Source organism: Pongo pygmaeus, chromosome 19 (genome assembly GCF_028885625.2).
Source record: "Pongo pygmaeus isolate AG05252 chromosome 19, NHGRI_mPonPyg2-v2.0_pri, whole genome shotgun sequence".
Lineage (NCBI taxonomy): Eukaryota > Metazoa > Chordata > Mammalia > Primates > Hominidae > Pongo > Pongo pygmaeus.
Genome location: NC_072392.2, coordinates 26450737 through 26522825, shown reverse-complemented (window position 1 = coordinate 26522825; position 72089 = coordinate 26450737). Strand labels below are relative to the sequence as shown.

The following is a 72089-nucleotide window of genomic DNA, read 5'->3' as shown; positions in this document are numbered from 1 at the left end:
AGCAAATGTTTTTATTTTGAGTTATTTATAGTTTAGAAAAATTGGGTGAAGTGTGTTTTTGTGAGCAAATTTATTTTTCTCTAGTTTATCCATAATTTGAAAGCTGTGAGTATTCTGATTAGGTGACAATATAGTTATTTGCTTAAGTACATCTTTTATTGTAAAATGAAACAAATGGAGACACTGGTTATTTTACCCAGGCTTTGACTAGAATAACTTAATTTTAGGTAAATTCCAACAAACCCAACTTAAGAGAAGCCTATATGACCAATTAATTGTTTCTGCACTTTAAGTGAATACTTAGGCTGTACTAGTCCCTTCTCACACTGCTATAAAGATATTACTTGAGACTGGGTAATTTATAAACAAAAGAGGTTTAACTGACAGTTCTGCATAGCCGGGGAGGCCTCAGAAAACTTACAGTTACGATAGAAAGGAAAGTAGGCACCTTCTTCACAAGGTGGCAGGAGAGACTGTGTGTGTGTGTGTAAAGGATAAAATGTCAAACACTTATACAATCATCAGATTTCATAACTCACTATCATGAAAACAGCATGGGTGAAACAACTCCAATGATACATTCACCTCCCACCAGGAGGGATGACAATTTGAAATGAGATTTGGGTCAGGACACAGAGTCAAGCCATATCACAAGCCAACCATAATAAGCCTAAAACTTATTTTTCACACAAATTGTTCTCACTATGACTTCTCTTTAATAAAAAAGCAGAGCTAGAGAGAGACAGAGAGATTGTTTTAAGGGAAAAGGGTAATGCTTGTTACTAAATGTTAGCTCTGGCTTTTATTTTATGGAGTACAAATTGAATCATAAAATTTTTATATTTTATTTTATTTTCCTTTAAGTTCCAGGATACATGTGCAGAATGTGCAGGTTTGTTAAGTAGGTATACACGTGCCATGGTGGTTTGCTATACCTATTGACCCATCCTTTAAGTTCTATTCCCTCACCCCTCACCCCCCAACAGGCCCTAGTGTGTGCTTTTCTGCTCCCTGTGTCCATGTGTTCTCATTGTTCAACTCCCACTTATGAGTGAGAACATGTGGTGTTTGGTTTTCTGTTCCTGTTTTAGTTTGCTAAGGATGATGGCTTCCAGCTTCATCCATGTCCCTGGCAAAGGGCATGATCTCATTCCTTTTATGGCTGCATAGTATTCCATGATGTATATGTACTACATTTTGTTTATCCAGTCTATCATTGATGGGCATTTGGACTAGTTCCATGACTTTGCTATTGTAAATAGTGCTGCCATAAACATATGTGTACATGTATCTTTATAGTAGAATAATTTATATTATTTTGGGTATATATGCAGTAATGGGATTGCTGGGTCAAATGGTATTTCTGGTTTTAGATCCTTGAGGAATCATCATACTGTCTTCCACAATGGTTGAACTAATTTACATGCCCACCAACAGTGTAAAAGCATTCCTATTTCTCCACAGCCTGGTCAGCTTCTACTGTTTCTTGATTTTTTAATAATCGCCATCCTGACTGGCGTGAGATGATATCTCATTGTAGTTTTGATTTGCATTTCTCAAATAATCAGTGATGTTGAGCTTTTTTTATATGTTTGTTGGCCATGTAAATATCTTCTTTGGAGAAGTGTCTCTTCATGTTCTTTGCCCATTTTTTGATTGGGTTGTTTGTTTTTTTCTTGTGAATTTGTTCAATTTCCTTGTAAATTCTGGATATTAGACCTTTGTCAGATGGGTAGATTGCAAAATTTTTTTCCCATTCTGTTGTTTGCCTGTTCACTCTGATGATAGTTTCTTTTGCTGTGCAGAAGCTCTTTAGTTTACTTAGATCTCATTTGTCAATCTTGGCTTCTGTTGCAGTTGCTTTTGGCATTTTTGTCATGAAGTCTTTGCTCATGCCTATGTCCTGAATGGTATTGCCTAGGTTTTCTTCTAGGGTTTTTATGGTTTGGGGCTTGACATTTAAGTCTTATGTTTAAGGTTTAAAGTCTTAAGTTTAAGGTTTAAGGAAGGGTTCCAGTTTCAATCTTCTGCATATGGCTAGTGAATTTTCCCAGCACTATTTATTGAATAGGAGATTCTTTCTTCATTGCTTCTTTTTGTCAGGTTTGTTGAAGATCATATGCATGTAGATGTGTCGTGTTATTGCTGAGGTCTCTGTTCTGTTTAATTAGTCTATATGTCTGTTTTGGTACCAGTACCATGCTGTGTTGGTTAGTGTAGCCTTGTAGTATAGTTTGAAGTAGTGTGATGCCTCCAACTTTGTTCTTTTTGCTATTCCAAACAATTGAAAAGGAGTGACTTCCCCCTAACTCATTTTATGAAGCCAGCATCATCCTGACACCAAAATCAGGAAGACACACACACACACACACACACACACACACACACACACTTCAGGCCAATATCCCTGATGAACATTGATGCACAAATCCTCAATTAAATACTAGCAAACCAAATTCAGCAGCACATCAAAACACTTATCCACCACAATCAAGTCAGCTTCATCCCTGGGATGCAAGACTGTTTCACCATGCACAAATAAATAAACATAATCCATCAACATAAACAGAACCAAAGACAAAAACCACATGATTATCTCAATAGGTGCAGAAAAGGCCTTTGATAAAATTCAACACCACTTCATGTTAAAAACTCTCAATAAACTAGGTATTGATGGAACATATCTCAAAATAATAAAAGCTATTTATGACAACCCTACAGCCAATATCACAGTCAATGGGCAAAAGCTGGAAGCATTGCCTTTGAAAACTGGTACAAGACAAGGAAGCCCTCTCTCACCACTTCTATTCAACATAGTATAGGAAGTTCTGGCAAGGGCAATCAGGCAAGAGGAAGAAATAAAGGGTATTCATATAGGAAGAGAGGAAGTCAAGTTGCCTCTGATTGCAGATGATATGCTGTTATATTTAGAAAACTCCATAATCTCAGCCCCAAAACCCCTTAAACTGATAAGCAACTTCAGCAAAGTCTCATGATATAAAATCAATGTCCAAAAATCACAAGCATTCCTTTACACCAACAATAGACAAGCAGAGAAACAAATCATGAATGAACTCCCATTCACAATTGCTAAAAAAATGAATAAAATACCTAGAAATACAGCTGACAAGGGATGTGAAAGACCTCTTCAAGGAGAACTACAAACCACTGCTCAAGGAAATAAGAGGACATAAACAAATGGAAAAACATTCCATCCCCATGGATAGGAAAAATCAATACTATAAAAATGGCCATATTGCCCAAAGTAACTTATAGATTCAATGCTATTCCCATCAAACTACCACTGACATTCTTCACAGAATTAGAAAAATCTACTTTAGATTTCATACAGAACCAAAGAAGACCCCGTATAGCCAAGATGATCCTGAGAATCCTGAAAGTTTTCATAGTTATAATAATCTTCTAATGAGTACAAGATTATCATTTTTCTTCATATTTTCAGTTGGTGACCTAATGAAATAGGGTATTTTTTCTCTTTTGACACACAAGTACTCTTCTGATGGTCAAAATATTAATGTTATTTATCTCTCCTTGTTTCACTGCAAAGGAAACCAGCTTCATGGCATTCTGAAGATTAGAGATGCAAATCTCCATTATTTGGCATCCCACTGGACCTGATCTGTTTTTCATTGCAAATGTCCTACTGCTAAGACTATGCAAGGACCCTCCCTCTAGGCCCAGAGACTGTTGCAGAAGATATGGGTGCATGAGATTGTAAGGGCTGGTTTTGAGGGATACAGTTAGCTCAGACACTCCAAATCAAGGAGGGTACATAGGTGCCTAAACAGCTTGTAAAACAAAGAACTTTGCTTTCTCAGCTATTATGTGGCACCTTTTTATCCACCCCAACCATGAAAAATGTCCTGCTTCCTGAAATTAAAAGAATTATTAAGAGGATAAAGATACCTCATGACCAAGCCTCCTGGGCATAATACTCCCAGTTATAAGTTTTGCAGATATAGATATTTAGATATATAAAATTATTTTTTAGAAAAATGTATATGTTTTGTATAGTTAATCACCATAAGTCTGTAATTAAAACCAAGATTATAGTAGTTCAACGCATAGAAGTGAAAGAAAAGTCAATTTTTGTAAACTCGACATTGGCTTTTTGTTTTTGGCTCTTTACTTTAAATAAATCTTTTAAGGGGTAATGAATGCCTGCCCGAGTCCATTCCTATCTTTCCTAGAACACTTACTTGTCTATAAGTATTTTGACTTCAAGTCCCTCCACCATAGGGAGTCTCACTGAAGGACAGGATGGACAAAGGGCAGGCAGATATGCCACCCAAGCAGTGCTGGGAGAAAAAAATTAATAGCCATTGATGCTGACGCTGGCAAATATTGGCCATAAAGGGAAGAATGTAAACCAAAAATAAAATTCTAAGCCCTTCAACCATCTGAATGTACCCCTCCTCTCGGCCATGGGGATTCCAGAGTGAAACTGAAAATCTTGTTCAGGCCATGATGGAAGAGAGCATTGGACATGCATCATTATATTTCTCCAGCATTAACATCAACACAGACCTTAAGACATCAACATCAGACCTAAGAGTCTGATCAGAAATATTTAACATCTATTTTCTCTGAAGCGTGCTACCTGGAGGCTTTATCTGCCTGATAATATCTACGTTTCTCCAACCGCTTATCTTAACCCAGACATTCCTTTCTACTGATAATAACTCTTTCAACCAATTGCCAATCAGAAAATTTTAAAATCTGCCTATAACCTGGAAGTCCCCACTTCAAGATGTCTTGCCCTTCCAGACTGAAACAATATATACCTTACATGTATTGACTGATGTCTCATGTCTCCCTAAAATGTGTAAAACTAGGCTGTGCCGTGACCATCTTGTGCACATGTTTTCAGGGTGTCCTGAGGGCTGTGTCATGGCCCATTGGTCACTTATATTTGGCTCAGAATAAATCTCTTCAAATATTTTAGAGTTTCACTCTTTTTGTTGACCAGTCACTCCCTAGTAAATTTAGGAGCGGGGATCTGACAGCAACAATTTCATGCTCAGAAACAGCATTCTCTCATCCAGTGTCCCCAGGCTCTGCAGAACCCAGGGTCCTGGTATCCATAACCCAAGGAAATGGGAAGGAGTCACGGAGCTCTTGGGCTTTCTCATTCTCTGAAAATGGGCAATTGATAACTAGCCTTGATTTTGTTTAGAAGTATAAATAAATGTCACATTTCTAAGCAAAATCAAGTCTAGTTTCAAACGTGTGAAAGGAAAATAGAAACTTGGGATCCCAATTCACTCTGCCAGAAGGAGAAAGTTAAGCTGAAAGCTGAGTCATGCAAGAAGCTGACTTTCCTTTTGCTCCTAAGCACACAGCTCCAGATAGAAGGTTAAATATCCCCACAGGTAGGTGCTCTGTCCTCATCTTACCTTATGTGAAGTGCTGATTTACTGAGCATAAGATGAATACAAAATTGACTATTCCCCTGCCTTATCCTTTTCTTTTGCAATGTGTGGATTCAGTAATGTGACCATAACTTTCCTCTTTCCCCTCCAGTACACTCTTCCCCTTTAAACGTTGAAGCCTCAGCATCATCTTTGGAGAAAGGCACAGACCACAGATTGTTTCTATGATTCTGTGTTTTTTCCTTCCAACTTGTCCTTAATCTTGGCAAAATAAACTTCTAAATTGATTGAGACCTGTCTCAGATACTTACTTGTTTATGAATATTAGAAGCAGTTTGTGTTCTCATCGTGTATGTTATTACAGCTATCCCTTGTTATCCAACCTTTTACTATCAAGCTCAATAATTGAATAAAATCAGATAACTTTTTAGGTGAGTCCCTTTCTATATAAATTCTTGCTATTCATACTGGAGCTACATTCATTTGGATAGTGCTTTCCCTCCTGAGACAAGCTTGGTGCTTGACTCTCCCTATCCAAATCAGAAGCCAAATAGACTTGGAAGGTTCAGGCAGTCAGTGTACACAGAACATGCACCGAACTTTTTGTTTAGCCATCGCTAGTTATCTCTAGTAGGTGTAATAATGAGAAATGTTTACTTTTCAAATACATTGCTGTAGTGTTTTAATTTTTACAAGCATGTTTACATAACTAATTTTTATAAAATACACCTGCTGCTGGATACCTCTTGTCTCTATCTTGATAACCATCACCCAGATTTGCAAAGGAGGCCTTGCTCAAATATTTGGAAACTAATGCCCTCAGAGAGATGTCCACCAGCCTTGTTCCTCTCATTCCTATTTAAAGATTGTGATGTCATTGGATCTTTCCCTAGGGTGGCCCCTGGTTTGCCAGGCTGGACACTCCTGTGTTGGAGATGCATCGACTCATGTACTGCATAAATGTTTTAGATTTTACCGTGAAGCAAACAATTCACTCCTCAGACCCTCATTCACCCAAGTCCACATCTGGACTTGAGGTTTGGCTTCTCTAGTCCTAACTGGGACTTGTCTGACCCTGACAGGAGATAACTTCAGTAGGGACTTTGCCTAATAGCAAGCATGCACACTTCAACTTGGCTTACCCTGAAGGTAACATTTACTCATTATAATGGTAAAAAAAAAAAAAAAAAAACATGCCCCTGGGTGGAGATTTCAGTCATTACTAAGACGTGTGATATATGTACTAGCATGTATCACCATAGAGCATGTGCACCCAGGAGACCACCCAAAACATGTTTGCTAGTAATACCCCTTCCCAACCCCTTTCATGAATAATCATATAAGACTCTCATAAGGGAGCTTCCCCAGTGCCGATCTACGCTGTCTCTTTTTCCAAGCAGCCCACTCTGACTTGGCTTTTAGAGTGTACTCTCTCTTTAAATAAACTCTGCAGCTGCTTCACTGTCACTGCTCACTTCTTGGCTGAATTCTTTCCTCCAAGAAGACAAGAACTGAAGACCCCACACCTCCCGGTAACATTACCAACTCTTTCTCCTTTTTCTCTGGAGCTGGTGCTCAGATGGTGAGAGCCGTGTGCTAATGGTCCCAGGGTGGGAGCCCATTTGCCCCTGTCTGGTCCTCAGCAATGTCCTTGGTCAGCTGCCTGGCAACAGCTGTCGATTACCAGAGGGAACAAGTGATCAGCACCAGAGTCGATCACTTCACAGAGGAGCTGAGTGGACGGGGTCAGCTCAGGCCTCCCAGACCAGGGCGGGAATGTCCCGTGATGGCAGGTCAGTGTCTTAGCTACCTTGGAGGCACCTCTTCATAGACTGCAGGGATCATTTAGGTAAAAATATAGCCTGCTGATTTTTACACCTTGCTGAAAATCTTTGCTAATAGCAATCTGTTAGCTGTGACAATTACCATTGTTTTTTATTTTTCATTTTGTTCCTTATTACTGAAGATATTCTATGGAGCTTTAAAGCCTCCTGCAGTAAGAAACTAGTAAAGAAACATACCGTTTGCAGGAAGGAAAATTACCCACAATTCTTGTTCTCTAAGGTGCACGGTTACCATTCCAACAGCCATTCTCAGCAATGAACTGAGGACCCTCAGATGTTTTTCATTCCCTTAGTACTTTAATCCTCTCCTCCACTCTCAATTGCCACTTTTCCCATGAATGGGGGAAGAGGGGTTGGGAGGGACATCTCTTGTCTTGGGCCCACAGATTTTGAAGTTCAAGTCGGAAGCTCCAGTGATTGCCTGGGTGTAGTAGTCAGGGGCAAGACAGATGTGTGGTTGGTAGTCTTTCCTTCTCTGTACATCTGGCAGCCTCTCTCCTCAAGCTGGGGCTTCATGGAGTCCCAGAACTTTGAACCTGAAGTAGTGTCAGCAGCCATGTTGCAGCTGGAGTCAGGCCAAATGTTGGTCTCACTCCCTCGTGACTGGGACGCTTGGAAGAGCCAAATGGGCAGGCTTGGAGAGCGTGTACTTTTGAAACTCAAGTGTATCTTAAACCATTTCATTGCAACTACGTGTGTGTCTGTGTGCGTGTGTGTGTGTGTATGTGTCAGGCGGATGCATAACAGCCTCACTAAGGGGTGACTGACATATAATAGAAGGACTTGTGCACCCATGAAACCATCACCATTATCAAGACAGCGAGCATGTCCATCCCCCATAGGTTTTCTTGTGCTCCTTTGTGATCCCTTCCTCCTGCCTCTCCTGCCATGCTCCACCCAAAGCAACCACTGATCTGCTTTCTGTCACAATATATAGATCAGCAAACTACTTATAATACCAGTTCTAACCTCATCAGGCAAATACTTTCTTTTTGTAAGTTGGGCTTTTCATTGTGTGTTCAACATTCTTGATTCAGAAAGAGTAAGAGAGAAAGGCTGGTGTGGGCCCCTCCTGGGAGGCATGGCCCTATCCACAGCTCCAGTGTGGCTCACATGCCCTGGAGCCCCTGCCCACAGGACAGCCCTGACTGCTCATCCACAAGCTTTGTGGTATCCTTTACCATTCCTGGGCAGGCTCTGTACAGTGCAGAACTTTCTCCCAGTCCTTGCACCAAAATAACAAGTGTCGGAGATAGTACATTTGGAGCCAGTGGCTGTGCCCTCACCTCTAGATGCCTGTAATACTGAGCTGCTAAGCAAGAGGTCCCTCCCTTCTTGCCCTTTTCTTGGGGCCTCATCCCTTGTGCTGTGCTCTTCCTCACACAGGATCTATCTTCTGATTGCTCCTCTCCACCTCCTGCAGTCCCTGGACCCCCATGGCAATACAAACAGACTCTTCTATATCTTCTGTCCATTGCAGGACCACAGCTCTGACCTGGCTCTCCTCTGTTTTCCAAGCCCTGCACCTGTGGAGTTGGGAATTAGCACCCACCTGACCCCATTGTGGCATCAGGCCCACCCTCCCCAATGCAGGAAGAGTTCCAGATGTTGGGGAGCTATGGCATTATCCTGCACACATATCATGTCCTGGCCTGGGAAAGTGATGATGATGATATTTTTCCACAAAATAGACAATAACATCATGAAAGTGCCTAGTTCATTTTCTAGCATAAAATATGTATCAAAGCAGTGGGGTTTAGTAGGCATATGTAGATTTTAAAAGCTCCTCAGAAGGCAGGGAATGATTTCTTCAATAGAAAAAAAAACTACCCCAAAAGGAGAAGATCAATACATTGGATGATAGTAAAATTAAGAATCCCTCAAAAAATTCAATAAGAGAGTGAAAAGATCAGTCACAAATGGGAAATATATTTGTCACAATATGACAGGCAAAGGACTCATGTCCAGAGTGCATGAAGAATTTCTACAAATAAAATAAAGAATCCAACAGAAAAACGAACAAGAGAAAGGAATAGGAACTTCATTTTTTAAAAAAAGAAAAGAAAAAGGAAGTAAGGAAAGACAAATGAACATCCAAATGGCCAGAAAGCATATAAAAATGCCCAACCTCATAAACCATCAGACAAATGTGATCCACAATGAGAAGCCAATACACACCGACCAGCATGGCTAAAATTAAGAAGACCAAGTGTTGGTGAAAATGTGAAGTAACTGAAACATTTATACACTGCTGGTGGAAATGTGAAATAGCACAACTACTTTGGAAAATTATTTGGGAATACTGCTAAAGGTGAGCACCCCTATGATCCTGAAATCCCACTCCAATGTGAAAACCCAAAAGAAATGCATCCTGATAGAGGCACTCTTCATAGTAGCCCAGTGTTAATCATGGAATAATGGACAAATATATATTATATCATGGAATTTTTATGGTAATGAAAATAGATTAATAACTGCCATGCACAGTTGGTGAATCTCACCAACATAATCTTGAGTGAAAGAAACCTGATACAAATGAACGTGTGCTACACTATTTCATTTCTGTGAAGCTCCAAAACCAGCAAAACGAACCTATACTGTTATAAGTCAGCATAGTGATTATCTTAGTGTTTGCATGGGAGCTCTGGTAATGTTTTATTTCTTGATCTAAGGGCTGGTGTCCCAGATGTGTTCACTTTGTGATAATTCATCAATCTGTTTTCTTGGGATTTGTGGTTTATCTGTACAGATATACTTCAGTTAAAAAAATAATTCAACTCAATGACAACAACAAAAAAAACTCGATTTTTTAACATTTTGTGGAGTGTTTATTATGATCCAGTCAGCATACTAAATACACTATTTTATTTGATCCTTAAAATAACTTAAACAACTTGATTTAAATATGGGCAAAGGACTTGAGAAGACATTTCTCCAAAGAAGATATACAAAAAGCACATGGAAAGACCCTTGACATCATTAGTCATCATCGGGGAATGCAAATGTAAACCACGGTGGGATACTACCTCACACATGTTAGAATGACTATTATCCAAAAATAAAACAAACATAAAATAACAAGCATTGGCAAGGATGTGGAGAAATTGAAACCCCCATGCATTGTTGGTGGGAATGTAAAATGGTGCAGCTGCTGTGGAAAACAGTTTCATGGCTCCTCAGAAAACCATACACAGAATTAACATATGATCCAGCATTGCCACTTTCAGGTATATATCCAAAACAATAGCATGAAGCACATTAAGAGACATGTTCATAGCAGTATTATTCAGAATAACTAAAAGGTGGAAGCCATGTTAAGTGTTCATTGACAGATGAATGGGTAAGCAAAATGTGGTATATCCATACAATGAAATATTATTCATCTTTTAAAAGGAAGGAAATTTGATACATGCAACAACATGGATGAATCTTCAGGACATTGCCTTCAGTGAAATAAACCAGTCACAAAAAGACAAATACTACAAGATTGCAATTACATGAATACCTAGAACAGTCAAATTCATACAGACAGAAAGTAGAATGGTGGTTGCCAGGTCCCAAAGCCAACATAAAGCAGCAGTTGCGGACAGCTTCAGTTTCAGCTGAACTTGACTGTACGTTATGCTGAAACCAGTGTAATCTGATGTCCAACACTCAGATCCAGTTAAGACTTCTGTTTCTGGTGACCTGGGGAGCTGATGGTGCTTTTCGGGCACACCAGGGATGACTCTTATTTCCCAAATTGGTTGGCAGATTGTTGTGGGTGCCAGGTCTTTGATGGAATGGCTCTAGACACAAATAAATAGCCTGCTGGGATTTTGATTGGGATTGTAGTCAATCTATATTGAATCTGTCTTTTAAGAGTATAACCTCTTAACAATATTGAGTCTTCTCACTCATGAACAACATATATCTCCCCATTTATTTATGGCTTCTTTAATTTATCATAGCAATGTTTTACAGTTTTCTGTGTACAGGCCTTTTACATTTTTTGTCAGATTTGTTCCTAAGTACTTTACATTTCTCATGCTATTGTAAATGTTGTTAATTTTTTATTTTAATTTCTTTAATTTTTTACTTGACAAATACAAATTTTATCTATTCATAGTATACAATATGATATTTTGCAATATGTGTACATTTTGGGATGGTTAATCCAACCAATAATATATGCATTACATTTTAATTTTGAATTAAGTTACAAAGCTCTCATTAAACAATTTTTGTACAGTAATTTGTCCTGAAACCTTGATAAACACACTTATTAACCTCTTGTACATTCCACTGAATTTTCTACACAGACAATCATGTCGTCTGTGAATAACGACCATTATGTCTTTCTTTCCAAACTGAACGTCCTTTATTTCTGTTTCTTGGCTGATTGCACAGTCTCCAATACAGCGCTGGATAGAGGTGGTGAGGGCAGGCATCCCTAGTGTGTTCCTGATGTGAAGGGGAAAGTATTCAGTCTTCCACAATCAAGTGTGATGCTAGCTGAAGGACTTTTGGAATTGCCCTTTATCAGCTTGAGGAAGTTCCCTCTGCTCCTAATTTGCCTCAGTTTTTATCAATAATGGATGTTGGATTTTGCCAAATGTTTTTTCTGTATTGGTTACGGTGATCATATAATTTTTTAGTTTGTTTATGTGGTAAATTACATTGATTTATTTTTTATTCTTAAATCAACCTTGCATTTCTAGGATAAATACCACTTAATTATGATGTATTACCTTTCTATTATATTTAGGATTTCATTTGCTAAACTTTTGCATAGAATTCTTGCCCTATGTTCATGAAGAATATTGGTCTGTAGTTTTGTTTTCTTCTAATATCCTTTTCTGGCCAGGGTACAAGGATAATTTTGGTATCAGGGTAATGCTGACTTCATAGATTGAGTTGGGAAGTATTTCCTCCTCTTCAGTTTTTTGGAAGAGTTTGTGAAGTATTGTTATTACTTCTCCCTTAAATGTTTGGTGAAATTCACTACTATCACCATCTGGGCCTGAATTTCTTTATAGGGAGGTTTTTATGTTATTCTTTTTTTTTTTTTTTTGAGACAGAGTCTCCCTCTGTCACCCAGGCTGGAGTGCAGTCATGCGATCTCGGCTCACTGCAGCCTCCACCTCCTGGGTTCAAGCAATTCTCTTGCCTCAGCCTCCCAAGTAGCTGGTATTACAGGCTCACACTATCACGCCTGGCTAATTTTTTGTATTTTTGGTCAACAAGGGGTTTCACTGTGTTAGCCAGGATGGTCTCCATCTCCTGACCTCATCCTGGCCTCATGGTCTGCCCACCTCAGCCTCCCAAATTGCTGGGATTACAAAGGTGAGCCACGGAGCCAGGCCTTTTTTTTTTTTTTTTTTTTTGAGGGAGAGTCGCGCTCTGTCGCCCAGGCTGGAGTGCAGAGGTGTGACCTCAGCTCACTGCAACCTCGGGGGAACCCACCCCCAATAATTCAGTATGGGTCCTTTTCTATTTTCCATAAGTGTCAGCCAGTCTGAGAAATAAAGGGAAAGAGTACAAAAGAGAGAAATTTTAAAGCTGGGTGTCCAGGGGAGACATCGCATGTTGGCAGGTTCCAGGATGCCCCCCAAGCTGCAAAAACAGCAAGTTTTTATTAGTGATTTTCAAAAGCAGAGGGAGTGTATGAACAGGGTATGGGTCACAGAGATCACATGCTTCACAAGGTAATAAAATATCACAAGGCAAATGGAGGCAGGGTTAGATCACAGGACTGGGGCAAAATTAAAATTGTTAATGAAGTTTCGGGCACGCATTGTCATTGATAACATCTTATCAGGAGACAGGGTTTGAGAGCAGACAACCAGTCTGACCAAAATTTATTAGGCCGGAATTTCATCATCCTAATAAGCCTGGGAGTGCTATGGGAGACCGGAGCTTATTTCATCCCTTATCTGCAACCATAAAAGGCAGACGTTTGCAGAGCGGCCATTTCAGAGACCTCTGCCTAGGAACGCATTCTCTTTCTCAGGGCTGTCCCTTGCTGAGAAAAAGAATTCAGTGATATTTCTCCTATTCACTTTTGAAAGAAGAGAAATATGGCTCTGTTCCACCTGGTTCTCAGGCAGCCAGACCTAATGGATATCTCCCTTGTTCCCTGAACATCGCTGTTATCCTGTTCTTTTTTCAAGGTGCCCAGATTTCACATTGTTTAAACAATTTGCTCAGTTAACGCAATCATCACAGGGTCCTGAGGCAACATACATCCTCAGCTTATGAAGATGACAGGATTAAGAGATTAAAGTAAAGACTGACATAGGAAATCACAAGAGTATTGATTGGGGAAGTGATAAATGTCCATGAAATCTTCACAATTTATGTTCAGAGATTGCGGTAAAGACAGACGTAAGAAATTATAAAAGTACTAATTTGGGGAACTAATAAATGTCCATGAAATCTTCACAATTTATGTTCTTCTGCCATGGCTTCAGCCAGTCCCTCCATTCCGGGTCCCTGACTTCCCGCAACACCCCCATCCCAGGTTCAAGCAATTTTCCTGCCTCAGCCTCCCAAGTATCTGGGGTTACAGGTGCCTGCCACCATACCCAGCTAATTTTTGTATTTTTAGTAGAGATGATGTTTCACCATGTTGGCCAAGCTGGTCTCGAACTCCTGACCTCAGGTGATCTGCCTGCATCAACCTCCCAAGGTGTTGGCGCTGGGACTAAAGGCATAAGCCACTGTGCCTAGCCTATAGGGAGGTCTTAAAAGAACACTTTTCATCATTTCTAGGCCTTTTACCTAAGATCAAGTGTAAAAAACGAATTTGAGTTTCTTTAATAGATACAGGGCTATTCAGGTTATCTATTTCTTCTTGGGTGAACTTTGGAAATTTGTCTTTGAAGGAATTTATCAATTTTATCCATGGTGTTGAATTTAATTGAGATAAAAGTATTCCTAATGTTATTTTACTATCCCTTTATATCTGTAGAATCTTTAGTGATGTCACCTCTCTTATACCTTCTACTGGTAATTCTCTCTCTTTTCCCTGATCAATCTGGCTGAAAATGTATCGATGTTATTGATTTTCCCAAAGAACAAGCTTTGGGATTCACTGATTTTCCTCTAACCTATTTTCTTTCACTGATTCCCACTTTGATCTTTATTATTCCTTTTTTCTGCTTACTTTGGATTTAATTTGCTTTTTTTTCCATCTTTAAGTGAAAACTGAAGTCACTGATTTGAGACCTCTCTTCTTTTCTAATATAATATTTAATGACATAAATTTTCCTCTAGGTACTGTTTTAGTGACAGCGCATATATTCTATGTTGTTTTCTATTTTCATTCACTTTGAATTGCTTTTTAATTTCCCTTTAGATTTCTCCTTTGACCTATGATTTCTTTAGAAGTGTATTAGATGTCAGATATTTGGGGATTTTCAAGGATCTTTCTGTCACTGATTTCTAATTTAATTCTAATTCATCATATGCAGTATGTTTCACAGAGAACACACTGTGTATGATGAATACTTTTCAATTTATTGAGACTTAAAAATGGGCCACAGTGTGGTATAGATTCATAAATGTTCCATGTGCACTTGGGAAAAATCTGTATTCTGCTATTGTAGAGCAAAGTGTTCTGCAAATATCAATCAAGTCAATTAGCTGATAGTGTTGTTCAAATCTACTATATTCTTTTTTGTTTGTTTGTTTGTTTTTGAGATGGAGTCTCATTCTGTAGCCCAGTTTAGAGTGCAGCGGCACAATCTAGGCTCACTGCAACCTCTGCCTGCTGGGTTCAAGTAATTCTCCCTGCCTCAGCCTCCCAAGTAGCTGGGATTACAAGCGCTTGCCACATGCCCAGCTAATTTTTGTATTTTTAGTAGAGACAGGGTTTTGCCATGTTGGCCAGGCTGGTCTCAAACTCCTGACCTCAGGTAATCTGCCCACCTCGGCCTCCCAAAGTGCTGGGATTACAGGCATGAGCCACTGCACCCAGCCAAATCTACTGCATTCTTACTGATTTTCTGCCCACTTGTTGTATTAATTATTGAGAGAAGGTTATTAAAATATCTGATAGTTATGCATTTTTCTATTTCTCTTTGATGTTTTATTAGTTTTTCTTTTATTCATTTTGAAGCCTTATTAGGTACAAAAACATTTAGGATTGTTATATCTTCTTCACTGACCACATTGTCAGTATGAAATAACCTTTAATTCCTAGAAATAATTCTTTGCTCTGAAATCTATTTAATATAGCCACTCTAAATTTCCTTTGACTAGTTTTAGCATGGTATATCTTTTTCCATCTTTATACTTTTAACCTATTTGTGTCTTTATATTTATAGTGCCTTTCTTAAAGGCAGAATATAGTTGGGTCTTAGTTTTTCAATGTAATCTGACACTCTCTGCCTTTTAGTTGGGGTATTTAGACTATTTACATTTAATGTGATTACTGATATGTTTAGGTTGAGCCACTCACCTTGCATATGTTCTCTATTCATCTCATCTGTTTTTTAATTCCTTTTTCCATTTTCCTTTGAATTAATCAAGTATTTTTATCATACCATTTTATCTCATTTTATCTCTCTTGTTAAACGGCCACAATTTTTTTTTTTTTTTTTTTTGAGACAGAGTCTTGCTCTGTCACCCAGGCCAGAGTGCAGTGGCAGGATCTCGGCTCACTGCAAGCTCCGCCTCCTGGATTCATGCCATTCTCCTGCCTCAGCCTCCCAAGTAGCTGAGACTACAGGTACCCACCACCACACCTGGCTAATTTTTTGTATTTTTAGTAGAGACAGGATTTCACGGTATTAGCCAGGATGGTCTCGATCTCCTGACCTCATGATCCACCTGCCTCAGCCTCCCAAAGTGCTGGGATTACAGGCATGAGCCACTGCGCCCAGCCTACAATTCTTTTTTTTAATTGTAAACCTTAAGATAATACATTTTATTTGAAGAAAGGTGCTGAAGAGGTGTTATTTGTGTAGGGTGTTAAAATAATGGTAAGCCATGAGAAGGGAAAAAGGGCATTGAGGCTAAGGAGTTAGTATGAAAAAAAAAAAAAACAGACCAGTACACATGGGAATGTTGGTGTAGTTTTGTACTGGGGTGGTTAGATTTGCAGTCGCTGAAGCTAAGTATGTAGGCAAAGACTGAATGAGAGATGAATCTGGAATGGCAAGTTCAAATTAGTCACTAGAAGACCTCAAACCATCCCCCCTACAACCCCAGTTCTGTAGATATTGAAAGAATGGTGGACCCAGGGCCTGCTCTCTCTGAACTTAACTCCTCACTTCCCTATGAAAGCTGGCTTTGCTATGTGCCCTGTGATATATATCTGTCCCCACTTTACAAAAATATGAACCTTGTCTCTGGTTTACCTCCAATGCCTAGAAAAATATGTGGCAGAATGCATGCTTCAGTAAATAATCTTTTAATCACTGAATATTTCAAGAATTTCACAGAATTCTATATGACATTATTAACTATTGTAAATTTTTAAGTGGAGAAAAAGTACCATGTTGCCTTTATTTCATGAAAGCAACCTTAAGAGTTGGCAGGAACACATCTATCCATCCACTTGTATTTGTGCTCATATACTCATATCCCACTTACTATGGATGAATCAAATGATCTATCATCTAAAGTCAATATTTCTTTTTCTTAACTTCCAATCCAAGGACATTATTCCAGAAATACTTCCTTGTATTTCCTACATTATCAATTTTGCCCTCTCTGTGGATGATTTCCATTGGCATGCAAACATGATACTATTTTTTCTCATCTCATAGAACATTAAACACTGTGATCTTGACTCTACTTCCTCTATAACTACTTACCTTTTCTCCATTCCTTTTTTGAGTGAACCTTCTTGAAATTGTTGACTGTGCTTACCGCATTCAACCCCTCTACTTTGTTCTCTCAGAAATCCCTTTCAGTCAAGCTTTCTCCTTATCACTTCACCCAAAGGACTCTTGTGAGTTCATCAGGGATAGCCACTTTACTAAATCCAATGGCTGATTATCAGGTCTCATTTTATGTCAACTTTCAGCAGCATTTGATAAAGTTGGCCACCATTTTCTTGAAATAATGTTTTCCTTTGGCTTTGTGAACATCATACTCTACTTTACTGGTTGCTTTTCAATTTCTTTTTCTGGTTCCTCTTTACCCTTCTTTATTTTTATTTCAATAGGTTTTCGCGGGGAACAGGTGGTGTTTTGTACATGAATAAGTTTTTTAGTGGCAATATCTGAGATTTTTGTGCATCCATCACCACAGCAGTGTACACTGTACCCAATGTGTAGTCTTTTATCCCTCGACCCCCTCCCACCCTTTCCCCCAAGTCCCCAAAGTCCATTGTATCATTCTTATGCCTTTGCATCCTCATGGCTTAGCTCCCACTTATGAGTAATGACATACAATGTTTGGTTTTCCATTTCTGAGTTACTTCACTTGGAATAATGGTCTCCAGTTCCAACCAGGTTGCTTCAAATGCCATTATTTCATTCCTTTTTATGGCTAGGTAGTATTCCTAGCCACACACACACATATATATATACACATACATACATATACACATATATACCACATTTTCTTTATTCACTCGTTGATCAATGAGCATTTGGGCTGGTTCCTTATTTTTGCAATTGTGAATGGTGCTGCTATAAACATGCATGTGCAAGCATCTTTTTCATGTAATGATTTCTTCTCCTCTGGGTACATAGCCAGAAGTGGGATTGATGGATCAAATGGTAGATCTACTTTTAGTTCTTTAAGGAATCTCCACACTGTTTTCCATAGTGGTTTTATTAGTTTACATTCCCATCTAACAGTGTAAAAGTGTTCCCTTTTCACCATATCCACACCAACATCTATTTTAATTTTTTGATTTTTTTATTATGGTCATTCTTGCAGGATTAAGATGGTATCGTGTTGTGGTTTTGATTTGCATTTCCCTGATAATTAGTGAGGTGGAGTATTTTTTCATATGTTTGTTGGCCATTAGTATATCTTCTTTTGAGAATTGTCTATTCATGTCCTTAGCCCACTTTATGATGAGATTGTTTTTTCCTGAACAGCTACAATTCTTTGGCTAGTTATTTTAGTGGTTGCTTTAGTGTTTATAGAGCATGTCTTCAACTGATCACAGTCTACCTTCAAATGATAATATGTCATTTTAGTATAAGAAACTTACATCAGTATACTTCTTCCCTCCTAGTCTTTAAACTATGACTGTCATCCATTTTATTTTACATGTTGTAAATTCCATAGTACTTTATTATTTTTGTTTAAACAATTATATTTTAAAGAGGCTTAAGTAATAATAACAAATCATATATTTGTCCATGTTGTTACTATTTCCAGTGCTCTTCATTCCTTTGTGCAGATCTAGATTTCAATATGGTATCCTTCTTACTGCCTAAAAGACATTCTTTAATTTTTCTTGTAGTGCAGGTCTCCAGGTAAGAAAGTCTTAAGTCTTTACAAGTCTAAAAATGTATTTATTTCTTCACATCCATTATTCTCTTTTTGGTAGTATCTAGTTGGCTGTGACACTAATCCATTAAACTTTCCATTTCAATTATGGTATTTTTCAAATCTAGATTTCCATTTGGTAATTCTTCCCAATATACTTGATTATTTTCATACTCATGCTCTTTAATCCCCTGGTTTCTTTTCGTGTAAGACACACTTCATGTGATGTTTGGTGACTCTAATATCTTCAGTCTCTGTAGGTTGTTTCCTCTGTACATTGTTTCTGCTGGCTCTTGCCCATTATACATGTTTGTGATTTTTGATTAAAAACTTATATTCCTTGAAGCTGTCTTCCATTTTGCTTTTGCCAGGCACCTGGAAGGCATTAAAAACCTGATATCACTTTAAATTTGCAGCTTGAGACTTTTTAGATTATACAGCTTGCGTGTGAAGCCACCAGTGGAAGGGCTGCCCATGGTTATATATTAATGTATCCTCACTCTCAGGAGAGATGATTTCCCTCAGGATGGACAATCTTGTCTGCTGCTCCAGGGGCTGCAGGGATTGAGGGGTCAGGAGACAGGGGAGGCAGACAGGTTGATTCATAGCTCCCTCCTACACTAAACCTATCTTTTTGGTGTCCTACTTTTTTTTTTTTTTTTTTTTTTTTTTTTTTTTTGAGACGGAGTCTTGCTCTTTCGCCCAGGCTGGAGTGCAGTGGCGCAATCTCGGCTCAATGCAAGCTCCGCCTCCCGGGTTCACGCCATTCTCCTGCCTCAGCCTCCCGAGTAGCTGGGACTATAGGCCCCCGCCACTACGCCCGGCTAATTTTTGTATTTTTAGTAGAGATGGGGTTTCACTGTGTTAGCCAGGATGGTCTCGATCTCCTGAACTCGTGATCTGTCCGCCTCGGCCTCCCAAAGTGCTGCGATTACAGGTTTGAGCCACCGCGCCCGGCCGGTGTCCTACTTTTGATGTCTTCTCCTAACCCTCCTACCTTGGACAGGATCTAAACTTTGTCTGCTATTCTGCTGCCCCATCCTCTTCCCAGACTATGAAAAGAGAGTTTCAGTATGACACTTGGCAACTATCTTAAGGGTGAAAAATGGCATCTAATTACTTCTTTGGGTTTCTACTTTCACTTTTTAATTTTAATTTTTTTGCCTTTGCGAACTCTTAATTATTTTGCAGCTCATTGATACATTTTTTAAAATGGTTCTTGATATGTATTCCAGAAGTTTTTGTTGTTTTCTGGTTCTTGTCAGCCCATGTTGCCGGAAATAAAATTCTTTCAACTTGTTCTTTAACAGTTTACAGTATCCATATATTCCTTCCTGCTTCAGAGGCAATAGGGTGAGAACACACACTTAGGAGCCAAGCTGGCCTGAGATTAAGATACACCAGCAATGTGACCCCAGTAGCCTATTTACATTCTGAGCCTCAGCTTCTCATATGGTTGGTGTGATAATTAAATGAGGTAATATATGAATAACACTTAAAACAGAGACTGACACTGGTAAGGATGGACTTTCTTGTTATTACTATCTGAAAAAGTTGAAAAATTATGAGCCTGAGTAACAGTTATACATCTTACCCAATGGTTGACTAACCTCTGGTCCCTGGCTACCCCGGCCCCCTCTACCATGCAGTCACCCACACCCATGCTTATACTGATGGAGAGGAGTCAACTATGAGCTATTCACTGGATGACAGGCCCAGCTACTGTCACAGATGCGCCCCAAGTCCAGGACCGAATGTTAGCAGATAGCTGCTGGTCTGAGAAATGACATCATCACATAAGCCTGAGTGAAAGCACAGCCCCTTTACTACTAAGAAATCTGAAAACAAACAAACATAAACAAACATAATTTTAAATTTTGTATTTTTTATGATGTCATTTGTCCCAACAGCCATCTGACATCAATAGCCCTGATTACTAAAGGTCTCAACGTTATAGAAATGTTCTCCTCCTTTTTGAAAACCATGTTTATTTTTTCCCCACAATACAGCGCTATCTGCAAAGCCTTGAACTGATAACATAGCTCAGGGGCTAACTCTGTCTTAGCAGAGTAGCAGCTGAAAAAAGAAGATAATTCTTAACAAACAGGGAGATCAGGAATGCTCACTTCTAAAAACATTATTTATTCAGGGCAAGTGGTATTTCTGACGTGCGAATGAAGCTTAAACTTCAGCTTTAATTTATAAGAATTAGGAAATGCAGATTAAATCTCTGATGCCATATTGTGAATTCAGTAAAGGTTAACTAATCTACCACGCAAAGACAAACGTTAGCTATCCTACGCTTATTATTCTGGAAATTTAATAAAAATTAAACAAGAAGGCTCACAGAGTATAAGAATTGTCCCCCCACCTTAACAGTGTTGTTTTCAGCCTCTGTTGCCTGAAACATTCCAGAATAATTCAGATTTTTTTAACCCTGCCTTTTTATTGAGTAAAACCAAAGTACTAAACTAATAAATATGAAAAAGGATGTTGGGTTTAAAAAGAAAAAGCCTCAAGACATCGAGCCTGTTAGATATTTTAAAAGTGAAGACTGAGAAGGAACGCACTGTTGCTAAACAGAATCATAGGATTATGGTCAATTTATAGTCTTTTCAATATGGGATTTGAATGTTCTGATATTAGATACGATGTACATACTTTATTTATATAGTACCTCCCGAGAAGAAAAAAAACCAATATTGGTTTATACAGTATTTGGCATGCTATGCACGTACGCAGTGATGTATACGATGTCAGAGCTAGAAAATAGCTTAGATACGACTTGGATTCAGCGCTGGGCGGGTCCGCCCCCGCCAAGCCCCGCCCCGTCCCCTCCCCCCGCCTCGCCTCATCCCGCCCACTCCGCCCCGCCTACTCTGCCCCCCGCCCCCTGCCCCCTGCCTCTCCGCCCCCGCCCCGTCCCCTCAACCCCGCCCGGCTCCGCCTCCTCCCCTCCGCCCCGCCCCGTCCCCTCCGCCCCGCCCCGTCCCCTCCGCCCCGCCCCGTCCCCTCCGCCCCGCCCCGTCCCCTCCGCCCCGCCCCGCCACCGAGACATGCGCTGTGCGCCTGGCCGGCGGGGCTGGCTGTTTGAGGACTGCGCGTGGAGCTCCGTGGCCGGTGTCTGAAGTCGTCAGTTTACTGCTTGTAACGAACATAGCGATCACTGGGAACCTGGAAGTAGAGACTCCTTTCTGCCGTCCCTCCGTCCCTCGGGCTGCTGCGAATCCCCCCGCCGGCCTCCAGGACCCCCGGCTGACAGAACGCCCGCACCGGTCCCGCCGCCCCAGGGCCCGCTATGCGCCCGGCATAATGGGAGAAAAATCACAATGGAAAGGCCCAGCCCCTCGCCGTGCAGACGGGAAGCTTGGTCGCATGTCTGATCACCCTTACGCCCCTTGGGGCTTCACTCCCTCTTCGCGGGCTCCAACAGCCTGGGTCGGGGCCTCCTTGTCCTGTGTGGGCCTCTCGGCCGCAAGAACACAGTCCCGAGCCCCGGCGAGCCCGCAGGCCTCCCACCCTCCGTGCACAGGCTGCACTTCTGCGCCCCAGCACTGCGCCTGCGGGACCATCTGGATCACTTTTCCATTCTGATGACGTCCTGTACTTCGTGGCTGCAGGCTCCTCAAGCCCCAGGTCTGTGCAGAGACGAGCAAAGCTTTCTGGAGCACCCATTTTACTACCAGATTTGGAAGGAACGAAGTTAAATAATTTCCAAGGTAAGTAATTAAAATTTTACGATGAAAAGGCTAGAAACTCTTCGGCTGGTAAGAACTGTCAGACATATCTGTGCCTGAAATGTCAGACTTTTTCTGAGAAAAAAACTGAAAACTTGTTTCCCATTATTTTAAATAGGAAAAATTATAGGGCACAGCAAGTCAATAGAAAAAAACCTACCAATTTCCTAACTCACAGTGTGGCAGTAGATTTAAGTTGCACATAAGTTAGGATGTAAAATGCTTAAATGTTGCCACTTGGTCACCCACATTTGATATGGTTGTTAACATGCAGTTGCCTTGGATGCAGTAGCTGTGGCTTGAGACCAGCAACATCCTTTTGCTGACCCTCCACTTTGTCACCTGAACCTCCCCTTTGTCAACACACCAAAGCTTTTTGAAGTGACTGTCATGATCCTGATGGTCTACCAGTTGTTTCTGGAAGCAACATGTGGCTTTTTCCGGCAAACTATTTAGTTTAAAATGTTGTAATTTTTGAAAGCTCAAACATTATATCTACAACCATCAGCCAAAAAATTTGAGACAGGTTCTTGCTCTTTTGCCGAAACTGCACCATGATAGGGGCTCCAGCGATCCACCTGCTTCAGCCTCCCCAGTAGCTGAGACCACAGGTGTGTGCCACCATGCCTGTTAATTTCTAAATTTTTTGTAGAAACTACATCTCCCCACATTGCCCAGGCTGGTCTCGAACTTCTAGACTCAAGCAATTTTCCTGCCTTGGCCTCCCAAAGTGCTGGAATTACAGGCATGAGTCACCAACCACACCCACCCTGAAAAATGATTTGTGAGATAAATAGCTGCTATACAGTTTAGATATTAAAAACTAAGATGTGTTCTTCCAGGAAAGTAATAATTTCAGATATATTCTGTGTCACATCCTGTATGATGAAATAGATGGCAAAAAAAAATCCCATTTAATTTAAAGATGGAAGCTGTAACTTCAAGTAAATTTGGAGCTGAGGAGTCCTTTCGGGCTATGACCCCAGAATTCTGGGGTTCTCTGTACCGATTTTTTGCTAGTGTCCACACACAAGCATTCCTTAATGCTGTGCATTAAACAAATAGACCTTCTTTAACCCCAGATTTCTCTCCATTTACCATTCTGTTTCTCTGCTCCATGCAACTACCTCACCTCATATCCTCTCTTGCACCCACTCCTTTCTAGCTTTCCTCCAGGGTACTTTGCTGAAATGACTTTTATCTCAGTCATTTAGCTGCATTTGACACAGATGATACAATTGAGGATTTCCACCCTTTCTTCTGGATTTTAGGGACCTTCCCTCCTGGATTCCCTCTCACCTTTATCTTCATCCTCCTGCTCCTCCTCCACCAGATCTCTAGTGATCCTCTCAGAATGATCCCACACAGTCTCATAGCTTTAAATACCATCCATCTGTTGATAACCACTATGCTTGGGGCCTCTTCCCTGAGGGGAGCACCAAGAGTCATCCCTGACTCTTTTCCCTTCTCCCCCAACCCCCATGCAACCACACAGCAAGTCCTGTGGCTCTTGAGTGCAACCAGCATCCTGATTCACCATCTCCATTTCCAAAACCAGTTTCAGTCACCTTCCTCTCCTACTGGTCTACTGCCAAAGATCGTCCAACCTCCCTGCATCCTGTCTTGCCCTGATACAGTCCAGCCTCCACTCAAGCATCCAGAGTGATCTCTTGAAAATGTTAAAACATGATATAAGCATATCCCCACCCCTGTGTAAACCCTGCCACTGTCTACTCATTGCAGTGAATAAAAGCTCACACAACCTGGTGCGTGCCTCTTCAGCCTCATCTCCTACCCTTGCTTGTTCTTGCTATGTGGGTCAGATTTTCTGGTCTCCAGAGCTGAAAACAATCTTAACTGACAAACGCTAGATCATAGACTGTATCTACAGCATAAGGCATGGAAGGAAAAGTCTGAGAGAATGAAGGGCCAGAAAAGTTTGTTTAAAAAAAAAAATAAAAAGCACAGGAAACTGGAAACATAACTAACCTGTATGTATATACTTAAAAGAACATGGTAACAAAATGAACTCTTTAGAAACTGAGCCAACAGACTTGCAAACAAGTAGAAATACCTTTGGTCCTACTCTGAAAACAAAAAGAATCCTTTGTGAGTATACAAGAACAAAAATTGTACACATTTCTGTGTCATAATGCAATAAAACTAGAAATAATCAAAAGAGAATTTAAAGATGTTCAGCTTCCTGAAAATGTTAAATTATCCTTTTAAACAAATTAATGCCTACGTCAGGGTGCAAATCCAAAACACAAAGACCTTGCCTATAAAAATATATTTTTGCAAACAACAGTGTATCGGGATGTAAGGAGAGAGCTCACTGACTCAGAAGCTCCCAGAGTGACCAAATGTGTTCATGGGAACTGGAGCACTGCCCTGGAGTCATTTGACATCACCTTATTACAAGTAGGAACAACCATGCTGGGAGATGCTCAGATGCCAGTAATAAGTCAGAGGATTCCCTCGTGAATGGGACCTCCCAGTCCTCTTTGGCACAGGGTTCCAGGCGTGACCACAAATCCATCGGTGAGGGCTTTCAAGATCAACCTACCCTCAGGCAGTGGAGTGGAAACTGGCACTAGCAGCTACAGTGGAAAAAATGAATGTCCTCTAAGAATATGTCATCTGCCCCATGCAAAGACTCTGGATCCCAGAAGTCCTCCTGTTAAGGACTTGGAGCCAGACAACTTCATTTCCTGTCACCTGGGCTGCTCTCCCTCTGACAGCTATGGAAATTGGTGAAGCACAGGAACATATTGGAAATGGCAATGATGTGCCATGCCAATGTGTGGAAGTGTACAAGTTAAGTAATATTTTAAAAACAGAACACACAACAGTTTGCACAATCCGACCAAAGCTCTGTCATGTATGCTTCTAAACAAGTTTGGAAGAGAATTTGGAAATGGCTGAAATTTTTTTGTAAAGCTCATGTTTTTAGTTTGTTTAAATGTAAAAGCATACACTTAGAAACAAGTTAGTATGTAAAAATTTTGAATCTTAGCTATCTGGAAGCTTCAAATACCTAGAATGAGGCATTTCCCAAAGGTCTCTGTAACTTGAATTTTACCGTAGTTTGAAAACTCTTGCCCAGCATAATGGCTAACACCTGTAATCACAGCACTTTGGGAGGTTAAGGTGGGCAGATCACTTGAGCTAGGAGTTAGAGACTAGCCTGGGCAACATGGTGAAACCCCATCTCTACAAAAAATTAAAAAATTAGCTGGGAGTGGTGGCACTGCCGATAGATACAGTTACTCAGGAGGCTGAGGTGGGAGGATCCTTGAGCCTGGGAGGTCTAGGCTGCAGTGAGCTGTGATTGCACCAGTGTACTTTAGCCTGGGCAATACTGCCAGACCCTGCCCCCTCCCCTAAAAGAAAGAAAACTATTAGTTCATAGTGCAGCTGATGAAATAATGTACATCCACAAAGAAAGGGGCAATCCTAATATGTATATAATTACTCAGTATTAAAATATTATGTATAGTATTACATATATTGAATACCTATAATGAATGGGGCACTGCTTTAAGCACTTTATACTCATTATCCCACAAGAATTCTGTCTCCAGCAGGTCTTAGTATATTCAATTTAAGGGCTAATTAGTAAGCAATATATAGAATTGAATGAGAAACTACTTAAAACATAGAAGGCTCTCGAAAATACAATGTGGAATGAGTAACGCAAGTTACAGAGATACACAGCACATTTATAGAAAGTGTAAAAACTTACAAAGTTAAACAGTATATTATTTAGGGAAACAATATATTATTTAGAGATATTATTATGTAATAAAAGTATAATGAAAGTCAGGGAAATAATACTTTTTGTAAAGCTTCAGATGAATGATTGTCCCAGATGGGGTTACATTTCAGAAGGGCCAACCATGCAGACGGCTTCAAATGTAGTGGTGTAGGTGATGGGTACAATTATTTATTTTACTTTTATGTGAGTCTGTGTATGTGTGTGTGTGTGTGTAATTTTGTATGTATAAAATAGTTCGTAATAATTTTTTTTTTTGAGTTGGGATGTTTCTCTGTCTCCCAGGCTGGATTGCAGTAGCATCATCACGGCTCACTGCAGTCTTCACCTCTCAGGCTCAAGTGATCCTCCCACGTCAGCCTCCTGAGTACCTAGGACTACAAGTGCCCACCACCATGCTTGGCTAAATTTTTAAAATCTTTTGTAGAGATCGGGTCTCACTCTATTGTCCAGGCTGGTCTCGAACTCCTGGCCTCAAACAATCCTCTTGCCTGAGCCTCCCCAAGTGCTGGTATTACAGGGTAAGTTGCTGTGCCCAGCCTAATTTTTTTTTATTTTTAAACAGCTTTATTGAGGAAAAATTCACATACCTTATGATCTGCTAGGGTTTAGTATAATCACAGATATGTGCAACCAAAACCATGGTTAAGTTTACAACATTTTTATTAGTCCTGTACCTTTTAGCTATCACCCTGTTCCCCCCACCACCTACCCCAGCTGTAAGCAACCACAAATCCAGTTTCCATCTCAATAGATTTGTCTTCTCTGGGCATTTCATATAAGTCGATCCATATAAGTGTTTTTTCATGTCTGGCTTCTTCACATTTGTCTCATTCCAGAAGGTGCCTGAATTTTTCCACAACTGGGAATGCTAAGCTGTGGGGTGAATTTTTGGTTCCCAAGTGAATGTGAATGAGGCAGAGTGGAAGGAGAGTTCTTTGACTGAGGGAACGGGACAAGAACCAATGAAAGAAAGAGATCCAGCAGGAGGGGAGGGAGGAAGCGGGGTGGAGAGCAGCTTGAAGCAGATGAACAGAGCTCTGGGCCATGACAGCAGAATAGAAGGTGCAGTGCAGCGGGGTGCAGGTCCTGAGGGGGTGAGAGGGGGAATGTGGAAAACAGCAGGTCATAAACTCTGAATTCCAGCTGCTGGAGCTGTGGGTCCCAGGATCCTGGTTATCCCCTCTCAGGCAGGAGCTGGAAAGTGGTGCTCTGCTCAGGTCCAGGAAGGAAGTAGATGCACTGGTGGTGTGGACATGTGCATGGAAGCCCACAATGCCCACAATTGAGGTCAGAACTTCAGGGAGAACCTGCATTTGGGCTCCAGGCTGGTTGGAAGTATTCTTTCATTCAGCAGCCTTCTCATTAAGTGCCTGCTGTGTGACAGACACTGCAGAGCACAGAGATGCAATCTTACCTGTCCCAGCCTTCCAGGCACCAGGGGTGCCACGTGCTTTCAAACAACCAGCTCTCATGTTTCATAGAGCAAGAACTCACTCACTACCACTGGGACAGCACCAAGCCATTCCTTCCAGGGACTTGCCTGGAAGGCTGGGACATGGTTATTTTCCATCTCCCCATGGTTCATGGTACTGTATTCTGCATAGAATGGGCAAAGTACAACTATCATTGATTAGTAATTGAAGAAACAAAGATTTTAAATTCATGTTTTTTACAAAATGCAATATCTGAGATGTAGCATTCTATATCTTTGGCTTCTTTAATGTTAGCTATACAGACAAAATAGAAAATGAAAAAAAACTTTCCAATATTAAATATTCACATTGATGTCTGTATTAGTCTATTTTGTGTTGCTATAAAAGAACACCTGAGGCTGGGTAATTTATGAAGAAAAGAGATTTATTTGGCTTATGATTCTGCAGGCTGTACCAGCCTGGCACCACCATCTGTTTCTGGTGAGGACCCTAGGAAGCCTCCAATCATGATGGAAAGGGAAGTGGAGCAAGGAAGAAAGGAGGTGGGGTGCCACATGCTTTCCAACAACCAGCTCTCATGTTTCATAGAGCGAGAACTCACTACCACTGGGACAACACCAAGCCATTCCTGAAGGATCTGCCCTCAAAGACCAAACACCTCTCACTAGGCCCCACTTTCAACATTGGGAATCAAATTTCTTTCTTCTTTGTTTCTTTTTTTTTTTTTTTTTTTTTTTTTTGAGATGGTGTTTCACTCTGTCTCCCAGGCTGGAGTGCAGTGGCATGATCTCAGCTCACTGCAAGCTCTGCCTCCCGGATTCATGCCATTCTTCTGCCTCAGCCTCCCAAGTAGCTGGAACTACAGGTGCCCACCACCACACCCAGCTAATTTTTTTGTATTTTTGGTAGAGACAGGGTTTCACCATGTTAACCAGGATGGTCTCGATCTCCTGACCTTGTGATCCGCCTGCCCTGGCCTACCAAAGTGCTGGGATTACAGGCTTGCACCACCGTACCCATCCTAGGCCCCACTTTCAACATTGGGAATCAAATTTCTTTCTTCTGTTTTGTTTTGTTTTGTTAAAGAGATAATCTCACTCTGTCACCCAGGGTGGAGTGAAGTAGTGCAGTTATAGCTCACTATAGAAGCCATGGCTGAGCTGAGCCATAGCTTACTGTGGCATCCAACTCCTGGAGCTCCAGAGGTCCTCCCACCTCAGCCTCCTGAGTAGCTGGGATAACAGGCTCAATCCACCATGCCCAACTAAGTTTTCAATTTTTTGTAGAGACAGGGTCTCACTAGGATGTCAAATTTCAACATGAGATTTGGAGGGGACAAATATTCAAACTGTATCAATGTCAACAGGTTTTTTTTTCCTCATAAAGAGTATCTATGTGTTAGGAACTTTAGATGTTTAAAAAGTGGTGGGGGGGAAGAAATATATAGTAAGGGACACACACTTTATAATTTCCTCACATTTTAAATTACTCCAATAACTAATGCATAGATGGATTTATGGGTCTGGAATTTTTTCAGTGAGGCATTTGTTTATAATTAAAATGTGGATTTTATCTCCTTATTCCTTTTTAATTCAGTCCCAGGCCTGAGCCACCATCAAAACCTTCCTACATTGAAGCTGGGGTTTTTCCCTGAAAATGTTGCTTGTTAGGAAACAAGGAGGCAGTTGCCTTGAGCCAGCTGACCTCAGCCGCCATGCCGCTCTCACAGAGGAGTGTTATTCAGTGGGAAGTTTTGCTCCCTGCATGGCACCGCAGCCCCTCAGCCATGAACTCAGCAAACACTGTCCCATTTTGCCCCCAGTAACAAGCACAGGGGCACCATCACAGGCTAGTATCCAGTGTGAACTAAGTCTTGGGAACTTACTGGAATTGTTGGAAGATATGTCCCTTTTTAGTAATGCACATGGCTGTAAATATTAGGTACAATTTGATTTCAGACTCAATTCATGATGTGTTTTGGCTCAGCTGTGGCCTGCATATGGTGTTGCTGAAACAGAAATGAAAATGCTGGTGAGCCACAGAAAGAAAAATCCTGTGTTTTCTGAAAGCTTCCAACACCTTTGGCCTTGTTCCTTAATCACCTGGGAGGAAGAGAACCTACAAAACCTGGAAACGCAGTGGCCAGCAACCAGCCCTTGACAGGCTTGCTGAGCTGTGAGGGTCTGGAGGAGGAAGAAGCTCTGCATTGTTTCTGCAGCCCCCGTGCAAAACAATGTTGAATTCCAGCGTGATATTGAAATGAATGTATTTTATTGTAATGTTAAATCTTAAATTTTTTATGAAGTCCTTTGTTCACAAATGGAAACAACAAAATGACAAATTATTTAAAATTTTCAGATTGTGTAACCTTCCTGTCCTCTAGCAAAAAAAAAAAAAAAAGAAAGAAATTTGATTCCCAATGTTGAAAGTGGGGCCTAGTGAGAGGTGTTTGGGTCTTGGGGACAGATCCTTCAGGAATGGCTTGGTGCTGTCCCGGTGGTAGTGAGTGAGTTCTTGCTCTATGGAACATGAGAGCTGGTTGTTGTGAAAGTGCGTGGCACCCCACCTCCTTTCTTCCTTGCTCCACTTCCCCTTCCACCATGACTGGAGGCAGCCTGAGCTTCGGAAGGGAGGCAGTCCTTTAAGACAGCCGTGTCCAATATAAACAATATGAGCTATGCCTGCCTGTAGTTTTAAATTTTCTTCTAGCCAGGTTAAGGAAACTAAAGAGAAACAAGTAGAATTGATTTGTAATAATATAATTTATTTGACCCAATGTATCCAAAATATCATTTTAATGTGTGATGAGTATAAAATTATTAATGAAGCATTTTACATTTCTTTGTCCTAAATCTTTAAAACTCACACCATATTTTACACTTCTAGCATCTCAGTTCAAAGCAGCCAGATTCCAGATGTTCTGAAGGCTCTGACTCCCTGAACTCAGGAAGGTGAAGGGCCTGAACCGCACTTCTCTGCCAGGAGCGAGGGAGCTCCCCCTCCCTACCCACATCTCTTCTCAGTCCCAAAGGAAGAGAGAGTGCCCTGAGAGAGCAGAGGCTGCCAGCAGGAGGTGGCCACAGGTAGGCCACTGCTGCCCATCTGCTGCCCATTCTCCCCTCCAGAGATCAGAGGACAGCGGGGTCCCAGGAAGTGGGACCTGTCCACAGTCTTGACCTCCAGAGTTTAGATTTGGAGGGAATAGATTCCAGACAAATGCCTTACCTTGCTATTTGGCCTTCGCCCTAGTGGTCAGGCTGTCATCTATTTCCTCCTGTGTTGTGCGATACTGTGTGAGTTTTAAGCACATACACGTCTACATGCATTTCTTTATAATTCAAGGGACCCAACTTCTAATAAGGGGAAAAGGAATTCAGTACCTAGACAGTCCCTATAGTGTGCCAGCTAACTTGTAGTCAGCATGTTGTTAATCCTGGCATCCTGTCAGCTCTGGGTGTGTTGGTTAGCTGTTACTGTGTAATGAGCCATCCCAAAACTTATTTAGCTCATGATTGAGCAAGTCAGCAATTTATGGCAGGCTCCTGCCATAAGTTAATTGCTATACCTATAAAACCTGCCGTACCTTTATAAGGTATAGCAATCTTCGTGTGTGTATGGTAGAAGGGGGTCAGCTGCTGGTGACCAGGCAGCTCTGCTGTTGAGAGTGAGTTGACTGTGGACTGGGCAACTTTGGTTCTCTTCCCCAAAGTGTTTCATCCTCTAGCAGGCTAACCTGGGCTTATTGTCATGGAGATGGCAGGGTTCTGAAAGAAAAGGAAGAAGCATTCAAGACCTTTTGAGACTGGGCCCAAAACTGCCAGCTGGATCCAAGTCTTGGATCTAACTCTGGATGGGAGCAGCTGTAAAAGTGCATTGCAAAGGGTGTAGACACAGGGAAGGATGAAGAAACATGTATAAAGCACTCCACATGTTTGGAAATTCTTTTCATCCCATTTTGGTATTTGTAGGCTATTAATGGTGTTCAACACAGACCAAATCAAAATGCTGTGCCCAAAACAACCTCTTACTCTGAAAGCAAGTGATGTAAAGATAGATCTGCTGAAAAGACATTTCCTCCTGCTGCAATTTAGTCAAGCAGCTGAGCACGTCTTGAAGCTGTCCTTTGATTTTAACAGGGCAGAGCTATTTTCTAAGATGGCCCACCACCCCTCCCCACAAAGCTGAGATGCTGCAATGAGGCGAATCCCAGCAGCACACAAGGAAATCAGGCACAGCTAAGGTTCTCACCCGTGATGCACCTTATAATCACCTGGGTGGCAGGGGGCTTTTAAAATTCCCAAAACCCAAATTGCAACAGACCAGTGAAATCAGAATCCCTGGGGTAGGATCCAGACATCCTTGCTGTTTAAAGCTCTCCAACTGGTTACAGTGTGTGGCCAGAATTGAGAACCACAGCGTGAAACCAACGTCTTTTGATGAACTAGTAGCAAATGGTTTCTCAAACCAATGTGAAGTCTTTGCTGCCGAGCTGTAGCCTTTCAGTCTTACTTGCATTATTTACATGCTATCTTTTGCAGGACTTGACCTCTGCTCCTCGTTTTGTTTCTGATTCAGCTCAATTTCACAAGTACTGAGTGCATACGATGTGCAGAACACCGTGCTAGTTATTGTGGCCTTGGTTTGGGGAGGACTTTGCTGGGAAATAAAATCACATCATCAGAAATAAGAGTCTTACTACTTACCAAATTGAGGCAAAAATGGGAAGACCTAGGGGGTCTCACCCAAGGGTTAGGACACTAATAGATACATCAGAATATTACAGTTCATCTGATGATGCTGTGAGTGGAAGTGTCCCACTTTGAAACAAAAAACACTGCTGTTACTCTGAGATACAAAGTTATGTGTGCAAATACGTGGTATTTAAATATTTTGTTGATATATAACATGCATATAGAAATACGTGCATAAAGCATTCCCTTAAGCTCAATGTATATTATGACAAAATTAATACACGTGGGTAACCAACAAATAGAAGCAGCCTCACTCATGTGGCCCACAAGCGCTTTCTCCCTCTCTCCTCTTCAAATGTACCAGTGTCTTAACAGCTGACATTACAGATCAGTTTTGTCTTTCTGCGCAAGTCTTTTCATTACAGAAAAATTTATATATATAAAAATTGAACAAAATTGTATAATAGAGCCATGATCCAGCTTTAACAGCTAATAATCATGTGCCATTTTTGTTTCTTCTGTACCACAGCCCTTTCCCTACTACCCTTCATTTTATTTTTTTTTTTTAGTTCTTTTTTGGTGAGGTAAGATACACATGCATTGAAAGGCACAAATCTTAATTGTACAGCTTTGAAAAATAAATACACCCATATAACCTTCACCTCTTTTCAGAATGGAATATTTCAATCATCCCCAGAAAACACCCTCATGCTCATTCCTAGGCAATTTTTAACTTCCCCAGAGGAAAGTACTGTTGTGGGTTTTTTTTAACCGTAAGTTCATTTTACTTGAAATCATACAATATACATTTTTATGTCCAGCAGTCTCAGCATAATATTTGTGAAACACCCCCATAGTGTGTGTTTTAGTAGTTTGTTCCTTTGTATTGCTGAATAGTATTCTGTTGTATGAATGCACCATGGTTTGTTCATACATTTCTCTGTTGATGAATATTTGGGTTATTTCCTGTTTTGGGCTATCATAATAGTAAAGGTCTATGAACATTCTTATACAAGTACTTTTTTGTATTGTTTTATTCCTTTATTAGCATTGAAGTGACACATTTTTTCATTTTTTAGCAGTTGCTCCAAGGATTACAATGTGCATCATTAACATTCTCACAGTCTAGAATTAATATTGTACTATTACAGTGAATGTAAAATAGAAAAACTTGCTACAGAATAGTGCCATTTATCTCCTATCCTTTGTGCTGTTGTTGCTGTAAATTTTACATCTGCATGGCATAAACCCCACAACACAGTGTTATATTTGCTTTAGTCATAGATCTTTAGATGAAATTAAGAGGAAAAAAAAGAAAAATATATAATAAATATTTGGAGGGAGATGTTTTGAGGCCACAGAAACATACTGTTTCTTCATCCAAAATTTTTGCATTTGTTGATGACTCTTTCCTGCAGTAATGATTACTGTGGTGTTCTAGTGGTAGTTTTCTGTTTGTGCTCCTTCAACATTTATTACTTGGAATTCTTCTGCAAGGAAGATTTGTCTTTCCTTCCTGATTTATTTAATCTTTTCTATATCAGTATGGACTTGTGGATATTTATTTTATGTTCTTGGTTACAGTTTAGTGCTGTCATAGTTGTTTGCCACTCACATTGCTCCACCTTGAGTCATAGCTCTTCCAGGTTGGCTTCTTTTGACATGTCCCCACCGTTTTATGTTTTTTAAAAGCACTTTCTTATTTTCTGGCACTGCAAGTTGCTCTAGTCTCATCTCGTGTTTTTCATGGCAGGCCTAGAATTAGTCATTTCTCCAAGAAGGCTTGGTTTCTTTTATAGGAGAATGGTATTTAGAAACCAGGATCTGGGTACTGGGTGTACTCATTAATACTGGGATATCACTGCTTCGAGGCCCTCTCAGCATAGTTTGGAAACACGTGAATGTTTCCAAACATGTATGCATGAATACAAACTCAGCATCTACCTATCTACATCTGTCCATCTAAACAGACACATTAAAATAGACATGGGTTCATACTGACATTCCTAAGTCCAGTCCAGCACCTTAGGGTTTATTCTAGCATTCTCCCTTTGTTTATTTATAACTCTTTCACCTACAGAGAGAAACTGGGCTCTAATTTTCTAAAATATATTTGCTAACATGGAAAATCATTTCAGAATTGCTAACCCATATCCTGAAACAAATTTGCCAACCAGAATACAGTATGTTTGTGTGCAGTTCTTGAGTCTTACAGTATGCAGTCAAAACAGTATTTTCCAAGGTTACTTAGGTGAAGACTTTTTTCCCCCACATTGTTCAATATGGGTTAGTCATAATTTTTAATTCAGTAAAATTCATTTGTCACCAACTGCATTCCATCTGACCCACCCACCATCTTTGTTGATTTTTAAATTTACATAGAATAAAACTCATTCTTTGTAACATACAGTTTCATGAGTTTTGACAACTGTATAGAGTTATACATTCACGTTCACAGTAACAGAACTGTCTCATCACCTCTAAGATTCTCTATTCTTGATGCCTCTTTGTAGTTAACCCCTTCCCCAACCGCATTCTTTGGCAACCACTAATCATTTTCTATCCCTATAATACTACCTTTTCTAAAATATCATATAAATAGAATTATAGAACATATACAACACAGATGAATCAATTGGGTTGTTTGTTGTTGAGTTGTCAAGAATCGCTTGGCGATATATGTGAGAGTTTATTTTGGGGTTCTCTAGTCTATTCTGTTGGTCTATATGTCTGTCTTTATGCCAGCACCACATTGTTTTGATTTCTGTAGCTTTGTACTAAGTTTTGAAATCAGGAAGTATGAGTCCTCCAACATTGTTCTTTTTCAGGATTGTTTGGACTATTCTGGATCCTGAAATTTTATATGAATTTTAGGATGAATTTTTCTGTTTTGCACAGGACATCATTGGGATTTTTACATTCTTGGTTTAGTTAATTCCTAAGTATTTTAATCTTTTTGATGCTCTTGTAAATAGAATTTTCTTAATTTCCTTTTCAGATTATTCATTATTAGTATTTAGAAACACAGCTGATTTTTGTGCACTGATTTTGTATCCTACCATTCAGCTGAATTTGTTTATTCTAACAGGAGTGTGTGTGTGTGTGTGTGTGTGTGTGTGTAATCTTTAGGGTTTTCTACATCTAAGATCATATCATCTGCAAACAAATATAATTTTACCTCTTTCTTTTTAGTTTGGATGACATTTGTTTCTTCTTCTTGCCTAATTGTTCTGGCTAAAACTTCCAAGCCATTTTGAATAGAAGTGGTGAAAGCAGGTCTCCTTGCTCTGTTCCTATCTTAGTAGAAAACCTGTCAGTCTTTCACCATTAAGTATGATGTTAGTGTGTGTTTTTCATATATGGTCTTTATTATATTGAGGTAGCTTCCATCCCCTCTGCATTTGCTGAGTGTTTTTTCATGGAAGGGTATTTAAATTTTGTCAGATGCTTTTTCTACATCTGTTGAGATAATCATTTGATTTACCACTCCATTCTCCTAATGCAGTGATGTTTGAATGTTCAACCATCCTTGCATTCCAGGAGTAAATTATACTTGGTCATAGTGTATAATTATTTTAATATGCTGCTGAATTTAGTTTGTTGGTATTTTGTTGAGGATTTCTGCATTGATATGCATCAGGGAAGTGATACGTGTCTCTAGTTTTCTTGTCTACTTTTTTTCTGACTTTGGTATCAGGGTAATGCTGACCTCATAGAATGAGTTTAGAAATGTTCTCTGATTTTCAGTTTTTTAGAAGAGATGGATTAGTGTTATTTAAGTGTTTGATAAGATTCACCAGTGAAGCCATCTGATTCAGGGCCTTTCATTGTCAGAAAGTTTTTGATGACTGATTCAGTCTTCTTAGTAGTTATGGGGTCAATTCTAATTTTCTGTTTTTTCATGATTCAGTCCTAGTAGGTTTTGTATACCTAAGAACTTGTCTATTTTATCTAGACTGTCCTATTTCTTGGCAAACAGTTGTTTATAATACACCTCTTATAATTATTCATTTCCGTAGAATTCATAATAATGCCCCACTTTTATTTTTGGCTTTGAGTCTCTTTTTCTTAGTCAATCTAGCTAAAGTTTTGTCAGTTTTGTTCACCTTTTCAAAAACCAACTTTTGGTTTTGTTTATTTACTGATAAGGAGGGATTTATTTCTGTCATATACTGTTGGTTGTTTATATGCCTTATAGCTTTTTTGTTCTTCATTTCCTGCATACTGTATTCTTTTGTATTTAATTGATTTTTGGTAATGAAATGTTTTAATTTCCTCATTTCCTTTTGTATATGTTCTATTGTGTGTGTGTGTTTGTGTGTGTTTGTGTACCACCATGAGATTACATTTAACTTGCAGGTTTATTCATTTTATTCAATTGTATAAACATACTGTAATTTATTTATCCATTCTGCCCTTCATGGTCCTTTGGATTTTTTTAAATTATTGTACTTTTTTTTAGAGCTGTTTTAGATTTACATGAAAAATGAGTGGAAAGTACAGGGAGTTCTCATATATCCAGTTTCCTGCCCACATGCCCTGTTGTTACCCTTACAGTCTTGCCTTGTGGTACATTTGTTACAGATGATGAACAATGTCGAAACATTATTATTAACTAAAATTCACTAGAGGTCACTCTTTGTGTTGTACCTTCTATAATTTTGAGAAATGTGTAATGACATGACATGTATCCATCATTAATGCAGCATGCAGAATAGTTTCACTGTCTTAAAATATCCCTTGTGCCTCAGCTACTTGTTCCTTTTTTTCACCCTCCCCCTCCCACAACCCTGGCAACTACTACTCTCTTTACTGTTTCCATAGTTTTGCCTTTTACAGAATATCATGTGGTTGGAATTCTATGGTACATAGCATTCAAGTGGGCTCACTTTACTTACCAATATGCATCTAAGTTTCCTGTGTGTCTTTTCATGGCTTGTTAGCTCAGTTTTAAATCCAGGAATAATAGTTCATTGTGTGAATCCACAACAGTTTATCCATTCACCTATTGAAAGACATCCTGATTGCCTCCAAGTTTTAGCAGTTATGAATAAAGCTATCATAAACATTTACATGGAAGTTTTTGTGTGGATATAAGTTGTCAGCTTACATATGATAAGTGTATACTTAACTTTGTAAGGAACTGCCAGGCCAGGCACAGTGACTCACGCCTGTAATCCCAGCACTTTGGGAGGTTGAGGTGAAAGGATTGCTTGAGCCCAGGAGTTCATGACCAGCCTGGGCAATATAATGAGACCTCATCTCCACAAAATAAATTTAAAAATGAATCATGTGTGGTGGTGCCTGTTGGTGTTAATATCATTGTTATGCAACCTGCTCTAGGAAATGACAATCCTGTGTTCTCTAAGATGAACCTAATGAGAACCACTCAAGTCAGTAGTCACAACCCATCATTAGCAGAAGCTCAGAAAATAAGATGTTAAATGCCTGGCCATTAAGTTTTCTTATCTTTATTTCTACAGAATCATCACCCCTGCCCCATAAACATGAAAGAAAAGACAAGAGAGGCACCCCAGAAGAGAAGGGGAGAAGTGCCCCAGAAAAAATCATCCAGTCTCTGAAGTTTGCCCAGGTGGGCACAGGCCAGCCAGCCTCTCCTCTGGTTGCCCAGCCAGCTACAGGCTGTCATTTAACCTTCCACCCAGCATGCTTTTGAGTGTGCAGAAGTGCTGCATGCCCTCTTCTTTGAAAACCTGTTGAGCAAATGCCTCCGCATTTTATGCACCTTCAACCTCCACAGCCAAAGGCCCTCAAGACCAAACATGCTGTGCACACCGAGCAGCTCTTTGTGTCCCACTCCTGGCCGATCTCCTGCATCATCTCATTGAGCTTCATTGAACTCCACAGTCTGCATGCTCTGTGGAACTCAGGGTCTTCATTTTGCATGGAACTCAGGGTCTTCATTTTCCATGGAACTCAAAGTCTTCTTGCTCTGTGGAACTTGGAGTCTCCTGGCTCCATGGAACTCAGGGCCTTTGTGCTCCATGGAACTTGGGGTGTGTGTGATTCATGGAACTCAGAGTCCTTGTGCTCTGTGGTACTCAGGGCCTGCATGCTCTGTGGAACTCGGGGTCTGCATGCTCCGTGGAAAGCACCAGGATGCACTTGACCCCCCACACCCACACACACGTCCTTCATTTTATTCCTCACCCTCATCTGTCCACCCTGTGAGGCTTCTTCACCCCCACTCTCCTTTGAGCTCATGCCGGGTCTTTTGGACTGGCCTGAAGCATGGGTGTTGGTAGGAGGGAGTGGCTGAGGTCATGCCTTCAGGCAAATTCTGCTAGTGAATACAAATTCTGCTAGTGAATACAAACTCAGCATCTACCTATCTACATCTGTCCATCTAAACAGACACATTAAAATAGACATGGGTTCATACTGACATTCGCACCTGATGGAGCTGCCTGGGGAGGATGTTTCCTTGGAGGACGCGCCCTGGCAGCCACTGGCTTCTTATGGTGCCTGCACTGCTGCTGCTGCCATAGGGGTGCCACAGGGCCACACTGGGGGCTGTTCTGGAATTGGTGGTTTTCATTTCCAGGTTAGGTAGGGACTGGCAGGCACCTTGGCTGTCCTTGTGGCTTCTGCCCTGACCCTGGTCCTCCCCAGGCTGCCGATTTTCCGGGCTGCTGCTCTTCCAGGAGGAATTAAAGGTGGGAATGGCTGAAACCTCAGCTTTGTATTCACAGAGACCCTAAGCTGTGTCATGCAGAAAGGGAAAGGATTGCAGATGGTGGTGGCATCAGCTGAAGGCAGGGGATTCACTGTGATGCTGGAGCCGTCCACGCTGGGATGTTTGCATACAGCCCAGGTTCAATTTGGTGGCCCATCAGCAAGTCCTGGATTTGGTCTCACTCACAAGCCATGGACAACATGAGCTCAATTTGCCAGGACTCTTGGGGTTAGGGAGAGCTCAGCGTCCGGGTGGCTCTGGTTCCTTCTCATGCTGAAATTCTGCTGGTGTTCCTCCATGGGGCCCTTGTGGGTTTTTCTGAGGTGCTCCTCTTGCTGGAGTTGAGGATGAGAAATGTTTTCAGTGGGTTTTCACCCTCCACACGTATGTAAGAGGTGTTGTGTTTCATTCCTGTCAGTATCCATTGCTGCAGCTTCCTGAAGTTGTGTCCGTTAAAAGGCAGGGACCTGGTGTCCAGGCTACAGAGGGTGACTCCAGGTTCCACAGCACCACTGTGGACCACTGTGCCTATGGCCTTAGGAGAATTCCCAGATAGCACAATGGGGCTGCCCCAGTGGGTGTTCAGCTTGTTGCCAACAGTTACTGAAGCCAGAGTCTGCAACCTTGATGTTCAGGTCAAGCAGCCAGAAACAGGTGTTCTGGCTTTAGGTCCCTGTGGACAATGCCATTCTCTCCTTCCCAGGCTACTGATGTCCTGGGTTGCTCCTCTTATGGTAGAAGCTCAAGATGGAATGGCTGGAGCTTGGCTGCCTCTGGTTAGAGCCTGGGCTCTGTATTGCAGACATCACCCGGCAGAATTCCTCATGGGCCCCTTTTGTCGTGGGTGCGACTGCTGGAGCCAGGGTTGTCGTGGGTAGTAAAGGTATTTACCAAGACAACTGTGAGTAAGGAAAGGCAAATTTATTACAGAAACTATGAAAATACATTGCAAGAATGCAACATGCAGCACAGCAGAGAAGGGGCTGTCTGCAAAGATAAAGGGCTGGAGGGAAGTTTTCTAAGGTTGTGCTGGACGGGGCTATGTGCCGGTGAGCTTGTGCTATATGCTAAGAATATGTTGGAATAATTTTAACTGCCAGGGCTTTCCTCTTCTGGTGCCTGAGGGAAATGCCCTGCTGCTTTTAGCTGTCTTGTAACCCACACGCCTTTTCATTTCTGAAGTTGCAAGATAACGGCTGTGGTTTTTCACACAAAAGGGTTGCAGACTGGGTTAGGTCCATGTTCTGCTAACCTGGCTCTTTCCCAGTTTCAGTTAACTTAGTGGTTTACTGGAGCCCCATACCTTTCTGTTTCATATGGCCGTGATCCAGGAGGTAATCCGTCACCTCCCCTCCACTAGAGAGCTCCACGGCCAGGGGTAATCTTCACTTCTCCTCTGCTAGAGTGCTCCATGGCCAGGAGTAATCCTCACCTCTCCTCTGCGAGAGTGCTCCATGGCCAGGGGTAATCCTCACCTCTCCTCCGCTAGAGTGCTCCATGGCCAGGGGTAATCCTCACCTCTCCTCCGCTAGAGTGCTCCATGGCCAGGGGTAATCCTCACCTCTCCTCCGCTAGAGTGCTCCATGGCCAGGGGTAATCCTCACCTCTCCTCCGCTAGAGTGCTCCATGGCCAGGGGTAATCCTCACCTCTCCTCCGCTAGAGTGCTCCATGGCCAGGGGTAATCCTCACCTCTCCTCCGCTAGAGTGCTCCATGGCCAGGCAGTGTTTCCTGCATCCAGAGCACCTCAAACAATTTCAGTGTTGTGGTGACTCAGGGCCTTCACCATACAGACTTGGCAGCATAGTCTAGAGGCTGGAGGGGCTCTGTGACTCCCATTAATGACGGTCACTGCCACGGTTTCCCCAAGCAGGATGTGCCGGGAGAACTGCTCCATGTTGGCTCAGCAGAATGTTATTATAGGTAGCTCAAAAAGAGAGGGTACAGGGCTTCTCTAGATTATTTCAGGGAACAGCTATTATTTGAATGTTAATTTAAGACTATTTTATCAATTAAAAATGTAAGGCCCAAGAAACTTCATTTAGGAAGAATGAATAAATTGAATGAATACTGTTAAACTTTATGCTTCTTTCAACAAATATTTTCTGCTCCTCTCTATGAGTCAGGCACTGTGCTAGATACCATAACATAGAAACATAGCGTCAATCAAATATGGTGTGGGTACTGTATGTCAAATTTAAAAATAAAATAAAAGTGCTATATAAGAAATCTCTCAGTGCCCTGGAGGCAGGGTCCAGAGACATATCCTGTGGATGACTGGGGCTGAGGTTTAAGGGATGAGCCTCGGTGATGAGACAGATGGGAGAGGGCACCTAGGAAAGGCATCTTCAGGCAATTGTGGTTCAGTGAGCTGCAGCCGTCGCGGCAGGAGAGTGAGGAGCACGGCCTATCTGGTGATTTGCTGTGGTGATGTTCTGCAAACTTGCCTCCGGGTCCTGAAGTATTGCTTCTGGGAAACACAGGGTAAGGTTCCTGCAAGCCTCTGGTTGCAATATTTTCAACTGCCAAGGCACCGTTCATGTTCCATGGCTTCATTTTCCAACATCCCTGTAAAACAAGCCAGTCCCATCAGTGTTGAAAACTGCTCTCCACATACCCTTTTCCCGTAGAGTACTTCATGATCTACAGAGCTGCCGCTGCTGAAAAGCTAACACTTTCCATGCCATGCTGCCTTTTGAAAGGTGCCAGCCAGGCAGCATTAGCTAAGGCCGCTTTTTGGCTCTCCTCACAACAGTGCTGCCCGCTGTGCTCTCATTGGTCATCATCTCATGAAGTCACAAATGTAGCTGCTTTTCCATGGTTTTGCCACACACCAGTGGTGTTAGTTTTGCACTTTCCCGAGCAGCCTCGTGTACAGGTTGGTGAAAGCTCTCCTTCCTCTTTCTGGATGCACTGTAGTGCTTGTCATTAGCGTTGAACTCACAATTTGCAGCACTAGAACCCACACCTGAACCAAGATTGGCTAACAAGCGTTTTCTCTGTAAGGCACATCACAGCCTTCTTGCTCATAAGGACACTAGACAGCGCTTCAGCATTATGCTTAGAGGCCATTTCAAACAGTGAAATCTCCAACAACAAGCTCAAAACTGCAAAAAAAGTGGTACTATATAGACCATGAGAAGACTGGTTTGCAGGTTGAGAGTAGGAACAAGAAGGCAGCATGGGGCCCTGCATGGCCTCCGCTGGGAGGCCGATGGCTCAAATTGTTGCCCTGCTCTGCACATGTTTTCCTGTGACTGTGAAAGCCACATGAATATTGATTTGGGGGTTAAAAGTACATTTTAACAAGCAGACAAGTTCACAAATATGAAATAGTGGCTAGTGAGGGCCACCCTCATGCTGGAGCTGCAGACAGAGGCTGTTGCGAGTGCGAGGTTTGCTCCTATCCCGGGAGCTTCTGGTTGCCACCAGCACCTTGTAAGCCAGGGAGTGGTGTCACCTGTACCGTAGCAAAAGCACCTCTTCTCAATGTGAAGTATGGCTTGAAGAGAGGAAGATGGAAGACTGGCTGGAAGATGGCTGTGTTAGGGGTGAAGCAAGGGTGAGGGTGGATTGACCAAGCTGGGCCAGAGGTCCGAGGGGCTGATCCGAGAGCCCTGTGTGACTGTGAGTCCTGGCAGAGTGGCCGTGCATGGTGACAGGGAGGAGGCATCCAGGACAGCACCCACGTTCCCGCCTGAGGCACATGAGGGTGGATGACAGGGTTCGGGGCCCTAGCCTTCAAGTCAGACACACCTGAGTTCAAATCCAGACTCCACCACTGACTGGCTGTGTAGCCTTAGACATGTTCCTTCACTTTCCTAAGCGTCCATTTTCTCATGTCCAATACATAGATTACTATTCCATAGGAATATTAAATCACTCAGTGATTTTGAGGTTAAAATGAGTGCGGGTGCTTTTTATTGAAATAAAGTAAATGGGAAAAGAAGCAGCATTTGAGGTGTGAGGGAGGGGAATCTGGGCATGGGGAGTTGGATGTGCCTGTGGACATCCATGGACAAATGTCCAGCAGCCGTCTGATGTGCTTCCGGGATGCTGGGGCCAGGACGTGGGGCCGCAACATACAGACCTGGAAGTTATGAGCAGGCAGGCAGCTGCTGCAGCTGTGAAGAGCAGGCAGTGCAGGATCAGAGGCCCAAGGGTAAAGCCTGGGGAACGCCAGCATTTAGGAAGAGGCCGCTGGAGATCAGGAAAGAGCAGCAGGAAAAGCAGGAGGGTGTGGAGGGATGGGAGGTGAAGGAGGAGGGTTTCCAAGAGGGAGGGGCAGGAGTTGGTGTTCTGCGGGCATGGACTGGTAGTCATAGCACTTTTGAACTGTAGGGACCTAAGACATCTTTTAGTCTAATCCCCTTATCTATCCTGAAGAAGAAATCATGATTCCAAGGTGATGTGAGTTGCTTGCTTTAGGTCACACTGATTTCACATTGGGATACCTCGATTTCTAATGAGTAATAAAATATTTAACAAATATTCTAGAATTTGGTATTGCTCCTATTCAGTCACACTGGATATTTTCCCAATTTGATGAAACTGAGATTTTAACAACTGTTAACCATTCCATGTACTAAGATGCTTATAGTCAAACTGTGCCTCTTAAACATATTTTTATTGTATATTTAATAAATTTTGCTATAAAAATAAGGTTAAAACAACTCATAACTCATCAAACTGCATTTTAATTTTAGTAAACACAAATTACACTGAGACAGGAGAGTTTTCTGGCCCCCCTCACAGGACGTGTGACAAGGTAGTGTGGCTCTCTGCCTATTCAAACCCCTTACGGGAGGGGGATCACGCACAGGGACAGGTGCAGGAGCCCAAGTGGGTGTGTGCTACAGTGTGCTCTTTTAGCCTTGGCATCTGTGGGTGGCTTGAGTGTTAACCAGCTCAGTGGACCCTCAGGCTTTCTGCAAAAGCAGAGGGTCATTGTGGCAGCTTTCTGTATCCCAAGCTCTTGTCCAGCATCCTGGAAGAATCAGATCACACACAGACATGAAGGATAAATGCAGGGGTTTCTTTGAGGGGTAGAAGTGGCTCTTAGTAGGGATGGATGGGGAGCTGGAAAGGGGGATGGAGTGGGAAGATGATCTTCCCCTGGAGTTTGGCCATCCAGCAGCCAAAATCCTCTCTGACCACCCCCAGCTAAACTCCTCTCAGCATTCAGGTGTTCCTCATCTTCCTGCTTTCTCTGCCGCACCATTCTGCTGTTTGTCTGCTTTTCTCTTCATCTCTTCATCTCTTCATCTGCTCCTGGAGCCTGGGGTTTGGGGTTTATATGGGTACAGGATATGGGGGTGTGGTGGGCCAAAGGGCAACTTTTTGGGTACGAAAATAGAAATGCCTCTTCCCAGTTAGGGCCATGGGTCTCCAGGCTTGAGGGTGGGGCTTTTGCTGGGCAGCCACCCTCTTCTATGCAGTATTTCCCTGTCTCTTTTCCATATCAATACCTCAATAAAATTTAGTTTTAAAAAATAACACAAGTAAAAAGTTTGGCTATTTAAACTAAAAAGTAATTATGTCCTAAATTATTTTGTATGCAAAGACCTGAGGATTTGAAATATTTTAATAATTGGAGCTTGTCTCTCCTTTGAGGGCACCACTTGCCCCGATCCCTTTTGGTTTCCCCCACAAGGTAGCAGGAGTGCCCATGAATGAACATGGGTGAAATCATTGGATACAGATAGTAAATATATTCTATTTCCTGAAAAATATTATCTAACTACATGTCTAGATATGGAATTGCATTTTCAAGCCAAGTTGGAATTACAAATTGTAGCCCATTTGAAAATGCATACAAATGTGTGACATATACACCCAGAGGGAAAGAAGTCACAATTATGAAAGAACAAAGTGGGAAAATATCTCTTTCATATAAGATTGAGCATTTTGGTTGATACTGTGATAAAAAATCTTCTGATTGATTCTCTTTTGCATTGGTTTTTAGTGTCATTTGCACTCTGCCCAACTCAGATAAAATTGTATATGATGTAAATAGCAGGAAACTATAAATGGTGATATTGTCCTGAAAGGAAGCCACTTCATTTTTCAAAGATTTCTTCTGCGGCAGGGATCTAGGAGTGTGCAGTGATGGAGTTTTGCATTTCTAGAGGAAACAGCAGGCGGGGGTGTGTGCAGCCGGAAAGGGAGGTGTCTAGGTTCCAAGGGTAAATCCCACCCACTTAGAGGGGATTGGAGAGCCTGGGAAAGAGGCTGGGCTGCCTGTGATCCCCACCCCACACCCTGCTTCCTACAAGCCCCCTAGAAGGTCCACACTTTGAGTTGTCAGCCAGAGACGGTAACTCAAAACCTTGGCTTTGGGCAGCCAGAAGCCCAGAAATGGGGGAGAGGGCAGGCCTAGACACCAGGGATGAAAATAAAATGAATATTGAAAATTACCTAAATGTAATGTTTCATATATTCCATATATTTTAATATAAATGCCAGAGGTTTTTGAACCAGAGTAACTCCATCTTGAATAGGGGCTGGGTAAATAAGGCTCCATCCTCAAGCCTGGAGAATCTTGAATAAGGCTGAGACCTACTGGGCTGCATTCCCAGGAAAGTAGGCGTTCTAAGTCACAGGATGAGATAGTAGGTCAGCTCAAGATACGGGTCACAAAGACCTTGCTGATAAAACAGGTTGCGGCAAAGAAGCCAGCCACAACCAAGATGGTGATGAAAGTGGCATCTGGTTGTCCTCATTGCTCATTACACACTAATTATGATGCATTAGCATGCTAAAAGACACTCACCAGCACCATGAGAGTTTATGAATGCCATGGCAACGTCAGGAAGTTATCCTATACGGTCTAAAAGGGGGAGGAACCCTCAATTCCAGGAATTGCCCACACCTTTCCTGGAAAACTCATGGATAATCCACTGCTTGTTTAGTATATAATCAAAAAGTAACAATAAGTACAAGCAGTTGAGCACCCCATTCCACTGCTCTGCCTATGGAGTGGCCATTCTTTTTTATTATTATTATTATTATAATTATTATTATTATTATTAAGACAGAGTTTCACTCTTGTTGCCCAGGCTGGAGTGCAATGATGCGATCTCAGCTCACTGCAACCTCCATCTCCTGGGTTCAAGTGATTCTCCTGCCTCAGACTCCTGAGTAGCTGGGAATACAGGTGCCCGCCACCACACCCAGCTAATTTTAATATTTTTGGTAGAGACAGGGTTTCTCTATGTTGATCAGGCTGATCTCAAACTCCCGACCTCAGGTGATCCGTCCACCTCCTCGGCCTCCCAAAGTGTTGGGATTACAGGCATGAGCCTCCGTGCTTGGCCACTGGAGAGGCCATTGTCTTATTCCTTTACTTTCTCTAATAAACTTGCTTTCACTTTATGGATTTGTCTCAAATTCTTTCTTGCACGAGATCCAAGAATTCTCTGTTGGGGCCTGGAACAGTGCCCCTTCCCAGTACCATAAATATGTAATAAAACAAAGGTCCATAACTTGACCCAATTGGAAACACAAAATTTACTATAAGGATTTATATGACAAAGAGATAAAAGGGGCCATGATTGGCTTTTGTGCCTGTGCAGCATGGGCTTCAGATTAACAAATGTTAAAATGCACCAATTGACAAAGCTTCATGAACTTAGTCAATGCTGGGACTCAAGTTACAGTTGTACCTGCGAATCTCAGTAAATTTAAACACTGCAATGCCTGTAATCCTGGCAAAATAACTATAGGGGAAAAATAGCCATGCTTTATTTTAACTGTAGCTTTGCCTAAATTTTGCATAGGCATAATACTCATTGCCCTAAAACATGCTCTAACACAATGAATAATAGATATGATTCAATTAAGTCTTTGGCACTTACAAATTGGCTTGGACCTTGGGGGTCCCCAATAAAAATAGTTAATATTGCTATAACTATGAGACAAGTTGGACCTTGCATGTCCCCAGTTAAAATAGTTAATATGACTCTACGTAAGTTATAGCAAGATGTGTTAGTCTGCTAGGGCTACCAGACACTGGGTGACTTTAACATTAGAAATTTATTTTCTCACTGTTCTGGAGGCTGGAATTCCAAGACCAAGGTGTGGGGTATTTGGTTTCTCTGAGGCCTCTCTCCCGACCTGAAATGACCTTTCCTATGAGCACACCCAGCACTGAGGTCTCTTTATGTCTCCAAATTTCTTCTTTTATAGCGACACCTGTCATGTTGGATTAGGGCCCAACTTAATGGTCTCACTTGAACTTAACCACACCCTTTAAAGGCTGTATCTGTAAATTCAGACATATTCTGAGGTACTGGGGTAAGGGTTTCAGTATGTAATTTTGGGAGAGACACAATTCAGATGTACAGGACCTTCAAGTTTAAAACTTAATATATAAAACCTAATTAATAAAAGGGTGATTCTCTCTACTGCTTCTCCATTTGACAGCTCAGTCTTGCCTGTGCTTAAGCCTGGAAAAAAATAAATGGTGCTTCACGGTGGATTACTACAACCTTAACATTGTAATCCTTTCATTAAGACCCCATACCCAACACCCAGTATTATGGAACTTACTGACCCCATCCAATCAACAACTGGTAAATATTTTGCTGTTATAGATTCGGCTATAATGTTCTGTTCAGTGCCTATTTCAATAGCCTCTCTTCCTTAATTCACGTTCACCTGCAGTGGGAAACAGTACTTCTTCTCTAGGCTACCCATGGGTTATCCCAGCAGCGTTGCCACCACATACAATCTTCATAGAGCTCTTAACTGCACCCAGCTTTCTCCAGGAGCTCAGGATGCCCCAGACCCTCATCCCAGACAGCATTGCTCTGGAGCTCACAGCTGGAGATGACATCACCACAGACGTCCCCATCCCAGCCCTGTCCTGGGAGCAGGATTCTGGCCTCCCTAGTTAGGCCTCAGAGCTGGCTGATCACCTGGCTTCATAAACCTGGGTGTTTTCAGGGAAATTTTTGATCTCTACAAACCATGACATGTAGAGAGGGACACATATCTGATTCAACAGTCCCTGATCCACTGATCCATGGACATATTTGCCCCCAAGGAATAACCAAGAATCTCTCTCTGGTGGAGGTCAGGGGCATTACATGAGCTGAGTAGAGCTTAGTTTTTAATCACAGACATAGGCAAGGTGTTTAAGTTATTACACTTTCAAGCAGCATGGCCCTCACTCACTCAAGGTGAGATAAATATTGCTGCAGAGGAACAACAGCTGCATTGTTGGAGTTTCGCTTTTGAGGCACGCGTGTGTGTTGGTGTGTGTTGATTTCTTTCACAAAACACATTTTCAAATATTTCCTTACTCCAATCAACATTGCCCCGTCCTTTTAAATAAATTTTTTGAAAACTAATAAGCCTATTTTATTTATTTACATTTTTTATTTACATTTCTTTACAAACTGTTCACTATTAGTCTACAGTGAAAAGTCAACACTTTATAAAATAAGATTGGCATTTAAAAGCTTCTCAATTCTAATACTTTGAAAGGCTACACCCATTTTCAGAAAGTCTGGGCTATTCAAAATATTTTACAAAATTCTGAAACTTTGAAAAGCTGCAAGAATTGGGGACAGCAAGACGAGGCTTTTTTTCTTATAGCCAGTTTTGTTCACTATATTATTAAATAAGCACTTTTTAAATTAACAGCTTGAATTCTAAAATATATTTTTGAAAATCAATAATGATTTTTGTAAAAATAGAAAATCAGTTGTACTTTTATCTTAAAATTCATTTCTTATCTATTTTCTAGATTTGATGTTTTGCCATTTTAAAGAATACTAGACAAGATGATCTCAATTTGGATCACTATATTGGGCTCCTAATAGCCTGATATAATTTTAAATCATCCCACACAACACATTATTATCATATACATCAGCATTTCCCAAACTGTGCTGAAATTGTGTATACTATTGATATTTTTGAGCTAAAATATGCTTATAAATACACAAAAATACGTTTATCTAGGTGTTGTTATGCAGTAATGCACTTTTCAAAAAGAAACGATATACCAGTCTCAAGAATACCTGGAAGCTGCATGAAAATTCTTGATTCCTTTTATATATAGTGACAGAAAAAGATGTAAATCTCACAATTGGTTATTTTTATTGTATAAAATTTTTTCTATAAGCACATGTGAATTAAGTATTCATTATTCCACATTCCCCATGTCACCGGCGCTGGGTGCCCACAGCATGGCTTTTCTAACACTGCAGGTGCGGGGCTGAGGGTGGCAGACTGGACACCTGCACGCAGCCGCATTCCTCACAAAGTTGGACCAGCCCTGAGCCGGGGGCGGAAGCATCCTGATGTGAAAAGCTGTTTGCCAAGTACAATGACCACACGTTTCGTCTATTTTGAATACACCATCACAACAAACTCTACACTCTTGACAGATGAGACAGGTAGATATGATCTTTGAATGCGAGTGAGAAAGACATTCACACAGACTCCCATCCTCCCTCACATGACTGGAGGAATAAATGGCAGTGGTGGTGTGGATGTTCAGCTCAGGGGCAGGTTAGTGACACTGTCACAGCTATTTTAGGACCTGAAATATTTATAGGATCCTATTCCAAATCATAATACGTACACAATGAACTCAAAACTGTACACAAAGGGGAACAAAAAACCACTCTGACAGCCTCCAGGTCCCTCATAAACTCCCTAGAAGTCAAGGAGGTCAAGGCTGTTCTCAAACTCCTGGGCTCAAGTGATCCGCCCACCTGGGTCTCCCAAAGCTCTGGGATTACAGGCATAAGTCACTGCACACGGCCTAGTAAGTTCTTTTGATATGTTTGGAATGAATGTGTTTCCAAGGATAAAAGCTTACAATGACATCTCTTTTACCTGTAAGATACCCGAAGAGCCGAGAGAGGGTCCCCAGGCTGGCTAAGCATCCAGAACTCTGGGGGAGCTTTAAAAACATAGATATGAATTATTGTGCTTCACCCCTTACTTACTGAGTCACAATCCCAGGGATGGAAGCACCCAGAGATCTGTGTTTTCAGAACTTCTCTGGCTCTCCAGGTGGTGCTGACAATCAGGCAGATTGAGAGCCAGTGCTGCAGGCAGCTCGTCCCAGACCTCAGGAGCAGGGGAGTCACCCAGGGCTAGGTCAGACTGAAGGTTCTGGGGCACCAGGGGTGGGGAGGGACTTGAGAGTTGGACTTTCTAACAAGCTTCCCAGAAGGGCTGGTTTGCTGAGCCTCAGACCAGGCTTTGAGGGTGCATAGCACTCTTCCTCTAGGTGTGTGTCCACATACCTGGCACCTTTGTTGTTGAATTGCCCCAGATATAAAGTGCAGGGTGCCCCCTCTACACCTTCAGCCCTGCTGTCTCCCCTGCTGACCCCCAAATCTCTGGGGCTCGGACTTGCCTTTATAAAGGGACCTCTCAGCTCAGGGGCGGGCCCTCCCCACTGACCCTCTCTTCCCAAGGCCCAGCATCAGCAGGAGCTGCTCGAGCAATTCATCCTGAGGGGTCTATGTGGTGTGAAAGGCTGAGGGAGACTGTTCTGTTTATTGTCAAGGGCCAAGAAACAAAGCCTGGAAACAAAGTCTGGTATTGCTCAACCCAGTGGTGCTGGGTGACAAGATAGGGCGGGGTGCAGAGGAGACTCCCACACACAGCAGGGCCGAGTGAGCGCCAATTCTTCCTTCTAACACTGGCACCAAGGAGAGACCACTGTCCCTTCCCATAAAGGCAGTGGCCAAATGGAAGCATCGCTTGGTGTGCCAGATCCTTTGGGGCAGGAGAACAACAGGTGACTTGAGGCGGGGTTGGGAGCCCCATCCCAAGCACAGTGGATGCTGAAGGGGGTCCCGGGCTCCCCAGGTCCTGGGCTTCTCTTGATTCTCAATGTTAAGCTTGTTGATTGAATATAGTTGAATATATACAGGTGAGGAAAAGACACAGGCCAAGAACCGGGTGCTTCAGTCAGCTGTGAAAAGTCAGGAAGAGCATTTCCTTTTTTTTTTTTTTTGGAAACAGAGTCTTGCTCTGTCACCCAGGCTGGAGTGCAGTGGCACGATCTCGGCTCACTGCAAGCTCCGCCTCCCAGGTTCTCGCCATTCTCCTACCTCAGCCTCCAGAGTAGCTGGCACTACAGCACCCGCCACCACACCTGGCTAATTTTTTGTATTTTTAGTAGAGACGGGGTTTCACCGTGTTAGCCAGGATGGTCTCCATCTCCCGACCTCGTGATCTGTCCGCCACGGCCTCCCAAAGTGCTGGGGTTACAGCTGTGAACCACCATGCCCGGCCGGGAAGAGCATTTCTAACATCCAAATGCAAACGTCTGCCACCCCGGGCTGCTCTCCTCTGGAAACGGCACTGCAGGGCATAGCAGGTCCCAGGTTTGCCTTTCCTAATTCCCTGCACCACCCAGCTCCCACCTCCCTCACTGTGCGGGATGAGAGGTCCACACAGACAGTTCCTTCTCACCTTTGAAATGGCAGTGGTGGCTGCAGCCTGGGAGCTGAGGCCATCCCAAGCAGGTGAGACCCCCACCAGGGGCCCTGGGTGCCTGCCGGCCACAGGCTGAGCCATCCAGGCTGTGCACAGCCACGCCTCAGCCACCAGGATTACTTTCCTGTGGAACTGGACCTTCCATCCAGAGAGCCTTGCAGCAGAGAGCAGAAATGGGCTTTCTCTCTGCTGGTGTAGGAAAGCCATGGCAGGAAGGCGGTATCAACAACACACAGCTGCCTGTCCCACGTGGGGTCCCGCACCTCCCGCCTCCCTGCTTTCCTGCCCCTTAACTTGGTAAATGTGCTCTCTGATTAAGTGTCCTCTTTTTAATTGTGTCCAAATGTTCACACTGTCTTAAGTGATGCTGGAGCCACAGCCTGGGGCCACTGCCGGTCCTTCCTCTGGAGCAAACGGTCTTTGTCACAGTGTTTCTCTAAAAGCACATCCATCCTGAGTGACACTTATTTTAGAAACAGAATTGGTGAAAAAAGAGTTGAGCATTATAAAATGTCTCTGGATTTCAAAGAAGTTGGCCACTATCTATGGGGAACTGGGGATGAGTAACTGCTCTTTAAATAAATGAGGACAGGCCAAGCATGGTGGCTCATGCCTGTAATCCCAACACTTCAGGAGATTTGTATGTAAAAAATACAAAAAGCTGGACATGGTGGCGTGCACCTGTAATCCCAGCTACTCAGGAGGCTGAGGCAGGAGAATTGCTTGAACCCAGGAGATGGAGGTTGCAGTGAGCCGAGATTATGCCACTGCACTCCAGCCTGGGTGACAGAGCAAGATTCCATCTCAAAAAAAAGTAAATGAAGACAAAATCCCAAAGGCTAGAGCCACCACCCGCCCAGAGCAGGTTCAGGATCGCAGTGCCCCTGTGGTTCCGCTCCCACCTGAATGCTCTATTTTAAAATGAAGGTCCGGGACAAGGAGAGAGCATGTCATTACTAAGGTTCAGTGTTAAATACAGACATTCTTCCACTGATGGCAGCCATGATGGGCTACCTGAGCTTTCTTTGGTTTTCCCTGCCATCTGCATCGTCCTCCACTACACTTGAATGAGGGGTCCTGAGGGTCTGAGTAACTTGCAGGGATTGCTGTGCTGCCAGGAATGAGTGAAAGAAGAGGCCAGAACAGCCACCTCAGCTAAAAAGAAAGCCAGAGGAGAGGGTGAGTATTTAGGGAGCAGGGATTTTTAATTTCAAATAAATTCTGTAATTAAGCAAATGGGGTGGTGGTGGTGGGGCTTGGGGCTGGGTGCTCTGGCACTGTCCCTAACAGCAGTCACAGTGATGGCTTTGCTCCCGTGCTGCCGTCCCTCCTCCCTCTCAGCAAAAGGAAGAACATGTGTGCTTTTGATGCACGTGGTGCAGCAGGCCTGGGATGCCGCATTTCACACAAGCTTCAGGTGACACCAGTGCTGCTGGTTCATGGACCACGCTGTGAGTAGCAAGGTCACAAACTCCCCTGAGGGAAGGGAGCAGCTGGGCTGCGTTTTTGAGAGAAATCGTAATAGGTTACGATTGAACTACTTTGGGCCTCCCTTCTTGAGAACCCAAAACAGCTGCTGTGTGTGCTGAAGCTATATTCACCCCACCACAAAGAGGACAGTTAGCACCTCTCCCCACACAATGGTATAAGGTTTTGTTTTCATATAAAACCTCAACAGATGAATGTGGCCACTATCAATGATTTTCAGAAAGAAAGGTGTAAATACCAACTATTTTTCTTTTATGGAGTCTTGCTCTGTCACCCAGGCTGGAATGCAGTGGCACAATCTCCACTCACTGCAACTTCTGACTCCCGGGTTCAAGCAATCCACTTGCCTCAGCCTCCCGAGTAGCTGGGACTACAGGTGTGCGCCACACCTGGCTAATTTTTGTACTTTTAGTAGAGATGGGTTTCACCATGTTGGCCAGGCTGGTCTCGAACTGCTGACGTGAAGTGATCCACCTGCCTCTGCCTCCCAAAGTGCTGGGATTACAGGTGTAAGCCACCATACCCGGCCCCTAAATACCAACTATTCTTTAAAAAAATATATGATTATGTTGGAGGCACAGTGGCTTATTCTGTAATTTCAATACTTTGGAAGGCCAAGGCAGGCAAATTGCTTGAGCACTGGAGTTGGAGACCAGCCTGGGCAACATGGCAAAACCCTGCTCCTGCAAAAAGTTTTTAAAAAATTAGCCGGGCATAGTCGCATTCATCTATAGTCCCAGCTAGTCAGGAAGCTGCGGTGGGAAGATTGCTTGAGCCCCGGAAGGTTGAGGCTGCAGTGAGCTGTGATGGCACCACTGCATTCCAGCCTGGGTGACAGAGTGAGACCCTGTCTCAGAAAAAGGAAAAAAAAATATATATATATATATATATATATATATATATATATATATATATAAAATGTTGGGAGAGATGTCCCTCATAATTAAACTAGGTTAATACAGATGATTTTATTTAATAGCTGAAATGGTTCTGTTACCTGGGAGTTTGTTTTACATTTAGTTGATCATGAAGGATCCGTCATGAATCCCCCCTAGAAGTGCCCATAGTGACATGTTCCATGAGTGCTTGATGGAAAACCATGTATTTCTAAGGTTCTGGTGGCAGGTAGCAGTTATGCGATGGCATGAGGAAAATCCATTTAGTAGAATTGTCCAAAAGTGCAATGGCCTGGCTTGGTAAGCTGTAAATTCTGTCCCTGTGAAGGGTAGAAAGTGAGGATGGAGAAGGAAGGAATATGCCAGACAGGGGTTGAACCAGACAGGCTTCTTCCAGCTGTCAGCTTCGTGACTATGGGTACTGTCCATGTCTTCAGGATCCACCTGGGATGCCTCTGATCATGTAACCACGTACCCCCATTTTTCTTGGGCAGTTTATTCCAACAAGTGAGCTATAGTGCAGGCATTGGGACATGCAGTAATCTGTTTGACTTTCAAGGGCTTAGGTCAGCTTGGTGGAGTTCTCTGGGTCCCTCTAGAGAATCACCCAACCCAGGGATGGCCTTCAGGTTCCCACCCTACCACGAAACCACTTACATTCACACAAAATCCTGGAGCTGAATGTTCTCAGCAGGCTTATTCCTCATAGCCAAAAGCCAGAAACAAATCCAGATGTTCTTCCAGGAGCGAGTGGCAAAACAGTTGGGGTCATTGTGGAAGTGAAGGGAAGCCTTTGGTCTATTGGAAGAATGAACAGGACTCAGTAATGGATTGTTTATGATGTGGGGAGATACAGGCTGAAGAAACTCTTTCTAGAGTCTGGAATGGAGTCCCTAGGTGAGCCGTCACACCATTTATTTAGACAGTAAGTCTAGGTCACAGCCAAGTCCAGGAAGATGACCTAGACTATAGAGTGGGATCAGTTTTAATCTGTAATGTCAAAGAGGTATTTCGGTCTGGAAATCAGCTAGGTAGCTGTACATATAATTCTGAGTGGAGATAAAATCTGGAGGTTGTAAGAATAGAGTTAATAATTAGTGCCTTAAAAATCAGTTTGGTCCCCCAGAGGGCTTGGGGTTCTTTTTTTCTGGTATACCAATAAAAGAATAGCAGAGTCCAGGAGTGAGTTATGATGCACTTCAGATTTTAAATCCCAAGCAGGGGTTGTGAGCACGCTGGCAAACCTTGGGTAGGAGCATCCAGAAAGGCAGGATGAGAAGGAGAAGCATTGGCGTCAGGAGCCAGGAGCAAGATGGACCCCAGAAACAAAAAGGAGCCACTTACCTGGACTGTTCCTTTAACATGGTAAATGGAAAGTGGCCATTAGATATTCCATCATGGAACTGTCAAAAGACAAAAGTACAACAGATTTAGTTTAAAGATCCTAATTGGCTTTATTTGCTATTCTAGAATCAGGCAACACTTCATTCCATAAAACAGACTGAGCATTCCTCCGAGCAGAGTTGGGGAGATGGGCTTTATGGATAGAAAAGGCTGAAGCAGAAACAGAGAACAAAACACGGATTGGTTGCAAAGTTACTTTCCTTGTAAACATTAAAGCAGAGGGGAGGGACTGCCTACCATGCTGGCTAAACCTGGCCTGCTGGGGATTTGCCTTTTATCTCTCTGTGTCCTGACTTCTCAGAAGGTCAGATCAACAGCTCAGTTTTGGTTTGGAAAAGTGGAACTTTAGCGCAAGAAACTCCAATCCAGTCTGGTTTTGTTACTGAAATGAACCTGGGTCTGCTTGCCCCGTGTGGTAAAACCAAACACCCACACCGAGGTTTGCAGCAGGAGAAAGGAGGGTGTTAACTTGCAGGACACCAAGCAAGGAGAATGGGACAGCTTATGCTTCAGACCCAATCTCCTGGATGGCTTACAAGCAAGGGATTTTAAAGGCAGGGGAATAATTCAGGAATGCAGAAGTTACAGGGAAACCATAAATCAATACAGAGGGTATACACTGGTTTGGCCTAAAAAGGTGGAAGCTCTTGAAGCAAGGGGCTTACAGGTCATAGGCGGCTTCAGGATTCTTTGATTGCAGTTGGTTAAGGAAGCCAGGCTTTGTCTAAAACTTGGGATCAGCAGAAAGGAATGTTAAGTTCTGGCCTGTGGGCATGACTCTCTCCAGGCCGCTGAGAAAGAAATTTACAACAAAGAGCAGCTGTCAGTGTGCAGCCCTCATCTCCCTGACATCTGAGGTCTCTGTGATGATGGTCAGTATTTTCCATCTGAGGTGGGTCCGGGTTTCTGAAAAACCATTCATGGACATATGCTAAGATGCAATCTTTAGTTTCAACAGGGGACAAAACACCTTGTCGCTCTGACTTACTCGAGTGGCTATTACTTGCAGCTGTTATTCCCTTCTTGCTTATCAGGTGGCTCATTTACTTCTCAATGCCAGCTAGGTACCTGGAATTTCCCTTGAAAGAAATCAAGATTTTCCTTTGTTTCCATGCTTGGAGGAGGCCTAGCAGGCCTCTAATAGGGGTCCATGCTCCATCTCAGTCTGTTGGGCCTAGTGCAGAAGTTCAGTCCAAACCAATGGCCTCCTGTAAATATATTTTACAGAAGTCAGCAGTGTCCACAGCAAGGGAGAGTTTCTTGAGCAACCTGCTGGGAGACATAAGAGTGAAATAAAGAGTGAATGTCAGGTGAAAACATTGAAAAGATGAGGACTGACAAGTATTTACAGAGGGTTAACTCTGAAGTGGTTCCAACAAACTGGGATCTTGAAAAGCAGGTAGTGGAGGGAAAAATGGCTTCCCCTTCTAGGTTCTTTGGCTGGGCTAGGAATTAAATTGACATAAGACAGGCTAATAGGAGAAGAAAACACTTTAATTACGTCTATATGCACAGGAGTCCCACAAAATATGGACCAGGAGAAGGGCCAGATGAATGAAGCTTAAATAGTGTCCTGAGTTACAGAAAGGAACAGGGCCTTGGGGCTTGCCGGGGATGGGCACAAGTTCTGGGAGGGTGAGGGGAGGCAATGTCTGGTGAATAAAAGTGTCTTGTGCTGCAGAGAAAACTCTCTGGGGTGATAGAATTGTCTGGAACCAGCCCTCTTCCTGATACAGATAATTCACTAATGTTGATGTATTTTATAGTTATAAATTTCTTTCACAAAAGGGCAGCTTTTCAGAGCTACTCCTGTGTCTGCAATTTCTTAGAATAACAGATCAAAATTTGCCTAAGAAGTATATTTTGTGTTCACATATCTGGTTTTGTATTGTCATATTTTGGGGTGGTGTGTCCTCAGCCCCAGCAGCAAGGGCCATGTTATAGGAATATAGTTTTTAATTGACTTTTTCAGAGTTGTTTTGAATTCACAGCTGAAGGGGCTTAGAGTATGCCATCCCAAAATATGCCACTCTGACATAAAGATTATTTTGAGCTGAAGACAACTGAGACCAAGTAGACACAGGACAAACTCTCTGCCCTGCCCCCATCTACCAGAAGGGCAGGATGTCTCTTACCAGCCCAGAGGTGGCACCAGAAAAATCAACATCACAAGCACGCCAAATCAACCTTATCTGTCAACTTCCCCCATATATCTACCTTCCCACAACTTGTTATCCAAAGAAGCTCAAGGTCCCCTTCCTTTGTCTTTCCACTTCTCTACAAATATATTGCTCTCTCATTAGGGTGCTAATAAGCCCAAGTTCTAACTGCCTTTTTGAGTTATTATCACTGAGCTCTCCCATGTGTATTTGCAACGCATGAATTAATAAATGTGTTGTTTTCTCTTGTTAACCTGGCTTTCATTGGTCTAAATTTGTGGGGCCAAGGCAATAAACCTAAGATGGGTGGAGGTAAGATTTTTTCTACACCTATACAGCAAAATTGAGCTGAGCGTGCAGAGAGCTCTCATATGCACCCCTCACCAGCCCACGAGCACACACACACACACACACACAGCCTGCCCTACTGTCCATGTCCCACATCAGTGGGGCACATTTGTTACTACTGCTAAACTCACACCAACACATCATTTTCACCCAAAGTCTGTGGTTCACATTAGGGTCATTCTTGGTGTTGTATTGTCAGTGAAAAGAGCCAAACACTGTAAAATATATTGAAGAGATTTATTCTGAGCCAAATATGAGTGACCCAAGGTATAGTCTCAAGAGGCCCTGAGAACATGTGCCCAAAGCGGTTGTTTTACAGTTTGGTTTTATACATTTTAAGGAGACATGAGACATTAATCAGTACATGTGAGATGCACATTGATTCAGTCCAGAAAGGTGGGACAGCTAGAAGGGGGTCAGTGGGAGGAAGGCGTCCAGGTCATAGGTGGATTCAAAGATTTTCTGATTGGCAATTGATTGAAACAGTTATTATCTAAAAACCTGCAATCAATAGAAAGGAGTATCTGGGTCAAGATAAGGGGTTGTGGAGACCAAGGTTCTTACCATGTAGATGAAGTCTCATGGGGGCCGCCCTTAGAGACAATAGATGGCCAATGTTTCCTATTCAGACTTTTAAAAGGTGCTAGACTTTCAGCTAATCTCTAGAAGATTGGGAGGGCCTGGGAGGGCCTGGAAGGGAAAAGAGCTAGTTATGGTAATAGAGATTCTTTACAGATGCAAATTTTCCCCACAAGAGACAGCTTTGCAGGGCCATTTCAAAATATGCAAATAAATCCTATTTTGGGCTAAAATATTTTTATTTCCTTCTTTATCTGTCATATGATGTTATACGAGAGTCCGGTGGGAAAGTAAGCTGTGTTATATATAAGGTTAAATAAAGCCCATCTGTTGAGATTTTAGTTTTTAGGGTATGACTCCCCAGGCCCCTTAGATAGGAATCTGGGCAAGAGAGAAAAAATGTCAGTTTAGTCCTCAGTACATTCTGTGGGTTTGAACAGATGTCTAATGCCATATCCACCACTGTCATATCATACAGAGTAGTTTCACAGTCCTGCAGATCCCCTGTGCTCTGCCTGTTCATCCCTCTCTCCCCCAACCCCTGCCAACCACTGCTCTTTTTACTGTCTCCATGGTTGTGCCTTTTTCAGAATGTGACAGAGTTGGAATCTTACAGTATGCAGCCTTTTCAGATCAGTTTCTTTCAGTTGTAATATGCATTGAAGGTTCTTTCATGCAGCTCAATAGTGTTTGGCAGAAACTCAAAGGCAGGGAGAGGAATGGGAAATCTGTGTGGTGGAAAAGAGGAAGAGGAGTCCTGATGGGACTGCCAGCCGCCAGAGGCAGCTGCTAGTGAAGTGGCTTCATTGTCTGGGGTGACACCCAAGGTTCATTGTCTCACAGCCACAGAGATCAAGGGCATGGACACACAAAGGGTGAGGTTAAGAGTGGAAATTTAATAGGTGAAAGAAAGAGAATAGCTCTCTGCTACAGAGAGGGGTCCCGGAAAAATAGGTTGCTGATGCACAGTGAAATGCAGATTTTTATAGATGAGCTAGTGGGGAGCAGTGTCTGATCTACATCGGGTGCAAAAAAACAGGACCAGGTGTGCCATCTGCATAGGGCATGAATCTCTGGATGCCCCCACACCAATCTTCTATTTATTATGCAGGTGAGTAGCTACTCCATGTTGCTTATTTCTTTCTTACTGTGCATGTGTTAACAACAACAACAAAAAATTAGGGAAGGTGAACCCCCCATGGTGGACATGCCTGGCCCCAGGTAGTCCCTTTTATCAGTGCGGCTGCAGGCCTCCTCCCAGGCAGGCTTCCAGCTTCCTTATCTATGCTTGCAGCTCCATTTTTCAGGCTGCTCTTTGTTAGAAAGAAATGATTTCTTGGGCTGTTTTTTGTTAGAAGTTCTGCCAAGGACTCTTTTGTCCTATCTGCCTAAATAATTTATTTCCATCTCCTGTATCACTGGAAGAGGGGATCCTACCTGACTGGTAAGAGGGTGCCTATTTTGTTCTCCCTGTTGGTCCTAAGTTCGAAGCAAGGGCAAAAAGGAGGGAAGCCGTCAGTGCAGTCCTGACCATTAGGGTTGCTGTATGCAGTTCCCAGCTGGTTGCTTCACTGACTGTGGGTCAGAGCGTCACCAGGCTCTTGGGTGGATTTTTTAAATCCCACGGACTGAAACCCTTCTTTATTATCTCTAGTCACTTGAACATCTTTCTTTGATAGACAGTTTATTCAGTGTTGTTATTAAAAAAAAAAAGCTGCTACTATTACTACTACTACTACAATTACTATTTATAATAATGGTAATAATTACAGTAATGATGAATCCCAGCAAGGACCAAATAATTATAATTACTGATTTAATATTTATACATAAATATTTATTAAAATATATAATCTATATATTACATATATTTATACCATGACATTTATAGTATCTACATAATTGTATATTATTAGTGTATTTATGACAATTTACATTTATAAATTACATAATACAAAAAGAATATTATTACTACTACTACTATAAGCCTCAGGACTCCCCCTGCCCCCCACCATTACAGAATATCCCCCTTTTACCATTCAGCCACCCAATCCCACGTTGCCCCGCTGGTCGAGCTTGCTATATATAAAGGCGGCCGCCAGGTGTCGCCAGACAACTAGCTAAAAAGCCTGCCGAGCGGATCCGGATGGCGAGTGGGCAGGTAGGACGCCAGGCCTCGTCCGTGTCCACCTCGCGTCGCATTCCCACCTCGGGGCTCCCTGGCACGCATGAGTGGAACCGTGAGATCCCTGGAAGCCAAAAGAAGCCTTGGAAAATTTGGGGGGGAGCGCCCTGGGCCAGGGACAGCTGCCGGGCAGGGGACAGGCTCCGCAGCGCCTCCCGGGACAGCGCCCCACCCAGAGGGGACTTCAAAATTCACTGGGGTCGGCCTGCCTCAGCCTCCCCAGGGGCATTTAGAAATTTCTGCGGACCGAAAGCCCCTCCTGCGTCCTCTTCAGAACTATAATTGTTTATATCTAATCACTATTTATGCAGATTTATTATTTATAAAGTATAATTTATACTTATAATTCTACAAATTTATATTATTTATATTCATATAGTTTGTAAATGTAAATAAATTATTATTTGTTTATAATACTTGCTTAAAAGAATTACTATTGCTATATAAACCTCAGGTTCCACCATCCCCCTGCCCCTACCCTCCCCTTCGCACCTCGCCGCAGGCCTCCCCCCACGCCCTTCTCCCCTCGCCTTGCCCCCTTCTCCTCTCCCAAATTCTAGTTGCCCATCTGCTGGGTTGGGCTGCTGGTCGATCTGATCAACTTTCTGAGGTCACATCAAAACTGCAGAAATGAGGCTGATCGACCCAGCAACTCTAACAAAGATCATCCATCGGACATCTGGTCGCCCCTCTATCTCGGAGCCAGAGGCTGTAGGCTCTTCCCCAGTGGGGAGGGTGGGGCCCCAAAGTCCAACCACAAGATCCCATTTTGCAGGCCGTGGCTAAATCCACTGTGCCTTCCCCGTTTTTTCTCGAACTGCCCAAGCCAGACTCCACCTCCAAGACAAGACTCGGAAAAAGGTGTGAAGCTCAAGTCGGATGACCACGACCCACGGATGGCCACGGACGGGCCCATGTTACTCTTCGCAGTCCTCCTGAAACAGCCGGGCCGGTCCTCACCTCCGGGGAGGGGCTTGGAGATAATGGGTGTAAAGGAAGGCCTGAGGACCTGGCCCCACGCCAGTGGGCGTCCGGCAGAGTACCCCATCCCCAGTTCACACTCTCAGAAGGCCCATCGATTCCTGCGTGTACTAGTCGACCCGCTCAGGCCACAGCACTCCGAGCTCAAGAGTGAGCCTCCAACGCTGACCCTCAGGTTTAATCTCCGACGAAAGGACGAAGAGTACACCCGGCAAAGCGAGGCTCATCCTGCCAGTGCTGCCAGTGCCGCCAGTCCCCTTGAACTCTGCATGGCGCCCTGTGGCCAAATCCCCTTTCTTGCCTGCTTCGCCAGAGCGCCAGAGAGAAAACCTTCGAAGTGCAGCCAGGTGGCGCCCGACAGCCGGCGCAAGCAGCCGCGGATAGAATGGGCATCGCCAGCGGGCGAGGCCTCTCCTAGTCCCAGACCACCTGGGATCGCGTTTCTTGGCCTGGGGCGGGTGGAGGAGCTCCCAGTTGGCATGGCCTGGAATGAAGCGACCCCGCAGCCGAAGGGGACTTGAAAATTTTTCCTAACAACCGTTCCACTCCGAGGGACTGCTACCTGCTAGGACAGACCTCCCACGCGGCTCAGGGCCTGGCGATCTTCCGCGGGAACTGGGAACGTTTCCGGAGACCCCGGCAGGCCGGCGCCCTGCCTCGGCTTCACAGTGCAGCGGGGTCCCGGGTTCCCCGAGGATTCGGAAGTTTTGCGGGGCGCCGGCGGCGGGAGAGACCGTGAAGTTGAAACCGTGAAAGGCAGAACGTGGGTGAATCGCTTTTATTCTGTCTTTTCGGAGGGGGGAAGCCTTTCTAAAGCATAAAATAAACCCAGAAGCCATCAAGGAAATGATTGATCAGCTTGACAACATGAAGTTTCACAAGCAACGTCAAAAGATAACAAATGATTGTGGGGATCACTTATGCATAAGATAAGAATATTGACTTCATTCACAGTAGCCAAGATACGGAAGCAACCTAAGCGTCTACCAGTGGGTGAAGGGATAAAGAAAATGTGGTGTATGTACACCACCGGGTACTATCCCGCCTTTGAATAAAAGGAAATCCTGCTATTGGCGACAACATGGATGAACGTGGAGGCCATTGTACTAAGCAAAGTAAGCCAGGCACAGAAACAAATACCACTTGGTCTCTCCTGTGTGTGGAATCTGAAAATAGTTGAACTCATAGAAACGGAGAGTAGAACGGTGGCTACCTGAGGCCGGGGGAAAGGCAGGAGGGGGGAGATGTTGGTCAAAGGGTACAAGGATTCAGTTAGACAAGAGGATTATGTTTTAGTGATCCACATGACACGGTGACTGTAGTTAATGCATTTTATATGTCAAAATCCCCAAAATAGTAAATTTTAAATAATCTCACCATAAAAAATAAATGTGTTGGTAATGGATATCTTAATTAGCTTAAAGTAATTGTTCCACCGATGTATACATATATCAAAACATCACATTGTAGCCCATAAATATATACAATTATGATTTGTCAATTAAAAATAAACTTTAAAAAATGTTTTTAAAACGATTTCAGCGTTATTTACTATAATAACAAAAAAACCGGAGTGGGGGATAATAGCCATTGATTAAGAGGGGTCAGGTTAAATAAACTCCAGTGCATCCACACCGTACGCTGTGTGAATTTGTTTTGTTTGTTTTAGATGAGATAAATGTTGATGATGAAATGTTAAATGAATAATTTAAAACAAGAATTAAGTTACCTCTATTTCAACACATTAAATAGCTAGTAAAGACTGTGTGGTGTGGACAGAGAGAGATGATCTACAGAACTGACAAGAGACCAAAACAAATGCACCCAGCTGGTTTTTGACAAGCATGCAAAAGCACGTCATGGGAGGAAAGGTAGCCTTTCCATCAAATGGGAGTAGGGCAATTGCACATCACAGGCACAGCAAACAAGCAGGCAAACAAAAACCCTTGACCTAGACACTGTCAACTTTAGAATCCCAAGCCCCCACCAAATGAATGGACCCCCTCTTGGCCAAGGGGACCTCAGGAAAATCTTAAAAGTTTAGTTCTAGTCATGATGGGGTGGGAGGTCAAACACGCCTCATTATACCCCCTGCCTTTTGGGGTTTAGACCAGCATTAATGTTAACATAGAGATCAGAAGACTGACAGAACAGACTCTGTGTCAATAAAATACCAAGTTATAAACAGGACCCAAGGCCATGCCAGGCAAGGGTTAAGTCACTAACCCTATGCCTAAAAAATAAATTGTGTTCTAAGGACCACAAGGCTTTTCTTTTTCTCTAGCAGCTAAACAACCACTGGCCTCAAGATAGACAAGATTAAAACCATTTTCAGCTCCACTACCCACTGACTTACTGAACCCCTGCTCTACCAGCCATAAATTCCTGATAAGACCACCAACCGTGGATTGTCTCTGGCTGGTTTACAGAGGCTGCATGCTTGTGTGCCTTCACGCCCTGAAAAGACCTATTGACATAAAGGACCTAACTGTAATACATTTAAATGTTAAGTCTCCACCCCAAAGTCAACATGGGTCATATGCTACATGCATGTCTGTTCAATATGCATGTTAGGACCACCTTCATGAATATTCATGGATCCTCCTATAACTTGTTGAATATGTATGTTTAGCCAACCTGCCCAGCATAAAGCTCCTACCCTAACCCTTCCTCCTTCAAAGTGCCTGTTTCTGGTCCCTTGGCTGAGATGGCCACCTTGAAGGCTGTAATCTTTATGAGAAATAAAGTCTCCTCACGTTTCTAAATGGATAAATTGTGGGGGTTTTACTCTCACACCTCATGCAACTATTAACTCCAAATGGATCACACATTTCAATGTAAAATGTAAAACTATAAAATTTTAGGAAAAAAATTCTTAGAGAAAATTGGGATCTAGGCTAAAAAATGAGATTTTATACTTGACATCAAAAGCATGATTCATAAATACAGATGGATAAATTGGAAGTCATCAAAGTTAAAATCCCAGGCTCTGTGAAAGGTCCTTTTTTTTTTTTTTTTTTTTTTTAAGAAGGAGTCTGTCTCTGTCACCCAGGCTGGAGTGCAGTGGTGCAATCTCAGCTCAGTGCAACCTCCTCCTCCCAGGTTCAAGCAATTTTCCTGCCTCAGCCTCCCAAGTAGCTGGGACTACAGGCGTGTGTCAACACTTCCAGCTAATTTTTGTATTTTTCATATAGATGGGGTTTCACCATATTGGTCAGGCTGGTCTTGAACTCCAGACCTCATGTTCTGCCTGCCTTGGCCTCCCAAAGTGCTGGGATTATAGGCGTGAGCCACCACACCCAGCTGAAATGTCCTTTTAAGAGGAAGAAAACAAGGTATAGATCAGAAGAATATATTTACAAACCATATATTCTACAGGAATGTGTAAAAAAAAAACTCAAAATGCAATGGTATTTTTCTTCAAAATCCAATTACAAAATTGATGAAAGACATGTTAAAGTATGCCCCCTGCAGAAAGACAAAATGACTCCCAGGAGACTAACTGAATTGCTCAAAGTTAAAATGGAACCAGGCAGCCGTAGCTGGGTGACAGAGACTTCATGTACTCTGTGTTCTTGGAAAGGTGTTATAAAAGTATCACAAGACCTCCCTTCCACAACCAAACCAAACCAATTCCTTTTGTCAGTGTCAAGATAACTGTAGCCTGAGCACCACTCCCCTGGACCCCTGACAGCCATTTATAAGAAATTTCTGACAGTCTTCTGCTTAAGGCTTAAAGAACAAGTCAGAACTCCCCTGCCCCGACTAATCAGGACTCAACTGCATCAATCAATCAATCAGGGTTCACCTGTATCGACTAATCAGGATTCAGCTACATCCACTGATCAGGACAGCATGAGTTTCAGTCCTTCATTTACATAAATGAAAGTAGTTGGAAACCTGGACAGAAACTTTCACCATAGAACCCAAACCCTTTCTTAGTTTTCTAGAACTTACTTTCCTTTTGCACTGAAGGCTGCAACTTCCCCATTTACAAACTGTTCACTGAAATAAAGTCACTTTCCACATTCCTTTTCAGAAAACTTAGTTCACAGACATAAACTAGCATTTCACTGAGCAGGATGTACAGATGGCAGGTCGGCACATGAGAAGATGTTAGCCTTTTGTGGGAGTGTAAATTAAAATCAGGGTGAGACGTCATGACACATCCATCAAATGTCTTCAACAAAATATAGGAACAGCATCAAATGCAGGTGAGGCTGTGGCAGAACGGGCTTTCTCACACATTGCTGGTGGTAAGGTAATATTGTACTGCCACTCTGGAAAACAGTGTGGCAGTTTCAAAAAAGAAAACAGCAACAACAAAAACGTGCAGGTGAAGTGTGGCAGAATATGCCATCCCAAAATACGACACTTTAGCATAAGGGTTATTTTGAGCTAAAGGCACTTGAAAAACAGCAGGCACAAGGAAGATGTCCTGACCTCCCCTTTTTCTTCCTGAAAGTAGGAGGTGAATCTCCCATGGGAAAGGCGGCCTCCCTGTACCAGGAGGAAGGAAGCCATTCTTAGCACCAGAGGCAGGGAGTTGGGGCTGAGGGGAATCTGTATGAACAAATCTCGTTAAACTAACCCTCATCTGCCTCGTCACTTCTCCACGATGAACTGCCCTATCCCAGAACCCATTGTCTTGCACGTTTTCACAACTTACTCTTTGTCCAACCTAGTATATATGCGTTCAGGCCTAACTGCTTCTTCGGATCTCTTTTTCCTACAGGGCTCCATTTACATGTGCAAATCTGTGTGCTTTTCTCCTGTTAATGTGTTTTATGTCCACTTACCTCTTAGGCCCAGCCAGAGACACTAACAGTGGAGGTAAAGTTTTGCTGTCCCTGCATAAGGACCATGTAACCCAGCAACCAAACCCCTGGGCATTCACCCCAGAGACACAGGAACTTGCTGTGCATGAAGGGTTGATTCAGCACCTCTGGGGCCGAGGACTCCCCCTGACCTCTGACCCTGGGCTACAGCAGGAATTAGAATATTTCCGAGCCTGAAACTCCTCTTTCCTCAACTTCAGTCAACCAGACACCCTTTGTGGATGGAAAAATCTCATTCAGTGTTTTTATAACAATAACAAATAATAATGGTAATCATTACAATAATGATGAACAACAGCAACAATAACTATTATTATTATTAACCTTGGGGGATGAAAGGGTAGGGTAGAGACCTCTGCATATGCTCCTGGAGAATGACCACCTACTCCTGCTGGGTCCCAGGGTGGGCTGGAGTCAGAGCCCCAGGTTTGCCATGCAACATGCTCTGTGAAGGCAAGGGGCAAGCAGCAGGAGGAAAGGAAATTTGCCCTAAGAGGGTGTGGAAGACCAGTGAGGACCCTGGGAGGAGAAACGGGGGAGGGGTGCACAGGGAGAGGGACCCTGGTCGGGCACCTGCTGCCTGGTCAGTGAGCTGCCAAAGCTTCCTCCACAAGTGCTGGACTCCTTGTCCAAGCCTGCCTACCCGGCCCCCGGCCAGCAAACTGTGGGCACCAGCTCATGGTGTACAGAAATATGCACTCTGGATGAATCGCACACCTCAATGTTAAACGTAAAAGAGAAAACCTCAGTAGAGAATGCTAAGCGTTTGTGTCCCCTGGAGAAATGGTCTTCAGTGTGGCACAGCAGAAACCCAGGTGGTCAGCAGCCCCTTCTGGTGTGGTGTCAAGGAAGAGCGCTGACTTGTTAGAGTAGCCTGGAGTTCTGCCCGCTGCGATCCAGCGCGGCAGCCTCTGCATCTGCAGGGAAGGCCTTCAGGTTTAGTACTGCAAACCCAGGCATTTGGAGACTGTTGGGCCAATATCACTGCTCAGGTGCAGATGAGCCGGCTGACTTCACCTGAATTGTAGCTGCCAGCCTTCGTGAGAAATGGGGGCGCTGCTGGGACTGGCCGGCTGGGGCCTCGGGTGCACCATTTCTGCTTGAACACACGTCCCCCAGGCACATGGGGCCCCCAACACGCAAAGAGGCCATGAGGTGCTGGGCCTCCCTCTGGCTAGGGGGAGCAAGGAGACAGCGAGTGTGTCAGCCAGGACTGGGCCTCAGTGCTCCCAGCGTGTGGGGGTGTGACGGGTGTAGTCAGGCCAAGTCTGCGGGGAAGGTTTGTAGGACTGGGGCTGGTGGCTAGCCTTGAATCCTGAACCACCCACCAGTGGCAAACTGCAGTTTTGCAGAGGTTAAGGCTCTGGCACCTCTCTAAGATAGCTAGGCTGGGACAGGACTGGCAACAGCAGCACCAACGCCTGTGTGTCCTGAGCAGGGGGTGCTGCACTCACAGGCTCCAACCAGCAATGTCATTAACATTTTTCTCCACTGCGAGGATTGTGCAAACCCTACCAGTTTCATTCCAATGTTTTTTGAAAAACAAACTTGAACACAGAGCCGGGAGTTTTGACAGGTAGGCTTTAGGAGCTTTGTCACTGCTGCCAGGACACAGGGATCTCCCGGCAAGGTGCTCAGGGACCTGTGGGGCCCAGAGGCCAGGGGGCCGGGAGGGTTTGGAGTGGCCGGCAGGGAGGCCTCAGAGCCATGCCTCCTCCTCCTCTAGTCACCCCAGCAGACCTTCCCCTGAGAAGCAGCAGACCAGGGAAGGGGCATCTGTCATTCTCTGCCTGTCACTTTCTTCTCCACTCCACCACCTATGCATTTAACACAGAAAGTGCATGAGGCCACGCCGTCTGCAGTCAGCCACAGCCACTGCTCCATCCAAGGACTCTGCACTGGAGGCCAGCAGGATGCCCTGGGCTTCCTGCAGGGGCTAAGCCATGCACGGTTCCCAGTGCAGTCAGGGCCCCAAGGCAGTGAGAAAGGTTCAGCCTGGAGGCAGGTGGTTAGACATAGGTTATCGAGGGTCCCTTTAAGGTCTCAATCCTAGGATCACATGGGGTCCCATTGCTGTGGCTCGAATTTCTGAGTCTCTCCCTTGATTTTGCTGGTTTTGCCTCTTTACAGATTATTTCCTTTTGGGTTTTCTCTACTTCTAAAGAATTTTTTGTTGTAATTACTTCAGACACTGCCTGAGGATTGAGATTTTATGGTTTTCAAGAGTTATGGTTTTCAATACATCTTTATGTCCCCTCGTTCTACTCTCCTAGAAGTTGGCTCTGTGCTGTTAGCTGCCTCCACACATGTGCCCCTCATTTGTTAGGACTCAAGTGTCACATCTGAAATGGGGGCTAGCAAGGTAGATCTGCAAGACCTATCCCTTGGTTGAAGTAGCAAGCCCTGGAGTGGCCCAGCAGGTGCTGATAATCTGACCTGTGAGAGACTGATTATACAATGACAGTGGCCAGACTACATAAAAAATCAAACTCTGAGCCATAATCTGCAGCAGCCAGCCCCAAAGCCAGCCCGAGATCTGCAGCAACAGCCCAGGAATCCAGCCCACTCGAAGTCAGATGTGCAGGAAGCCAGCCTGCTATCTCCAGTCAATCCAGGGAGCTTAACACCGCCCTGTAACAATCAGCCCCAAACAGCCAGAACTTGACTAATAACAGCTTCCCTAATTTTTGTCCCGGCTTCCAACTTAGAACCAACCAGAAAAAGTGAAATCTGCTGCCCTAACCGACCACACAGGAGGCCCCATTTCTGGTCGGCCACCCCAGTTTCCCCAAGCAAACAGCCTCCACTTGGAGTGCACCTGGAGCCTCCCCTTTTTCCACTGTGAACCTTTCCCATCCTCTGCCTGCTTGGAAATTTCTACCAAAATGCAACTGGTGATGGCTGACTCCCTTGCTGGGGCCTCTGTGTCTCTCATTTGAGTGGTCTTTGCTTATCTCCATGCTGCTTCCCTTGCTATTATGGATGGGCATTTCCTGCCCATCCATGAAGATTTCACGTGGGTGCCTGGGGTGGCAGTATGCCCAGGTGCATTTCTCCTGCCTCCTCCTTCTCTCTTTATCCTGCAGTCTTCCTCCTCACCCAGCTAGCCACAGGTGTCCACGTGGAGCACAGTCTGAGGAGAGAGCAGGGTCAAACACAACCAGGTTCTAGGTGGAGCTGAGTGGTGTTTGACAGGTGCTAAGTGCTCCCCCAGATGGATCTTTACATCATAAAAACGATTTTGTGCTTGAGGATGTTGCTTCAGATCCACGAAGCATAAAGTCAACACCTGAAATTAGAAAGAAAACATCCAATAAAGAGACCTTCTTCACTCCAGCATCCCTCTCCCTATCTGCCTTCTGAAGCTCCTGCAGCCAGCCTGAAGATGGGTTCAGAAAGTGTTTCCAAGAGGAGCACCACACAGCTCTAACACAAACACACACACACACACACACACACACACACACACACACACAGAGTCAACATGAGGGTAAGAATGAGGAGAGTGATGGCTGCGGTGTCTGAGAGAATCTAGTCTCAAGGATTAACGGAACCTCCCCAGGTGAGCGGGAAATGTGAGCAGTGTTCGGTCTCTTAGAGGCATGGATGGAAGTGTCGTCCAGGCAGAAGACAAATGCACAAGGCTTGAAGCTGGAGCAAACAGCTTCCATATGCAGGAGCGCAAATGACAGGCACTTCTATGGCAAATCCAAGAGTGAGGCAGGAGGGGTCAGGGCCCAGCATGCCAGGCCAGTGACTTCGTGGAACCAGCAAACCAAGCTAGGCAAAGTGTGGCATGTTATTTCCTTATAAGATTTTTAATTAGAATCGTAATATTTTCTCTTTAATGCAAAGAATAAATAAATCCTTAAATAATACCTAGCCCAAGGCCCACTATCCAGAGACACTCAAGCTGCTAGAATTTTTAACGTATCCTTCAAGAAATATTTTCTATATAAATGGAAGGCTGAGATGTATATACCATTTTTTGTGGTCTCTTCCACCAAAACTTCCTCAAATGTATTAAGAGCACAACTCTTGAAAACATGTTCCCACAGAAATGTGCACACAAACGTTCTTAGCAGCATCATTCATTATAGCCAAGAAGAGGAAACAACCCAAATGTTCACCGACTGATGAATAAACAAAACGTGCTCCATCCACACAACGCGACATTCACACGTGAGGAATGCCGCACCGTGGTGAACACCAGGAATAGCACATTCAGTGAAAGAAGCCCCATCATAAATGACTCCATTCATGGAAATGTCCAGAATAGGCAAATTCATACAAATAGAAAGTAGATGAGTGGTTGCTTAGGTCTGGAAGGGATGAGGAGCATAGTGGGATGACCTCTGAGATGCATGGGAAGTCCTTTCGGGAGGCTGAAAATGTTCTGCAATTGACTGGATAATGGCTTCACGGCTCTGTGAATATACTAACAACCACTGAATTGTACACTTCAGCGGTGAATTGTTTGAAATGCAAATGACATCTCACTAAAGCTCTTATTAAGAAATAAATGAGTTGATGGCAGATGGCTATCAGGATTATGAGGGCGACATGTCAGGGGAGGGGCTGTGTGTGGAGGTGCCAGAACTGCACCAGACATCAGCCATTGAAGGGTCCTCTGATGTAAAAATAGGAATTGTGACCTGAGTAATTAATGAGACGCTGGCTGTCCTGAATTTGCAGCTAGTAAAAAAGTTGTGAGTCAGGAAACAAGCTTGGATTTTCCATAACAGGATTTTGGCTGCTGCATAAGAGAATTGGCTGGAAGAAGCACCATTCACAAGAACTTACTGTCAAGAAGCAAGAAGCACAAAGCACTTACCATCAAGTAAGAGGGACAGGACTCCCAGTAAGGGGGTAGCAGAGAGATGATGGCAAGTGGACGGATGCACGATACACCTGGGAGGCGACACTGACAGAACATGCAAGAAGAATTAGGTAAAAGCATAGGTTATATCAGGGTGTGTCAAAAACAGTGACAGGAGCAAATAAATAACCTAAATTGAGGAACGCTGATTTGAGAATTCTCAGACACGGATTATTGATGGAAAAGCCAAACTCTGTAAAATATTTGAAAGAGGTTTACTGTGAGTGAATGAGTGACCGTGGCCTAAGGAAACAGTCTCAGAGGGCCTGAGGAAGCGTTCCCGAAGCGGTCAGGTTACAGTTTGATTGTATACATTTTAAGGAGGAAAGAGTTCTAGGCCAAGACATAAGTCAACACATGGAAAGTATACATTGGTGTGACCCGAATAGGTGGGACATCTTGAAGCAGAGGTTTACAGGTCATAGATGGATTCAGAGATTCTCTGATTTGCAGTTGGTTAAAGGAGCAAGCTCTGTCTGAAATTTGATGTCAGGAGAAAGGCATGTTTTAAGCTCAGGATGCTATGTAGCAAGGTTGATGGCCTGCAGGCCTGACTAAACCCTCGCCTGGCATGGCCTTAGGTCTTGTTTATAATTTGGTCTTTTATTGACACAGAATCTGCCTTGTCAGTCTTAGGATCTCTAATGTTAATGTTGGAGAGTTGCAGCTAAACTCCAAAAGGGAGGGAGTGTAACAAGGCTTGGGATCCCCTTGGTCAAGAGGGGTCAGTAGGGGAGGCTTAGGATTTTATTTTTAGTTTATAGGATGGATCAGATTGTTTTTCTTTTGTCATTACAAATAAGGCTGAGGCCAAGCATAGTGGCTCACGCCTGTAATCTCAACACTTTGA

At 43.1% G+C, this 72089-nt stretch overlaps 1 pseudogene; it reads left to right on the top strand.

The window, feature by feature from the left end:
* The first annotated feature begins 21752 nt into the window (after nucleotides 1-21752).
* On the top strand, nucleotides 21753-41760 carry LOC134738773 (putative uncharacterized protein LINC02693; annotated as a pseudogene).
* Nucleotides 41761-72089: the final 30329 nt, after the last annotated feature.